This window comes from Marmota monax, unplaced genomic scaffold (genome assembly GCF_021218885.2).
Source record: "Marmota monax isolate L192 unplaced genomic scaffold, Marmota_monax_Labrador192_F-V1.1 WCK01_AAM20220418_F8-fsc00053, whole genome shotgun sequence".
NCBI classification, from domain to species: Eukaryota; Metazoa; Chordata; class Mammalia; order Rodentia; family Sciuridae; genus Marmota; species Marmota monax.
The window spans coordinates 9,375,868-9,447,956 of NW_026693153.1; the positions used below are offsets into that span (position 1 = coordinate 9,375,868).

At 33.7% G+C, this 72,089-nt stretch overlaps 5 protein-coding genes across 5 annotated transcripts; all 5 read right to left on the bottom strand.

Annotated features, from left to right (window-relative positions):
• Positions 1 to 6,344: 6,344 nt before the first annotated feature.
• LOC124100036 (olfactory receptor 183-like) lies at positions 6,345 to 7,301 on the bottom strand. The gene has a single exon (XM_046455340.1). The coding sequence runs from the start codon at positions 7,281 to 7,283 to the stop codon at positions 6,345 to 6,347; it is 939 nt and encodes a 312-aa protein (XP_046311296.1). The 5' UTR covers positions 7,284 to 7,301.
• A 7,257-nt stretch (positions 7,302 to 14,558) lies between these two features.
• Positions 14,559 to 15,497, bottom strand: LOC124100057 (olfactory receptor 5H8-like). Its single transcript, XM_046455367.1, has one exon. It carries the CDS (start codon positions 15,486 to 15,488, stop codon positions 14,559 to 14,561), a length of 930 nt encoding a protein of 309 aa, XP_046311323.1. The 5' UTR covers positions 15,489 to 15,497.
• A 9,020-nt stretch (positions 15,498 to 24,517) lies between these two features.
• On the bottom strand, positions 24,518 to 25,486 carry LOC124100051 (olfactory receptor 5H18-like). The gene has a single exon (XM_046455361.1). The coding sequence runs from the start codon at positions 25,442 to 25,444 to the stop codon at positions 24,518 to 24,520; it is 927 nt and encodes a 308-aa protein (XP_046311317.1). The 5' UTR covers positions 25,445 to 25,486.
• An 8,418-nt stretch (positions 25,487 to 33,904) lies between these two features.
• On the bottom strand, positions 33,905 to 34,843 carry LOC124100053 (olfactory receptor 5H19-like). Its single transcript, XM_046455362.1, has one exon. It carries the CDS (start codon positions 34,832 to 34,834, stop codon positions 33,905 to 33,907), a length of 930 nt encoding a protein of 309 aa, XP_046311318.1. The 5' UTR covers positions 34,835 to 34,843.
• An 18,497-nt stretch (positions 34,844 to 53,340) lies between these two features.
• LOC124100054 (olfactory receptor 5AC1-like) lies at positions 53,341 to 54,273 on the bottom strand. The gene has a single exon (XM_046455363.1). It carries the CDS (start codon positions 54,262 to 54,264, stop codon positions 53,341 to 53,343), a length of 924 nt encoding a protein of 307 aa, XP_046311319.1. The 5' UTR covers positions 54,265 to 54,273.
• Positions 54,274 to 72,089: the final 17,816 nt, after the last annotated feature.

A 72,089-nucleotide genomic window follows, 5' to 3' on the forward strand; every position in this document is an offset into this window, starting at 1 on the left:
AAGAAAATGTTGACTTTTTTCTTTAAAACAATTTTAGTTCTAACTTAAATCTTATAAAACTCCTGTGCTCCCACCCCTACTTCCACAACTAAACTTATACCAGCTGTAACTGAAAGTAACTTTTCCTCCTCAAACTGTGTTTCCAGAAGCCAAAATTTCCCCCAAAATTCTCTAGCTTCCTCCTGTTGTGCTGCTGTTGCTGCTGTTGCCGCCCAGGCAGCTTATCCAGAAGGGAAAATCTTTTGAAGTGTACTCATTTTCACAGATGAAACATAATATCTCACTCTTATTTGCATTTATCTTGCTTTAATTTGCATGTAACAGTTGTTATTCGACATGAATATATATCTTCAAGTCTATGTCCATTTTTAATAGATTTATTAAATTTGTTTCATATATGTTGAGCATTTGTCATGTATCTGTCATATACATGAATCTTATCAGATGTGGAATTTGCAAATATTTGTATGTTAATTTCCTTTTCTTGTAGAAGAAATTACCTGAGACCTTTAGAACAACATATCTGTGCCAATAAGCCCAGTAAAGAAGAGGTAGTGATTACTCAACTAATATAAGCAACATAGGCAAGATAAGTCACTATATTTTGGCAAACAAAGAGATGAGTAACTTTTAGAGTGAGACCGTGATTAGTATCACTAGTAATGTGTATGGAATTTCAGTATCAGGAGGAAATGGAAGATGGGAATAAAAATATCTCACTCATTATATTTACAAAGAATAGAGTAAGACAACGGTAGCATTTAATGGACTTTTCCAGCCCCAAATGTCCAGGCTTTCTTATTTTCATGTCTTTCACAGATACCCATTGGACATTATGACATCCTACATTCTTAACATTATTTGGCCTTTGTTAATAATTCCATTTGTCTTCAGTAATACATTCTAATAAATTTTGAGATGTTAATTATTTCCTTTTCTGACTTGCTTCTTTTTTTTTATTTTCCAGATGCTTTAGAGCACTTCCTTCCTATTTTTCCATTTCCTTTTCTTCTGTATATCCATGCTAACTAAATTTTTCATTTTGCCAGCTTCCCAAATTAGTGAAGCTTTCAAATTGCCTAATATCATACAACTCAACCTGCAAAAGGCCTTAAAGTCTCAAAACAGAAAACTTGCCTCTAACAGATTGAGCACTCAGAGTTAAAACCTGCTTTCAGCTTCTTATTTTATTTACATTTACATTCCTATTTCAGTGTATTTCTCCATGTGATATGTCAGTTGAAGTTCTACAAGGGGTAAATTCAAATTTTCTCAATAAATTGCAGATAAGGAAACTCACAGACTAGTATATTTCTGTGATTATAATCTTCTCAACACACTAACCTGCCAACACAATGGAGCAAATACCATATGAGTCCCCAGACTAGGTAGAACTGTGAGCTGTAATATTATCCTACTTAAGTAATGTAGGAAGGAATTACACTATGTTAGCCCTTAGTACATTAATACATTTACAATGAAGAACACAAAAACCAATGAAATGATATTTTTTCTATTATTATTTAGCTGGTAGGAACATGATTAAAATTTTTGAACATTCCCCAAAAACATACCAATATTTTAAGTATTTTATGGAGCACATAACCTCATGTTGTGGTTTGGATCTGAGGTGTCTCCCAGAAGGCCACATTAGGCAATGCAAGAATTTTAGAGGACCAATTATTTGATTACTAGAGCTGTAACTCTGTCTTGGGACTCTATGTTATCCTGCTGCCCCTTCCTTCTGTCTCTTCATACAAACTGCCATGATTTGAGTGGCTTCCCTCTGCCATGCCCTTTTACCATGATGTTTTGACTTACTTCTGGCCCAGAGAGTGTAGTCGTATCACCAGGCACTGAATCTCTGAAACTATGAGCTCAAAATAAACTTTCCAACTAGTTTTCACCACCACTGGTTATAAAAAAAAAAAGAATTGCAATTCTCATGAAAATATTCTTCACACTTTGTTATGAATATATATTTTGTGTTCATAAATTTACATATTTCATATATCCATGCATATAATATTTTGTTTTCTTTCATCTTTTATTTCCTTTTCACATAATATAAGATGTATTGATTGTATATCATAGTTTTTAAGTAATTTTAAAGTTCATCAAGTATTTTAGTTGTGGGATATCAAAAGGAAAACATAAACATCAGCTAATGTTTTAACTGTAATTCTTGGGAAAGATTTTTGTGATATTTTCTTTGTAGGAAGTATAGTTATATCAAGGTGTATAGAATGATGACTTTGTTATTCTTTTTATTAGGAGATATGTATGGTTTAAGAAAATTTGTATGGGTAACAAATTGACAAATTTTGTAGATGTCAGATGAATATTTTTGTGTGAATCTTACAAAACTCCTGTGCTTCCACCCCTATTCCCACAACTAAACATTATACCAGCTGTAACTGAAACTGACTTTTCCTCCTCAAACTGTGCTTCCAGAAGCCAAAGTTTCCCAAAAACATTCTCTAGCCTTCCTCCTGTTGTACGAACCATCATGCTATCTATTTAGAGTCTGAATTGAGCCTACAAGCATATGAAGGTTTAATTCATTCTTTGTCTGACATATCTCAGAGGTAAGAGGTAAGAGTTCCTCTTACCTCTGTCCTCCTGGTTCTGAGGCCTTCATACTTATTCTGAAATCTATACTGTTCTCAGGCTTTTGATTTTCTGAGTCCCCAGCTTCTAAACTGCACAAAACTGTAATTTCAAACTTAATAATCATGTTAGACAATACCTTAGAATAAATCATTTTCTCTCGTGCTCTGAAACTCTGAATAGATAGCATGTTATGTACAAACACAGATATAGAGGATAGATACATACATACATACACACATATAATATCTGTTTTTCTAGACAGCTGTAATACATAAGGCAATGTTCACTAAATTTATTGCATTTGATTTCTTCTCTTCAATTTTGGAGGGAAAAGCCATGGTGTAATTGTTAGTTATTGTCCTCATATAACTCTCACATCTAAATGCCTTCTCAAAATTATTAAACACTGTATTAGTTTTGGAAACTGGAACATGTTCTATAAAAATTTTGAGAAGGAGTACCAAACATTGACCAACAATGACAGTTAGTATTTTTGAAATTGATAAAGATAACTTTTTTTAATTTACTGAAGTGTGGTCATAGAGTTTTAATTGGCTATCATTGATGTCAATCTTCATTTGAAAGAAAAAAATTATAAATTATCTGTCAATACTTCCTCCTTGAAACAAGACATGTCCTTTTGAATCCTTCATCCCTCTATCCAAAACATGGAAGAAAATACAAAGAAAAGAGTAAAAACTTAGAATATTTACACCATGCTGATGTATTTATTACAGAATATGTAATGTTGGAAAGTACATTTGGACAGGATTAATGCATTTTGATATTATGAAAGTGTTCTTATCTGCATATTGAAAACAAGGATTCTAAGTTTGGACTCACCTCAATAACATAAATATTGCTCAATAAGACACTTTAGTGATGGAGTTAATCATTCTGGGTTTGCACAACTCTCAACATGATTCTATTGCACAAAATATATTTAAGACTCAAAGTTTCAAAAGGATCCCACGCAAACTTTCCTAAAAATATTATAAACAAGATTTTTGTGTGCTTTCCTGTACACATATATAATAAAATTCTGAATAAAATTCTGCCATAGCTGATCCACAATCTAGATTTGGGTAAAAAGTCTATTTTGATTGATGTCTACTTGAGTTTGCTTAACTCTTAAAAATGTTCTTTTTTAACATTATAGCATAATTTTTCAATGGTCTTCTGAACAGTAGTAGATTTTGTATGATGATGAACAAGTACTTATATAGAAAGATGAATTCTAAATTATCTTAAACATCAAGGCAAGAAATAAATAGATCATCACAATAAAATACTTTTACTTTTGTTTTCAGAACATACATAAAATAATTTTAATTCAATGTTAACAATATTCCATTAAACTAGGTGAATTTTACTGAATGATATCATCCTTTACATTTAAATATTTATTAAGTTATGTGCATGTATTTTCATAATTTAAGGCAAAAGGCCAAATTTTGAATTTCTTCTCAAAAACAAGGAGTTGGAATACTGTGGATTTTAATTCATTCTCAGCTTTCCACTGAAATGGCAAAAATAGTGACATAAATTAGAACAAATATGCAACAGAATTGAGAATGGGATCACACCCAGGGACTAGTGATTTTGGTAATTTCTGAAGGCATAAAGTAGGGGGAATACATTTAAAAAGAGAAATCAAGAGACCTGACATGTACCAGAGAATACTGCAAAGAAAGTCTGACTTGGTGACAGGTCCCTAAACACTTGTCCCTTACTCACCAAACACATAAGACTTGACAGGTTACACACCATTCCCATATATTCATTCTTTAATATGTACCTTCTCCTCAAAAGAAAAGCAAATCATAGTAATAGGTCTTACTGATAGCAGAAGAAATAGAGTTGATGATATTATCAGTTTTGTTTTTCTGGTATAACAGTGATTATACAAGCAAAAATCTAGGGAATTCATAGAAAACCATAAATGAGAATATTATGCAGTATTAAAAAAATAAACGAGGGGCTGGAGTTGTGGCACAGTGGTAGAGTGCTTGCCTAGCATGTCAGAGGCTTTAGGTTCGATTCTCAGCACTGCATACAAATAAATGAATAAAATAAAGGTCTATCAACATTTAAAACAATTAAAAAAAAAAAACTACACATATGCAATGACATGGGGTTCTCTGGGCAGAAATGGAATAAAAGCTTAAAGGTGATGAATTTTTCTCATTTCCTGGGATTTGCTGGTATGTCTCAAGGAAACAAAAATACCCAACTGATGTACTCTAATCTTGGGATATGGGCTTCCAGGCATACAGAACAATTGAACTTAGTTTAAACAATTCCATGGGTTGTGTCCCTTCAACCAAATATACAACTAAAAATTTTTCTTAGAATTTTATCATAGTCTATTCCTGGACTCAATCCTGGTGATAAAAAATATATACACTTTATTTTTAGTGCACAATGCTTTATTTGTAAAGAAATGTGAATTGACATAGAATAGTCATTCCAGGCCCATGACTTTCCAGGAAGTCACTTCAAGATTGGAAAAGAATGATATATATTTCTGAATTCTATACATTGTGCTATAGATTCCTTCTGATTTTTTAAAAAATCACAAATACTTATATAGGGTTTCTTATGTGTAAGCCACTGTGCTATGTATGCAATAAAGTAAAAAGTAGTAGAGCTACTCAATTGTAATCTACAAAGAGCTTTTGGACCCCAAAAAGTTTAGCCAGGGATGGTTTTGTCCTAAGAAGAATAAACAAACTGCTACATGTTTCAAGTGAAGGAAGAAACATCCTCATTTAGGTAATCTGGAAATACACCCTGGAAGTTTTACATTAGAGATAGACCTATGCACTACCCCACTATATTATCTTACCTGTAGCACATATTAGCTAGTATGCATTTGGAGCCTATTATGTGAACAACACATTTAAACAATCTAAATGTTATTGAATTTTCTTTTTTGCACATTTTTACATCTTTAGGCAGATTGAAAATATTTCCTTCCTATGCTGCCATTTTTATTTTTTTATCTATGACCACACAGACTTAATTCCTGAACCAATACCTTTTCTTAATTAGGAAGAGTCTTCCAATTGTCAAGAAGGAAAAAAATAGCAAGAAAGTGCCTTAAAAGATAGAAGACACACAGAGGCAACTCACCACTTTCCTTTACCCGGAGAAGCACACTGAGCTAACACATCCTCTTACCATTTATCCCTTCCTTATCTATTCTAATTCTCTTCTCATTTTTTTCTGATTATATTCTACTTTTATCTATGAGTTATATGAGTTGAATAGTTCCAAAAAATAAAAGTTGCCATTAAAAAAAAAAAAACTGGAACGAAAGACATTTTGATGTCTGGTACATTTGATGGCTGAGATTTTCTTTTACTCTCCAATCTGTCACCACTGTGAAATAAATTTCAGAGAAATTACAGGCTCTACAGCAGTACTCCCTGTATAAAATGTCATATGCAGGTCCTCTTGAGAGTAACCACATTATTTTAATATTCAGTGTATTTATAATGTGACAACATATAAGCCTATAAACTTTATCACATGTGTTCTGCTTTTCTCATTCAACTGTAATATAAAGAGTTGATAAAATTCTTTACATGTATAAGAATAATATCCAAAAATATTTTAAAGACCAAAGTAGACACAAAACCTTAATTAACATTCTAGAAAAACATAATAACAAAAATCTTTCAATACTCCATTGTTTTGTGATTATTTTAATAAAAGGATAACAGATATTAACAGGAGATTGGAACATTTCTTTTCAACATTTTTGTTATCGAATCTATGACCTGCTTGTTTCTTAGGCTGTATATCACAGGATTTAACACAGGAATGATGACAGTGTAAACTATAGAGAAGAACATGTCTTGATCATCTGCTTGTGAAGATGCAGGATGCACATACATAAAAAGAAGAGGGACATAGTACAAAGTCACAGAAAAGAGATGGGCTCCACAGGTGGAGAAGGCTTTTCTCATTCCCTTTTCAGACTTCTTTTTTAAAATTGTAAAGAGAACTAGTGTATAAGAAATAAGAATAGTCACAATGCTGAAAACTTGAACTGAACCAGAGAAAATAAAAAGCATTAGATGATTGATAGAAGGATCAGTACAAGAAATCTTTAATAATGGTATAACCTCACAGAAAAAGTGATGTACTATGTTGGAATTACAGAAGGTTAATCTGAGTAAAAAGCTTTCATGAAGTAGTGCATGAAGAAAGCCACCTACAAATGACAAAACTAGTAGCCAAACGCATAGTCTATTGGTCATAATCACAGGATACAGTAGAGGTTGACATATAGCTACATAGCGATCATAAGCCATTGCTGCCAAGAGGAAACACTCTGTGGTTGCGCTGCTTGCAAATGAAAAAAACTGTACCATGCATTCAGCAAGAGATATGTTGCTCTCTTCTAGGAAGTTGACAAGCATCTTCGGGGTCACTGTGGATGATATCCAAGCATCCACAAAGGCTAAATGCCCAAGTAGAAAGTACATGGGGATGTGAAGGTGAGGATCTTTCCAGATAAGAGAAATCAGACCAAGGTTCCCCACCATGGTGATGAGGTATGTCACAAAGAACACCAGGAAGAGGATGATTTTCCACTGTGGTTGGTTTGTAAGTCCTGTAAGAACAAACTCTGTCAGCAAAGTTGTGTTTTCTTTTTCCATGTCTGCACTGGATGTTGCCTGAAATGAAATTCAGTGAACATGAAAAACAAGCAAAAACATTCACATAGGATTTTAATCAGAAAATTGGAGAGGAGTCTAGATGAACTCGTAGCCCCAACACTCCCCTATTGGCTCAGACATTGACTTTTTTAACAAGACTCCTAAAGTGAAAGAGGTAAAATTAAAAATTAATAAATGGTATGGAATCAAAATAAAAAGTTTCCTCACAACAAAGGAAACACATGAGCTGAAAGAGAGAACCTACAGAAAGGGAGAAAATCTTTTCTACCTGTTCCTCAGGGTATTAATATTCAGGATATACAAGGAGTGCAAAAAAGTTAATACCAAAAATACAAATCACCCAATCAATAAATGGGCAAAGGAACTGAATAGACCCTTCTCAAAAGAAGAAATATGAAGAGTCAACAAATACTTGAAAAAATATTCAACATCTCTATCAATTAGAGAAATGCAAATTAAAACTGTGCTGAGATCCATCTCATTTCAGTTAGAATAGTAATTATCAAGAATACAAGTAATAATGAATGTTGGTGAGGATGTGGGGAGAAAGGTACATTCATATATTCTTGGTGGGATTGCAAATTAGAACAACCACTCTGGAAAGCAGTATGGAGATTCCTCAAAAGAATAGGAATGGAACCCAAATATGACTCCTTTCTCCTACTACTCAATATACCTTCAAAGGATTTAAAATCAGCATTCTACAGTGTTGTGCCCACAACAATGTTTATAGCAGCATAGTTCACAATAGATAAGCTATGGTATTTAGATTCAGTGCCCCTCAACAGATGAATGGATAAAGAAAATGTGGTATATTTACACAATGGAGTATTACTCAGCTATAAAGAACAATGACTTTATGGCATTTAGTGGTAAATGGATAGAACTGGAGACTATTATGCTAAGTGAAATGAGTCAAAATTAAAAGGTTAAATGTTTTCTCTGAAGTTAGTTCAAAATAAGGTGTGGGGGGATAAAAGAAGTAAGATCAGAGGAGTAAACAAAGAGGAATGAAAGAAATGGAGAGAGGATAGGATAGGGAAAGTCAATGGGATGAATCTAAATTTCCTGTGTGCATATAAGAGAATGCCACAGTGAATCGCATCATTGTGGACATCCACAAGATACTAATTAAAAATAAAAACTATAAGTAAATAGTAAAAATATCAATAGGGTAAAGGGAAGGAAGAGGGTGTGGAAGGAAGGGAGGGGTAGGGTAAGTACTGGGGAGTGAATTAGAACAAATTATATTTCATGCTTTTATACTTATGTCATAGTATATTCTATTGTATATTAAAAAAGAACCAATGTAAAAAGGAAAAATCATAAACTTTTAAGAGTAACCTTTCCTTTCAACATACAAGAAAATCATTTTTGAGAATGAGAAATAGTAAAAAACATATAATTAGTTCCTTTCAATAAATGTACATGAAGTAACAGTTTCAGAGAATGTCAAAGGCCTTCTAAACTTTTAAAAAATCAATCGGGAAGTACTGAATGTGGTTGAAAATTCTGTGACCTGAACATGGTTCAGGATCTAGAAAAAAATCTGTATGAATGGTCTGGATTATAAAATGAATTGAATGTCATCTGAAGCAATTTGAGATTTATTCTTCTGGCAATGCATTTGTACTAGTTTATTTTAAGATTTAGAATGAGGTCATAAAATATTTTCTAATTTCAATGTTTTGTAGTATACAAAGTGGCCATACAAAAGGGACCATGGAGCCAGGAACACTAATTTGGAAGCTATTACTACTTACTATCCAGGGAAAACCAAAGCAAATAATACATCTCATTGAACTACATGGGCATTTTTACAGAAGATAGGTTGTGAGACATTACTACAGAAACTGAGTCAGTGATTGAAGAATCTGTTAAGAATCTAGACCTTAAAAGTACTCCTCTGATGATGCAAAAATAAAGTGTATTTCCTAGTCTATATGTGATATGACCTATGTAGTGATTAGAAGAATGAAGAACAGATTCAAAAGTATTCAGGATATAAAATCACCAGGACTCTATTACAGTTTAAGCATTAAAGCATAGTCAGTGAAGGAGAGAGCAGTGAGTTGGTATCTAGGTAGACAATCATAAAGAAAAAACAAGAACATAAGTTCATCTACAAATTCATGGAAAAAGCATCCTCTCAACCACCAGGTGAGATTAACTTAGTGAATTGGGTTTACTGTATACTAATTGAAGTAATGACCTGGTAGTTGGAGTCACAGTTATTGGTAACCTACTCATCAGGAAATGTAGTCAAGTAAAAGGCAAGGAAGAAAAAAATATAAAGAGGAAGGTATATTAAAGAGGTAATAATGTGGATAGATGTCACTTATTAGATGCCCACATCCATACCCCTTTTCCTGCTCTGTGAGTTTTTCTGGTGGGAAGAGGTAATTTGCAAGAAGCCCAAATGGCCAGAAACCCACTTTATCATAACCCTATCCCCTAGTAAAGGTGACTCAGTCTAGGTTTGCCCAGTGAAATCCACATATGACTTGGAGTATGGAGAGAAGAAAGTCCATGGCAAAAGAGAATTTGGGTTGCAAAGGCAAAGGTATCAAGACTCCAGCAAAAGCATCCTGCATCTACGGCCATGGCAATGTCAGTGTAAGTTTTGACATCTGTGGTCCACACTGGTAATAGTGAGATGTTCAGATGTGTTGGGAGATGCTCTTTGCTATTGATTGTCTGACTAGTGCCCTTCTGTTCCTGACCATTCTTCCACATAATTGCTCCAATCTCTACCATTTTGTGCATTGAGCCTATTTTCATTTAATATAAACTCATTACTTTTCCCAACTCAGAAACCTGAATTAAAAAAGAAACAAATGAAGGAACAGAAAAAATTACATAAGTAGACTGATCTGAGAAGTAAGGGAGAACTGGAAAGCTGGGTGTTTTGAGCATGAAGTGTAGAAAGATAATCAAGAAAAAAAATGAGTGAAGAATTGAGGTAAAAACCACAATAAATAATCTAGTAGGAAAAAGGAACTAACAGAGATAATTGAGTGTGACAATGAAGAAATTTTTCGCAAATTTAGTCAGAAGAGTTTTTGTTATGTGATAGAATTAAGTTCAGTGAATATTTTAAAGTGCATAGGAAGCAAGTAGAACAACAGTGAGGAAAATGAAGGACTGCATTCTAAGTGATTAGAGAACAGTTGGCATTTTCATCCTGCAGGCAAATATATTTTCCTGTAGACAATTTCTATAAAAGTTTTAAAAGAAAGAAGAGAGGAAAGGAAGAAGAGGAGAGCTTCAAAAGATCAAGTCAAATGAGAATTCGTGGTGAGTGAAAAGAAAATAAAGGAAGGAAGAAAAAAGGCAGAATATAACTGAGACAGGTCTGTGTAAAATCCCAATATCGTGTGTACTCATAATGGATCGATCTAAATAAAAAAAAATTAAAGCTATCAATTGTTTTAAAAAAGTCAAGGAGAAAGGAAATATTCAAGAAAGGGTGAACATGAAATAAAAGGGAAAGGCTCAGAGATTTGTGTGAGGGAATTTATCTTTTCTCTGGAATTAATTAAAAATTGTCAACCAAAGGAATCTTGTCTTTTCCTTCAATTCAAAATGCATTTTTAAAAATTGATTTACCTTTAAATATGAGCACATCACGAGAATTATAACTTAATGATTAAAAATATTTAACTAAATACTAGTAATATGACCAGAGAATTGGTTTTAGGTATTCTCACCACCAATACCTACAAAAAAGTAACTCTATGATATGACTGAGTGCTAATTTGCTTGACTTGATCAATCAGTTCACTACATACATGTATATCAAAACATCATGTGGTAAAAATCAAATATACACAATAAAACTTTTCAATTTTCTTTACCATTGTTGTTACAGTGACTGAAATAAATTTTCTCTAGAAATCCTGCTTCTTTCAATTGATAGCATTTTGATCCCCCACAAGAATTTTTAGTAAAATATATAGTAATCAACTACAGAATCCCGGAAAATGCAATATAAATAAAAAGTACCAATAATTACAGTATGAATGTGCTCTATTTGGAACAAAATACTCTCCCTGAAATTCCTTTTCATTTGATAATTCAAAATGATCAAATTCAACTTTTGTGTGGGTATTTCTTAAATCACACATGCTGGAAAGAGCAGTGAAAGAACATTTTTATCATCTTTCCTGATAAATACATATAAAATATTTAACAAAATATTGTCACATGCTGGTGACAGCAGAGAAATAATATTTAAGTGACACCTTGAACATTTTAATCACAAGGCATGATGAACCAAATCCTATGGGTCATTTTATTAGAATTGTTTGAAACATATCTTACATAAGAATCAGTATGAATTGAAACTTTAAATCCATATGTGAATTATTTAAAGTTCCAGAATTTGAAATAAAGTCATTATTTTTAGGTTAACTAGATAACAAACATATTACAACAGAGAAGAAATCAGTCTTACAGAATTTTTGCTTCTCCAAAGGTCAGCATAAACTTAAATATGAAGGGGAGTGCACTGTTTTCCATTTTTGACCCTGTCTTTGGTCATCTTTTAAACCCAATCTAAACTGTTACAAGTTACACAGTTTTTCACTTTACTATAAAGAATGTTAAAACTACGGAAAATTTTGTAGTCTTACCAATACATTGAAAGAGTGCAAAGTTCCTTAAAATTTATTAGGGTTTGTAAAGCTGGAAAAAAAGACAATAGCACAAAATAGAAAATAACAAGCATGACAATTCTTTGCCTGCTCATTCGTTTCAGAGGTTTAATTCCCAGCCTCAATAAAATTCTATTTATGTAGGTTTACTTGAACATAAGAGTCAACTAGTTATATAACTCTGTGACTTTTTTTTCTACAAATGCAAGGAGTGAAGTTTTTAAGTCCCCTAAGAGTATCAGAGAGTTCCCTGTAGGACCAATGAAGTTGTACTATTGGGCACTGTGGAGTTGGATATGTATGAGAAGTTCAGTTTGCTCCCCAAGCATAAGAATGCTGTGATATAAACATAAGTAATTTTAAACAGTTCTAATTTTAATTAAAAAATTAATTCTATATTTTACCCCACAGAGGACACTTAAAACATGTTTATGGAACTACAGTTTATTTATAAAAAGTACCATTCTGAGTGCTTTGATTAGTATGTTTCGGTCTGAGCTCATCAGAACAGCATTTTAACAAGAACAAGAATTGAATTCCCTTCAGGAGCCAACCTCAAATAAAGTGGTCCTCCTCATGCAAACTGGAGCTTAAATTCCAGACATATACCAAGCTTCCTCACTTTAATCTGAAACTTACTAGGCAATTGTTAGAATGAGTAGCTAAAGAAAACAAAAAATAAGTACCGTACCACAATTGGATTTGACCAATGTCTTCCTTTCTAAACAACAATGATAATGAATTTCATATAAATATTTTTAATTTATATGAAAATATAAACAAAATTGCATATTTGTTTCAGGAGTTCTGGGTTAGGGCTCTCGGTCTTTATTTATAACAAGGTGATGACAGTGGATGCTTGCTAACTATATGGCTTTCATGATTTTAGGACCTAGATTATGAGAGGGACTTGATCAATAGAAAACCAAAAACTCTAAATGGGCTAGTCTGCAAAGGTAGAAGTCAGAAAGAGGCAGGTGGTGCCAGGGAAGTCAGCATCCATCAGACCTTCAAAGACCTGGGAAGATAGATGAAGGATTTTGTTCTTTTCCCAATGTTAAAGGAAAACAATTCGTGGATTATGAGCATGGTAATCCCTAAATGTATTGAATTATAAAAATTTTGTTTCATTGATTATTTTAACAATGATCTTCTAAATGTGCTCTCAAACTAAAAGTATTGGCACCACTGCATTGGACAATAGATGACACTTGGTTTTTGTGTTTTCAAAAGCTTTCCAGGTTATTCTAATGCCCAATAATTTGTGCAAACCACATTTTTAAAAGAACTCTAAAAATTCCAACAAATCTTTGTTCCTACCTAAGTCCTAATGATATAGTTTCCTAGAACTCAAGATAATTTTGTCAGTGGTATCCTGGAAAAAAAAAGAAGGCATTAAAAATGTATTCATAAAGAGAGCGCATGACTATGAATTATCTTAAATTTCCAAAATAAGGAAGTAATTCACTTTCATAATAAAATTTACATTTTGTTACTAGTATTTCATGGAGTGGTTTCAATGCAACATGAGCACTGCTCCAGGCAACTGGGTGCACTAAGTATGTATATCATCCTTTACAACCAAATATTCATTAAACAATACATATGGATTTCATAGTTTCCTTTTGAGGAATTAATAATACCATATTCAAAATTTTGGCTTTGCAAAGTACACATTTTATTCCTTTTCCAAAAGCTCTAGAGTGACAAAAATGATGTGTATAAAAAATGTATAGGGATAAATTTATAACACAAGTGAGAATGGGATCATCAAATAGTGTTAATATTTTTGTAAGTTTCAAGATTTCAAGTACTGAGATTAATTATAAACAACAAACTAGAGCACAAGAATCCATAGACCATGAAGGGTCCTCTGCTGAGGAAGTCAGAATTATTAGGAGGTCCCAAATGCCTATTCTATACTCACAAAATAAGACGAGACTTGACATGTTTGTATACCCTGCCTATGTACTTAGAAATTGTTGTTTATCTCTCATTTAAGGATCCAATTAGAGAAACTGATCTTTAAAGTGATAGAAGTACAAACCAATGTATTCTTCCAGTCATAAAAATGAAGGAAACAGCCAAAATCCATGTAATTGCAAAGAAACCAACAGGACAACGGAAAATTTATACAAACAATTAAAAAAAAAACAACAACCTTCAGACATGCAGTAACTGAATTCACGAGATTTGCTTGTGTTTAACAAAACACAGAAGTGCTACCCACCCTGGAAGAAATATGATATGAGTCTCCAGTTTATACACCTCTATTAGTATCAAAGATATCATAATCACATCTTCATCAGAAGAATCTACATAATCTTTTCCATGTATAAAACAACATTAAAGACCACACAATCCTATAAAATGTTTTCTTTTTTAATTAATTGTAGTATAGCTTGAGCACTTAACTAAATTCCTTATATATTGTTACAGGGCATATACAAATATTTAAATGACTAATGACTGAGTCATTTTAAAAAGAAGACAATTGTAATAGCAAAATATATCTAACATGAACCTAAAAAATACCCAAATATCTTTTAAGAGTTTGCCACTGTTTTTGGTAAAAGGAAAATGCACTCTACCATAAGATCTAAACATTTCCCTTTAAGGTTTTTGTCAGTGAATCTATGACTTGCTTGTTTCTCAGGCTATAGATAATGGGATTTAACACAGGAATTATAACCATGTAAGAGACAGAAAAGATCATATCTTTATCATTTGCTTGTGAAGATGCAGGATGTACGTACATGAAGAGAAGGGGGACATAGTATAAAGTTACAGAAAAGAGATGGGCTCCACAGGTGGAGAAGGCTTTTCTTACACCCTTCTCAGACTTCTTTTTTAAAATTGTAAAGAGAACAAACGTATAAGAGATGAGTATAGTCACAATGCTGAAAATTTGAACTGAACCAGAGAAAATAAAAATTAATAGGTAATTAATAGAAGGATCAGTACAGGAGATCTTTAGCAATGCTACAATGTCACAGTAAAAGTGATGTATTATGTTGGAATTACAGAAGGTTAATTTCAATAAAAAACTTTCATGAAGTATGGCATGAAGAAAGCCACCTACAAATGACAAAACTACTAGATGTATGCATAGTCTATTGGTCATAATCACTGGATAATGTAAAGGGTGGCATATGGCTACATAGCGATCATAAGCCATTGCTGCCAGGAGAAAACATTCTGTAGTTATACTGACTGCAAAGGAAAAGAATTGAATGTTGCATTCAGTGAGAGAGATCATTTTGCTCTTGACTAACATATTGACCAGCATATTTGGGGTCACTGTGGATGATATCCAAGTATCCGCAAAGGCTAAATTACCAAGAAAAAAGTACATGGGGATGTGGAGGTGAGCATCCTTCCAGATCAGAGAAATCAGACCAAGGTTCCCCACCATGGTGATGAGGTATATCACAAGGAAAAACAGGAACAGGGGGATTTGCCACTCTTGATGATGAGGGAGTCCGGTGAGAACAAACTCTGTCAGCAAAGTTGTATTGTCCTTTTCCATATCCTCTTCGGATATCACCTCAAATGAAATGCAATAAATGCAAAAGGAATATATTATAAGTATTTATAAAGTGAAACTATTAGAGATAAACTGAAAAAAGCATACACTTATAAGCATATACTTTATAGTTGGTTGTTACCCTCTAATCTATGGAAAGTGTTTGGAGAGAATTGTAGGATAAGAATACACAATGATTTCCGTGCATTGAATATCCAGAAATAAACAGATTTAGGGAAAAAAGGAAAGTCATTTAGCATATGCTAAATTTATGTGCATAAAAATTAGTGTGTTGGAATAAATCCTGAGTCTGACACATGTATGTAGGTTCAAGGAAACAGATCTTTCCAAATGCAGGACTAAAAAATGACCTCAAAGACATGAGGAAATTTAACCTTCCTTTAGCAGTTAATAGGCATGCATTGAAAACTTTTAAGATACATAGACATGTAAATTTTCTTTTAAATACCATTCTTATAGAAAATACCCTGCAACAGAAGTAACAGAATTCAGATATACTAATCAGGAAGCTGTTTCTGTTGGCTCGTTATCCCAGACCAGATTATTTATCTGAAATGTCTGTAAAGATTTACCACCAAAATATGGAGTATGGGATATTAATGTAGAAATGGACTCCATAGTTCAAGAATAAGATGTAGGACTGCTTATTTTTTAAAATGCTATTCAGGTGCTCCACATACCTGGAAAGTGCTTTGCCCATGTATGATAAGACTTTAGGAGTGATCAGGAGGAAGATAAATTAATTCAAAAGAGTTCAGAATATACAGTCAACAGGACTCTAAGACATATTAGAAGGAGAATTGTCAGTAAAAAATAATGTAGTCACATGGTGACTTGAAATGAGATTGAGAACTCATATTCTTAGATATTCGGAAGGAATATCCTCTAAAAATCCAGGTGACATATAATTAATAATAGTACATCTCTATCATTGGAAAAATAATGGAAAAGGAGTCATTGAATGTCCTACACTTTGAAGAGTGTGTCTTTTGTAGAAGAGGAATAGAGAGCCAAGAAACATATTTATCAGGTTATAAAGTGTTCATGTACCATTTATAGATGTTCATCAGCTGATATTCTTTTCTACCACATAAATCTTGATGATTGACAGAGACTATTTGCCCCCTAGAGCTAAAAAACTCACAATCCAGCCTTATTGCACCTAGAGTAAGGGCACTAAACCTAAGTTTGGCCAGCAAGACCAACCTATCATACATTTGGAATTTGTAGAATAGTAAAAGGAACAGTGATCAGAGAGAATATTGGAACTGCAGCCAAGATAGGAATATCAAGACGCCAGTAAATGTGTCCCATGTTCAACAAAGGAATTAATAGCATTAGCTGTAACATTATAAAATTCTACAGAAGTAAGACTTCATTGAACCAGTGTTGGGAAATGATTTTGGCTGCTGATAGATTGCATTACTTCATTCTGTTCATGCCTGATTTTTGCAGTTTATTCCTCCAATCTCCCTAGCCTTTTTATGATGGAACACCAATATCCATTCATAAACTAATTTCCTGTTGTAACCAAGAGTTAAGTTCAGATGAAAAGAGAAAAGGGAGAGACTAAAACAATGTTCTGAGATAGCGATGGGAAAAACAGGAGGAAAACTGGAAAATTGACTGACATGATTGGACATAAAAAGAGGAAGATGAGCAACTGTTCTAGTAAGACAATGATTCAATAGAGATCCCTGACTATGAAAATAAGAGATTTGTGGTGGCTTTAGTAAGGGCATTGTCCAATTGGATATAGATAAAGGTCAGAGAATAACAAAGACTGGATGCAAAACAACTGGCCCTACAGTAAGGATTACAAGTGACATGAAGCATTGTCACATGTCTACTGCCATAGACAAATGCAAAACATTTATATTGTAAGAATTTGCAGTGAAAGTATTCCATAGTAAGGAGAAGTAAAGACAGGAAAAGGAGAAAGGGGAAAGGATACGTTTTAAAATTTGAGTTTTGTAAAGAAAAAAAAGAAAAGAAATAAGAAGAAAATAAAGAGTACATACATAGATAAGTATGTGAAATATGAGGCAGAGAAGAGGAATAAAGAAAGAATTAAAAAAAAGGCTAAGTAAGAATTAAAAAGAAAGGCTCAGAGACTTGAGAGAAAATAAACACCTTAAATCTGCACTTCATTAAAAGTTGCAAATTCTTTACTGTTACAATTCAAAGTTTAATTTCCAATAAAATTTGTATATTAAAGAAAGATTTGACTTTTAAATTTACATTAAAAATTATTTTGCTCTTAAATATACTAGCACTGCCTAAAAGTTGTTTTCTTATTTAAAAGTTTCTTTGTTATTGTAGTAATTAGAAGTGATTTACACTAGAAGTTTTGTTTGTTTTGATAACAAACAAAAAAATTCAACATGACTGCCGGGTCAGGCATGGTGGTACATAACTTTAATCCCAGAAGCTCAGGAGGCTGAGGCAATCCCAACAACTGAGGATGCTGAGACAGAAGGATCACAAGTTCAAAGTCAGTCTCAGCAACTTAAGTGAGGCCCCAAATAACTTAGCAAGACCCTGTCTCATAAAAAAGAGCTAGGGATGTGGCTCAATGGTTAAGTGCTCCCCTGGGTTTAATGCCTGGTACAAAATTTTAAAGAAATAAAATAAAAAGACTGTGAGGTATAAAGATTCTGGCTGTGGAAACCTACAGGACAGCATTCTTCTGGTGAGCAAACTCCCTGGGGGGTAATAGGCACCTTGTTTTCCACCCTTGGAATATTCTGCAGTTTCCCCCAGGAACTAATAAGGTAAGTAATACATGTGCAATGCCTAACTGCTGTGGCAATGACCTGCATGGGAAGCTCTGTGCTAGAGTCTTATCAGCCTCATCCTTGGTCTCAGGCACTCAGCTCCTGGGAATAAAGAAACACTCCTATTAGACAACCAGAATGTTTCACCAAGCTCCACTGGGCCTGAACCTGTCCACATAACAGTAACTTTAAACAATGAACCTCCTTGAGAGCCACACAAAACTCCTAATATTACACATTGCAACTATAATAAGTGAGGAATAAGCTAGTAATGTTGCTAACTCTGTAACCTGCCAAATGACACAATGAACAATGCTGTGCCACTGATGCCAGTGACCTAATGTAACCTATTGATATAAATAAAGCTGGCAGCTTGGACAAGGGGCTTTTATGCCTTTCTGCCATTCTGCCATTCTGCTACTCTGCCATTTTGCCTCTGCACGTTGCTTCTGTATCCTTTTGATTTTCTTTAGCTGGGTGGTCAAAGACAGGCAAATATTGTTTTCCAAACTTAGAAATTTGTGGATAGAGAGTGGATTGTCTCCCAGATAACATGATGGAAATTGAATGTGCCAGGGGGGAGATCTTCCCAATATCCTATAAGGAGTAAGAAATATCAGAGTGGCCATCTTGTTCCTGACCTGGACATTTCAAAGGACCTACACAATTTATGATAATCCTAATTTGTGTCATTTACCAAACAGCTGAACTTACTTAATCTTTGTATTTTGAAGAATGTTTCAGCTGTGTGTACCTTATCACATTTTAATGTTATATAAGACTGTCTCCCTTTGTCTCCAGTGGAATACTGGATTGGGTTTTTTTTTTAACTGATCCTGTATCTCCTAATTAGGAAATCCACTGTGCCTGAATAAAATGGTCTCTACTTATATATTAACCTAGTTTGTAATTGTCTTGCCTAGCAGCTTTACTTTGAGCACATTTTCATCTCCAACAATCATCTTTTAGTAGATAATTTGTTTTAAGGTTTTAAGCTGAAGCAGGCTGTATAAATAATCAATACAAATAATTTCAGTGGTCAATATATTTTAATTTTGGGTGGACTTTGTTCTATGCAATATCAAATCACAAAATAATTGGAAATTCTCAAATATGTTTATGTGTGGATACTTTTTTAAGTCATAAATTCTGGGTAAAGAGCACAACATGGACATTTGATGCATATTTTCTGATTTCAGACATGTACATATATAAGATATGTACTGTGTTTGTGCACATGCATATGTATATTCAATGAATATATTTTGGAAAATGAGTGAAAGAACAGTGGAGCTAATGTTTAACTGATAAATTGAATTTTTTAAATCAGAGTATGTTTCCTTAAAAAAATGAATCTTCTTGTCAAAATCAACCAAGACTTATAAAGAAAAATTATGATTTTATCTTTAAACCCAGTTTTAAATTATTGCTCTGATTCACCAAATATATCCTTTAAAGTTTTTAGAGTTATGTTAACAAGGTAATAAAACATCATTAGGAGGAACAAATCAGTCATTCAGCTAGCTCTTTTTTTTATGCAGACTCAAGTCATGAAAATAGAGTAAATACACAGATAATTCACTTATAGTATTCAATTCTTACTTACCTTTTGGGCATTTTGTGAACTCAAACACAAATTATTATAAATTAACAATTTTTTTTAACTTTTCATGTAAAGAATAATGAATATCACAGAAATCATTTCTGTCTTATCCATGCCTTGAATGAAATTGTGGAGATCCTTAAAGTTTACGCTCTGTAAAGTAAGAAAAACAGAAAAAATACAATTGCAATATAAAAACAACAAAAATATAAGTAGCAATTCTTGAGATACCAATTCATCTTGGAGGTTTAATTTTCCAAATTGAGCAACCCTATGTATATAAATGTGTGCTTAAAGTAAAAGTCCACCAATTGCACGTCTATGTTCTTTTGGCTAAAGAGGAAGGAGTGGGAACTAAATGCCCAAGAGAACCTGAGAATTCCCTTTAGGACACAGTGAGTCTTTTCACTGTGTATTATATGTTTGGACATGCTACAGAGAAGCTAAAATTGTTCCTCAGGGTATTACAGACTGGAATCATAATCATTACATCACTATAGAAAGTTTTAGCTCTAATAATGGGTATTATACTGTTTGCCACCACAATGCACCCCAGATAGTACTTCGAACATGTTGAGAAAAAGTCTAGTCTATATACATTTTGTTCTGAGTGTACTGATTTGTATGGCTTCATGAAAGCTAATGAACATGTGATTTTAATATGGCCAAAGATCTAAATTCCATTCAGGAATCAGCAAATAAAAAAGTCATCATTATGAAAACTAGCTCATTTTCACATGTACTTTATCCAACTAGTTTAAGCCTGAATCTAATGAGAAATTTTACTAGGCTAAGATCAAAGGTAGGAGCAAATGCAGAGAAAAGACAAGAGATCTCTATGGGAGGTAGCATACAACTCTGTCTTAATGCCTATAAATTTCATGGAGACCTCGTTAAAATACAGATTCTGTTTTTAATAGTTATAGATTGGAGTTCAAGAGTCTTTATTTTTTACACAGTGATGACTGTGGACAATTGGAACAGGCAGGGGATTATTAGAGATCATTCAGGGAGAGATCAGATATGGCCCTGGGAGGCAGTATACATAAGACTACATGGGGCTTAGATGGCTAGGATACAGGTTTTGCTGCTTACCTTGATTTAGAGAAAAAATTTGAGGAATTTTTTTCTTTTTTTGCATATATTTTTATTGGTGCACTATAATTATACATAACAGTGTATAATTATAGTGCACCAATAATTTGTACATGTACACAATGTAAATGCAATTTGGTCAATACCATTTTCTAATAATTTTCCTTTCCCACTCCTCCTCCCTTTCCTTGGTCCCTTTACACTACTGGTCTTCCTTTGATACATAACTTTTTTTAGTTCCTTTTAGTTATGCAGAATATTAAGGTTCATTTTGACAATAACTTGGAACAAATTATATTCTATACATCTGATTCCTTCTTTTGCCAGTCAAAGATGAAGTGTAAGCTCAGGAAAAGAAAAATTATTGAAGAAGTGGGGAGAAAGAAGAGACTGTGATCAAAGAAGAAATTTCTAGGTTTCAAATCCTGTAAACAGAACAATCCAGAGTGACACCAAGGTTGACAGCAAAGTGTGAAATGAGAAGTACTCTGCTGGGCATGCATGCCATTTTAACTACCACATGAGTAGCACCTTGTGAAAGGAAAGTTGTCCACGTGTGGAAGAATTAGTGGTAGGAAAAGCTCCTTTCTTATTTTTGAGAAAGAATTCTATAGCTAATTGCTAACAAGATGGCCTCATCTTTGATGGGAATTCATGTTTCCCTAACTCTTGGGGGGTATTTTGGAAATTTCATAATCATGCTTTATTTTACAGAGTCACATGTCCAGATTTCCCCTTTAAAAATTTGTAAATAAACATTTGTTCAGGAAAATAATCATAATTTAATTGCATTAGCTTTTAGATTTTTGTATATGAATAGTGTATGTAGATAGCTACACAGTTAATTCATATTGTTTTAACTTAACCTTCACTGATAAGTGAAAGAAGAAAGGGCATATTTTGGGAAAGACTCATTAATCAATTATTTCAATTCCTTAGAATTTTGCCAGTGGAAAAGGAACTATATAGAGAATGAAATAGCATATATAAAAATGGATTCACTGTGAATACCCTGAAGAAATGTGGAGTAAACAATTTGATGTGCTCAATTAGGTAGTGATTATCCTAACCATAATTTCACATAAAAGTGACTTCCTCCTTAAAAAGCACATAATTATTTATTAACTCACTTTGTTGCCTATTTTTCACTAAAAAGTTCAGGGATCTTTTTAATATTTTGATCTGAATTGATTTTAATAGGTAAATTGTGATATCTCAGTGGCTTTTATTTTCATGTACTAGGTGTCTACTTATGTCAAGCAGCTTTTTGTGTCCTTAGTTAACATAAATATATATCTTCAATGAGTTATCCCTTTGCATCTTTGTCCATTTTTAATTGGGTTATTAAATTTGTTTTTATATGTTGAGAGGTTGTCATTCATCCTACATACATAAAAATCTTTTATCAGATATGTTATTGGCAAATATTTGGTACATTGATTATCATTTCCTTGTATAAGATGTTATATAAGACCATTGTACCCATACATTTGTGCAGGTTGATTCAGAGAACAAGAAGTAAAATCCATTCTTCTTCAAGGTAACCTGGAAATTTTTATGGACAACACTGTTAGCTATTTTATATATACTTGTTAGGTCAATTTGAGTGGAACAACAATATTTTCATAGAAGACATAACATTTGAGGTAGACCCTAGGAAAGAATACCATTTCAATTGTAAATTAATTAGGGAGTATTGAAACAGCAAGGGATTCTCTCTGGAGATAACTGTATGAACAAAAGTATATAGAAGAGAGAGTGAAGTTTATCCAGAGGCTTTCAGTAACACATTTTGGTTATAACATAGATTGCCTTAGAATTTTAGAGAAAGTGATGCCAGAGTTATGACAAGCTTATTTTGGAGAAAATATCACATAATTCAAGGTGAGAAAACACAAGTTAAAGAATACATGCATACATACAATATATACATTCACAAGAAGAAATCTACATACCTATATATTTGTAATCATGTATATGCATTGAGATCTAGATTTATATACCATATATGTATGTAATCTAGTAGCAAGGTAATTTACCAAAATGTGTTGAAGAAGGATGAAATTTAATCTTATGCATAGTAAGACTTATCTGGCTGCTACATTTGGGAAAGAAGGTATAAGCCAAATGGAGGCAATAAGTAACTAGAATTTTGCAAAACACACAGGTGAGTAGTTTTTAAAGTGAAATCCTGATTGGTATCAGTAGGAATGTGTATGGAATTTCAGTAGTAAGAGGAAAGACTGAGTGGCTCAGGAGGCTGAGCCAGGAGGATCACAAGTTCAAAGTCAGCTTCAGCAACTTAGAGAGGCACTAAGCAACTTAGTGAGACCCAGTATAAAAACAAAAGGTGAGGGGAGCTTGGGATGTGGCTCGGTAGTTAAGCCCTGCTGGGTTCAATCCCTAGTACAAAGAAAGAAAAAAAGAGGACAGACAGATGGAAATGAATATGACTCACTCACACTCATTTAGCTTCTGAGGAAGCTAAAAATTAAGGACTTTTCAGGCCCCTAAACATTCAATCTAATTCATTTTCATGTCTTTCCCAGATACACACTGGGCACTACAACATTATATCTTCTTCACTTTATTTGGCCTTTGATAATACACATTTAAAGCCACTGGTTTTGGTAATACATGTTAACAATTTTGAGATGTTACCTAGTTGCTTTTCTTGCTTGCTTTATTTTTTTTCTTTTTAATTTCTAGAAGGCTGACACAATTTTCTTCACATCCTAACACTTTTCATTTCTACATCTATACTCTTTATCCTTCAGTATCATATATTAGCTTTCTGAATTAATAAACCTTTACACATTGCTGGGTATCCTACAAATAAGGCTGCAAAATGTCTTTAAAGACATCATGAACAAAGATAGACAACTCATCTTCTTACTCATAAAACAGACTGAGCTAAGAGCATCCTTTTAGAATTGCTGCCTTCACTGTCGAACTTTTTAAATAACTACATCCTAATTTCTATTTGTATATCCATGAGATGTTAGTTGACTTTATATAATGTAAAGATTCACTGATTCTCAATAAACTAATAAAAGAGGAATTATGTAGGACCAGTAGATTTTCTGAGATTTTCATCTGCTCAACACAAACCTGACAACAAAATAGAGTAACTGTGAAATGAATCACCAACCTATACAGCACTGTCAACTGTATTAAATATCTACTTAAGACATTTGGAACTAAATTATGCTATTTTAGTACTTAATGAATTAATAAAATCACACGAAGAACACATAAGTCAGTAAAATATTCTCATTTATTTCCTGACTTAATTATTTAGTATTTAGTATGGGATGAAAGTTTGATTAAAATTCTTTGAACGTTTTCAAATTAAAATATCACTATTTTAAGGATTTTATTAAATAATTAACATACTTGAGAGTCTGATTTAATCAGAGTAAAATAAAAGCAAGACAATTATAATTACAAAAAGCTTGGAACATTTTCCACAACAAAGACAGTGGAAAAATTCTGTGAGTTTTGTTCTAAAGGAAAAAGAGATATTGTTATAAGATCTAAATATTTTTCTTCAGTATTTTTGTCAGTGAATCCATGACTTGCTTATTTCTCAGGCTGTAGATAATTGGATTTAACACAGGGATTATGACTGTGTAAAATAAAGAGTCCATCATACCATTATATGCTTGTTGAGATGTAGGGAGAACATACATGAAGAGAAGAGGACCATAGTATAAAGACACAGATAAGAGATGGGCTCCACAGGTGGAGAAGGCTTTCCTCATGCCTTTGACAGACTTCTTTTTTAAAATTGTAAAGAGAACTAGTGTATAAGAAACCAGAACAATCACAATGGTGAATACTTGAATTGAGCCAGACAAAATAAATACCATTAGAAAATTAATAGAAGGGTCAGTACAGGAAATCTTAAACAATGGTATAATGTCACAATAAAAGTGATGTATTATGTTAGAATTACAAAAGGTTAATCTGAATAAAAATCCTTCATGAATTAGGGAATGAAGAAAGCCACCTACAAATGATAAGACTAATAGTCGGATGCATAGTCTATTGGTCATAATTACTAGATAAAGCAATGGTTTGCATATTGCTACATAGCGATCATAAGCCATTGTTCCTAAGAGAAAGCATTCTGTAGTTCCACCAAATGCAAAGGCAAAAAATTGTATCATGCATTCAGAGAGGGATATTGATTTGCTCTTGGCTAACAAGTTGACCAACATATTGGGGGTCACAGTGGATGATATCCAAGCATCTACAAATGCTAAACTCCCCAGGAACAAGTACATGGGGATGTGAAGGTGAGGGTCATTCCAGATGAGAGCAATCAGACCAAGATTCCCCACAATGGTGATGAGGTATATCATCAAGAACAGCAAGAACAATGGGACCTTCAGTCCTTGCCCATCTATAAGTCCTGTGAGAACAAATTCAGTCAGCAACGTCACATTTTTCTTTTCCATGTCCTCCCTAGATGTACCCTGAAATAAAATGAAATAAATGTAAAGAAAAAAATCACTAAGATTTTAAATTGTATATTAGCAGAGGAGAGTTGATAAAACTGTACTTTCATCAAAACAGCCTTTTAATTTTCTTTCATGTTAATTACTCAAATTGATGGAAACTATTGGAAAAAATTAAGAAATAGAAACAAATACCTTTACTTCAATTATAAAAATGTGATGAAATAATCTACTCTGAAAATGTTCCAGAGGTGATTAAATGCACATAGAATGATCAGTTGGTGTGTGACAAGACACTGGGAGTGATGTAGACAATAAATAAATTCCAAAGTTATCAGAATGTAGTCACTAGGACTTAGTCACATATTCAGTGTGAAAATAGTATCTGAGAATTTGTTCTCACCTGACTTACAGATAGTCAAGGACTGCAGGACCCGTCTTTTATTTTCAAAGTTTATTTTCTATGACATTCATTTATGATTAGGAGACTGACTTTAAATTTTATCTTGTTCATAAATATATTTACACTGCCTGAAATTTCTTTCTATATTTAAATGTTTAAACTATATTTAACACAGCAACTAGAACTAAATTTCCCTAGAAATATTTCTGGTTTTATTTGAGAGCACTTTCTTCTCCATCAGTTTAATTTAGAAGAATAAAATGAACCAAAGGCCAGATTCAGGCATAGAAAATATAAAGAATACGTGTCAATAACTGTACTTACTTTTACTTCTTTTATTTTATTTTTTACTTTTACTATAAAAGTAAAATTATATATGGAATGAATTTCCTTCCATGCAATCACAAATTACAGAATAATTGATAATTTTCAAGTTGAGTTTTACGTGGGTACTTTTCAAATCATGCATACTTGACAAGTAAGTGGGGACATGTTCTGCTGTGCATATTACTGATATACTTGCACATTTATGCAATTAGTATTGCTATATATAAAAAATATTTAAAGAAAGATGTGTATATTTCTATAAATGTTCAATTCTACATATATTATAATATTTATATCTCCAAATATTACGTTATTATAATATGAATATTTTGTATATTATATATTTACTATATATATGACCTATATATGATATAGTAATATGATATCATCAAATATAGCTTATTCATTTTATAGATCAATATAATTATACATTATACATATTTTTGAATGGAATATAATTTATAGATTGTAGAGGTTCTGTGTTTGATATTGGGGTCTCTGATAAACTTCATGATTGTGGCATGCTTGGTGGCTAGGAAATTTCTATGCAATGGTACGGAATGCCTGGCTGCTGGGAAACTTCCATGTAAAAGACATGGGATGCCTGACCACTATAGCAATGTTCTTGTTTCTATGTCTTAATTCCTCCAAATAGTTTCCATCAATTTGAGTAATTAATATGAAAGATAATTAAAGGCTGTTTTGATAAAAGTAAAATTTTATCAATTCTCCTCTGCCAATATACTAAAAAAAAAAAAAAAAAAAAAAAAAAAAACCTTGATCATAGGCACATAACTCCTGGGAATAAAGGAACTTGCTTGCTTGATAACTACAATCTTTCACCAAGTTTTGGTGCTTCTGGATCTGCCTGCCTGACAGTAACTTCAGACAATGGACTTTCTTGCAACCTGTACAAAGTTCCTAACATTGTATATTGCAACTGCAGAATCTAACTCTAAAAATAATGTAGTTATGGTACTACTGAGCCAGTGTAACCTATTGGTATAAATAAACATGGCCCCTTGGACAAAGAACCACTCTGCCACCTTCCCTGCATCTGCACCTTGTCTCTGTGTCACCTTCATTGTTATTCCTGACAATAGATCTGTATACTATAGATATTAGACCTATAAATATTTTCAGAAGAGGGGAAGGTAGACAAGAGTTCATGTTTACTTAATTGGACTTAAAAGTTATAATCAGAAAATATAATTACTCACAGTGGTTAATTATATAAAAATCTTCACAAATATTTCTTATCCAAGAATCTATGTGACTTGAATCTTTAAACTTACTTCTGATTCCTTTAATATTCTAGTTTACCGGAACTTATAATTATTGATGGGTTAATAAGATAAAGTCATTGCTACAGTGCTTTGATTTATATGGTCACATGCTTTTAATAAAGGCAATAATGCAGAAGTCCTTCAAGAGCCAATCCACAATTAATATATCTTACAGCTATACTTTGTTTATCCAGATATGACATAAAAATAAAATATGATTACTAACTTTTTATTTACCATTCTCCCATGGCAATTTCTGAATTATGGAAACCAAATCTTAACTTATTAAGTTCATAAACCTTAAACTTATAAATCTCAAACCTTCTTTACAAATAATAATTAACATTATAAAACAATTTATCTTTTACCAGTATTATCTAAGAAATTATGGAGATCCTTCAAAAGTGTCAGATTTTCAAAAGTAGAATTATTTCATAATAGCACACAAGTGACAAGAATACAGGTAATAATTCTTTGCACATGAATTCATTTTCAAAGCTCCATTTTCCAAGTGAAGGAAATTATTGCTTATATAATTTTGCTTTGAACGCAAGAGTCAACAAGTTGTATAACTTTATGGTTTTGTCAGGAGAAACAGACCTGGAGAACTGCAATTCCCCAGGAGTGCCTGAAGAGTCTCTGTAGGACAAAGTAAAGATTTGCAATTGGGCATTGTGGATTTGGATGTGTGTACGAAACCCAGGTCACCCCACAGGGGATTTAGAATTTATAAACATTAAGTCACCATAGGCAACTCTAGTTTGAACAATTGAAATTTTATTTTATGCCACTGTCTTCTACCATGGGTGATACTACTGACAGGTTTATGAAAACTTCAGTTTATATACTAAATTTGACAATCTATGATATTATGATCTTAACTGAGCTAATAATAACATGATTTTAATAAGATCAATGATCCAATTTCCCTTTAGGAGCCAATCCAAAATAGTCATACAAATTGTAACTTAGGTTCCAAACATATACCAACTTCCCCCACTTTAAATTGAAATCTGGTGAGAAATTGTACTGGACAAAGTTCAAGGGAAAGAACAAAGAATAGGTAACATGGTGGTGCACTACTGTAATCCCAGAATCTCTGGAGGCTGAGGCAGGAGGATCCTGAGTTTAATGTCAGGATCAGCAAATTGGCAAGGCAGTAAGCAATTTACAGAGACCCTGTATTTAATTAAAATGTTTTAAAAAGTGAGTGCTAGAGATGTGGTTCAGTGATCAACCACCCCAGGGTTCAATCTCCAATACAAAAAAATAAATAAAATAAAATGAAAACAAAGGTTTTTATCTTGGGAAGGAGGCTAGATGTCTGTTGCCTAAACTTCAACATCTATAAATTTCCTGAAGATATTTTTTAAAGGAAGATTCTGTTTAATTAGTTCCAGTAGAGGGCTTAGGAGTCATCAGTTCTACCACCATCAATAGACGAATATACAAAGAAAATGTAATATATATACACATATATATGACATATATGGATATATATATATATATATATATATATATATCCATATATATATAAAGATATCTTCATAATCGCTGCCATTCTTACTGGAGTGAGATGTTATCTTAGAGTAGTTTTGATTTGCATTTCTCTGATTGCTAGAGATGATGAACACTTTTTTGTATATTTGTTGATTGATTGTATATCCTCTTCTGAAAAGTGTCTGTTTAGGTCCTTGGCCCATTTGTTGATTGGATTATTTGTTTCTTTCATGCTTATCTTGTTGAGCTCTTTATATACCCTAGAGATTAAAGCTTTATCTGATGTGTGAGGGGTAAAAATTTGTTCCCAGGATGTATGCTCCCTGTTCACCTCACAGATTATTTCTTTTGCTGAGAAAAAACTTTTTAGTTTGAATCCATCCCATTTGTTGATTCTTGGTTTTAATTCTTGTGCTATAGGCATCTTATTAAGGAAGTTGGGATCTAACCCAATGTGATGAAGATTAGGGCCTACTTTTTCTTCTAGTAGATGCAGAGTCTCTGGTTTAATTCCTAGATCCTTGATCCATTTTGAGTTAACTTTTGTGCATGGTGAGAGATAGGGATTCATTTTCATTTTGTTGCATATGGATTTCCAGTTTTCCCAGTACCATTTGTAAAAGGTACACACTCATACACTGCTGATGGGACTGCCAATTAGTGCAGCCAATTTGGAAAGCAGTATGGAGATTCCTTGGAAAGCTAGAATGGAACCACCATTTGACCCAGCTATTCCTCTTCTTGGACTATACCCAAAGGACCTAAAAACAGCATACTACAGGGACACAGCCACATCAATGTGTATAGCAGCAAAATTCACAATAGCTAAACTGTGTAGCCAACCTAGATGTCCTTCAGTGGATGAATGGATTTTTAAAAATGTGGCATTTATACACAATGGAATATTACTCAGCACCAAAAAAGAATAAGAGCATGGCATTTGCAGGGAAATGGATGGCATTAGAGAAGTAAAGTTAGCCAATCCCAAAAAATCAAATGCTGAATGTTTTCTCTGATATAAGGGGGGTGACTCAAAGTGGAGTAGGAAGGGAGAGCATGGGAGGAATATTACCTCTAGATAGGGAATAGGGGTGGGAGAAAAAGGGAGGGAGAAGGGGAATAGCAAGGATGGTGGAAGGAGACGGTCATCATTATACAAAATACATGTATGAAGATGTGAATTTGCTGTCAACATACCTTATATACAAACAGAGAGTTGATAAATTGTGGTATAAAGGTGTTAAGAATTGTAATGCAAAAAAAAAGAGAGAGAGACAGAGCTCATGTATAATAGCATAACTTGGAGTGAACATACTTTATATACAGAGTTACAAAAAATTGTGCTGTGAATGGATAACTATGAATGTAATGCATTCCACTATTGTCATGTATGTAAGAAATAAATTTTAAAAATATATCTATACAATTAAATAATATTCATAAAAAATGAAGTCCTGTCATTTGTAACAATATGAATGGACCTGGAAGACATTGTGTGAAATTAAATAAGTCAGGCACAAAGACAAACACTTAATGATCTCACTCATAAGTGGAATCTAAAAAAGTTTATCATAGGAATAGAGAACAGAATCATGTTTACCATAAACTAGGGAACATAGAATGGAGGGAAAGAAGGAAAGTTCAGTCAATAGTCAACCACTGTTTTCAAAGAACCCAAAGGAAAAGCTAGATAGGGAATAGGGTTGGGAGAAAAAGGGAGGGAGAAGGGGAATAGCAAGGATGGTGGAAGGAGACGGTCATCATTATACAAAATTAGAGGTTTGTATGTGTAAAAAACCTTGAGAGTTTTTGACACATACATAAACACATACTGAATATTCTGTTATGGCTAATGCTCAAATGGTGTTCTGTTTCTGATTGTTTATTTTTACCAACATCCAAATCATGTTGTTTCTTTGAGTATAGTCTAGAATTACTTTGTCAGCAATCTCCTGAAAAGTAGAAAGTTTTAAAAACTTTTGAAAAAAATCATACACACACACACACACACACACGCACGTAATACAAAGTGAGCGAAACCATGAATTCTTTTAAATCTCCAGGTTAAAAAATTAACATGCTTTCATAATATAAACTATTTCTACTGTGCTACATTATTCCCATGTGGTGGTTAAATCTAACATGAGCAGTTTTTAAGTCACCTGGGTGAACTTCCCTATGTGATATCATCCTTCATATGATAAATTATCCTTTATATGTATCTTTTATATTTCCTTATGCATTAAAGAATACTTAATGGAGAAGAAATCATTAATATGCCAAAAAAACTTTATTATGGCAAAAGAAATAGATGCCAGCTGTTTATATTATCAATCTATTCTTTGGGTCATAACACTTAAAAATAAAACAAATACCCAGAAAGTTAATTTTTAAAAAATCCATTAGTTCAATAGGCATATTATGCAACAAAGGAAATCAAAAAACTGTAGATATAAGTAAAATTGCAGGATTTCTGTAAAGAAAAGAAAATAACAGACACAGAACATAATATATTTACGCTGTTTCTGGAACTTCATGGGGCATCCATCAGGGGAACAAAAAGAGGGCAGTTGATCTGCTATAATCTGTGGCCTTAGTGCCGCAACTTAGAGTTTGTCTCTAAAATAAAATGTAAAAAGGGCTGGAGATGTGCCTCCGTGGTTAAAGCACTCCTGGGTTCAATCCCTAGTACCACATAGAAAGAAAGAAGGAAGAAAAGAAGGAAAGAAGGAAGGAAAGAAAACTTCATGTTTTGTATCATTTAATCCTTAAGATTGAATATCTTGGGTCTAGGGTTGTGATTCAGTGGTAGAGTACTTGCCAGGCACGTGTAAGGCACTGGGTTCAATCATCAGCACAACATAAAAATAAATAAAGTTAAAAAAAAGATTAAATATCTTCTTCATGATATTTTATCATAGTCTATTTAAATATCTACTTTCGGTGAGAAAATATCTGTTGATGTACAAGATGCTTTTGACTGCCATGAAAAAACTCAAGGTCAGTCTATATGCAAAAGCCTTTCAAATCAGATAAGCTCTCTGGGCTCATGTTATGATTTTAAAAGATGATACACTTTATTAAATTCTATGTTGTTTTTGTTGCCAGATTTATGTCGATTTCACACAAAACAAATTAGAGGTTTGTATGTGTAAACTAGTACTATACACAGCAAAAAAGGAAAAAGAGTAATAGGAAATTAAACTGTAACCTGTAAAACTTTACTGGCCATAAATTAAGTATAATATATGGCAAAGTGTGACCTAAGAAGAATACATAAGCTATTAAATGCTTCAAATATGTTAGTTTTCCTATCCTTTTTGAAATTATCTGGAGTCACATTTTAATTAGATGTTGGAGGAAGTATACCATTTTATCTGTAAATTAAGATGTGACAATGGGGGTGGGTGGGTAATGGAGGACATTCTCTATAGAGAGGTCTTTATGGTTGAAAGCACATACCCGAGAGAGTAAGGCAGATCCAAAAGTATCACAATAACTCATTTTGGAAACAACATGAATTCCACTTGGAGAATTGTAAGGAAGAGACTTAAAAGTTAAACCAGGTTTTATTAGAAAATTCTCAAATCATGCCAAGACAAGCAAATGCAGAGTGAGAAAGTACAGCATGTACAGAAACATATGCATAGGTATATATGCAGATCCAGATACATATGCCATATATGCATATAATCTAGTAGTAATGACAATAAATTAGAAGTTAATGAAGAGATATGATGTAATCAGAGTTTCCTTTATGAAGACTCATCCAGCAACAATGTTTCATAAGGAAAAGAGTGCCAACAGGATGGAGGAGATAGACAACTAGAGTTTTGCAGACATGCTAGGAAGCAGTTTTTAGATGAGGGATTCAGTAATATCAATAGGAATGTGTATGAAATTTCGGTGCTGAGGGGAAAGGCAGGAGTGAGGCTGAAGATGGATTACTCATTACACACAAACCATGGAGTAGGAAGCCAATAATCAAGAAGTTTTCAAGCATAAAACATACAAATGCTAGCTCGTTTTCACATCTTTCTCAGAAATCCACTTGGAAATCTGACATAATATCATGTTTTTATTATTTGATCTTTGGAAATATATACTTAAAGCTCCTCTTTTTCCATTATATATTTCAACAATTTTTATGTGTTACTACTTTATCTTAATAGCTTCATTGTTTTTAATTCTAGGATAATTAAACCATTGCCCGCTGATTTCTTCTCTTCATGTTCTTCTTAATCCAATTCCAATGTAATCTTGTTTTCTGAATTAGTGAAGCTTTTTAGATGGTAAGACTACACAAGAACGCAACTAGAAATGGCCTCAGAATGCATCATAGATTGTGAGAAGTAACTGGCCTCTTCCCCAAACTCACCCAAACACACTGAGCCATGCCTTTGCTGTCATAATTTTGTTGTTGTATTCCCATTTCTGTTTATTTTTCTGTATGGTGTGTAAGTTAAGTTGCTACAGGAATGAAATTCACTATTTCCCAAAAGGGTGGATTGAAAGAACATTTGATAGCACCCATATTCTAGGGATTTGTTCACTGAAATACCAACCTGCCTCCTTCACAGAGCTCATGTGATATGTCTCCAAGTTACACAATTGCATTCAGATCAAAGACATCATATTAACTTCTTCTCATAGGAATCACACTATTTTAACAGTTAATGTATTTGAAGCCACAGTGAACAAAACAATCAAACCTATAAAGTGTTCTTATCTGAAATTATTTTAGTAAGTTATAACATTTGATAAAAATCCCTGCATGCTTTTGAAAGACATAAGCAAATGTTTTATGGAGTTTATTAGTTACTTATACTTTATTAAAAGGCTAACTCAATTATAAGTGCAAAAATCTTTGAACACTGACCAAAATACAACCACATTAAACTTGAACTGTTTTGCCACTGTTCAATAAAAAGAGTAATATGAGATCTAAACATTCCTTTTTAAAAATTTTGTCACTGAATCTATGACTTGCTTATTCCTCAGACTGTATATAATTGGATTTAACAGAGGAATTATGATAGTATAAAATAGAGAGACCATCATATCTTGATCCTCTACTTGTGGAGAGGCAGGGTGCACATATGTAAAGAGAAGAGGACCATAGTACAAAGACACTGATAAGAGATGGGCTCCACAGGTAGAGAAAGCCTTTCTTATGCCTCTGGCTGACTTCTTTTTTAAGATTGTGAAGAGAACAAGTGTGTAAGAGACCAGAATTGTCAAAATAGTGAAAACCTGAATTGAACCAGAGAAAATAAAAACAATTAGATAATTAATTGAAGGATCAGTGCAGGAAATCTTGAACAATGATATAATATCACAATAAAAGTGATGTATTATGTTGGAATTACAGAAGGTTAATCTGAATAAAAATCCTTCATGAATGAATGCGTGAATAAGTCCACCTACAAATGACAAGACTAACAGATTTATGCATAGTCTGTTGGTCATTATTACTGGATAGAGTAAAGGTTTGCATATGGCTGCATAGCGATCATAAGCCATTGCTGCCAGGAGAAAACATTCTGTGGTTGCACTGATATTAAAGGAAAAGAATTGTACCATGCATTCAAACAGAGAGATGAATTTATTCTTAGCTAAGAAGTTGACCAGCATCTTTGGAATCACTGTGGATGATATAGATGCATCCACAAAGGCTAAACTCCCAAGAAATAAGTACATGGGAATATGAAGCTGAGGGTCTTTCCAGATGAGAGTAATCAACCCAAGGTTCCCCACAAGGGTGATGAGGAATATCACCAAGAACAGCAGGAACAGAGGGAGTTTCCACTGTGGTTGGTGTATAAGTCCTGTGAGAACAAATACTGTCAGTGAAGTTGCATTGTCCTTTTCCATATTCTCAGTGGATATCCCCTAAAATGAAATATAGTATTATAAGAAAGCATTCACAAATTTTAGAATGTGAAAATTGGAGCAGTAGAATAAAACCCATGCACTTATCAGAATGCCCTTTCAATTTTATTTAATATTAATATAAGGTAAATTATGTCATAGATTGAAGAGATAATAAATTCAATTATTTCTATTTAAATTGGAATCAAATTAACAGATTTAAAAAACAAGAGGTCTTATAAGAAATGTTGGGCTGGAGATATACCTCAGTTGGTAGAGTGCTTGCCTCCCATGCACAAGGCCCTGGGTTCAATCCCCAGCACCACAAAAAAAAGAAAAAAAGAAAAGTTAAATTTGGGGAGACACTGTTAATGTGATAAGAAAATGCTGTGTATGGGTCACAGGTGCAAGGTCCAGGGAAACGATACTTGGAAGACCTAAATTGTAAAATGAATTAAATGCAACAATACAGATATTATTCAACTGAGATAAAGCAAAAACATTTTAGGCACTGAAATTTTAAAATAGGAAGTAGCATTAGAAAATATATTTTAAATAATTTTTTAAATATTATGTGGCAGCTGAGAAGATGAGTTTCTGGGAGGACAAATTGGCATCAGTTTTTCAGACCCAATCATCTATCAGAAATGTCTGGGGACATTTGTCCAAAAACAGATTGTGAGATATTATTAGAAAAAGTTAATTAAGTAGTTTAAAATCATTTGCATTTTTTAAAACAATCCCCAGGTGATTTAAATGCATCTGAAGTGATCAGACCATGTGTGATATGATATTGAGAGTGATGAGCACAAAGAGATAGATTAAAAAGAATTCATAAGAGGCTGGGGTTGTGGCTCAGCAGTAGAGCGCTCGCCTAGCACGTGTGAGACCTTGGGTTCAATCCTCAGCACCACATAAAAATAAATAAATAAAGGTATTGTGTCCAACTACAACTAAAAAATAAATATTAAAAAAGAATTCATAATATAGAGTTTCTAGTATGCAGTGTCATCGCACCTGTGAATGGGAGGTCAGTAGAGGAAAGAGAAATCATTTGATGAGATGTGTAGATGATCATTAAAAATTGAGATTGAGAACTTTGATGCATGAGCAAAGTGGTGAAAAGTACATCTTCTGAACATGCAAGTGACATGTCCTCAGTAGTATTGAATCTATCAACGCTTAATAATAATAATGATGTGGAAGTCATTGGAGTAATTGGAAGGCAGTGTTATGAATAGCCTATGCATTCATGTATACACAAAGAAAATGGAATAAAGACAAAGAAGAAATTAAGGAACTTATATTATTATATATTATATTATTATAAAAAGAGGATGGAAAGCATTTACTACAAGGTCCACATTAAATACCTTTTCTGTCATATAATCTTGGTGTCAGGCTGTGGCAATATAGAAGGCAAGAAACTAGAAAGTCACTTTTCCATTCACCTCACATGTACAATCAAGGAGCTTGGCCTAGATTCATCCAAGTAAATCCACCAGAGCCAGGTTGGGCTTGAAATATGAACAGAATCAGACAAAGTTTCACACAGTAAAAATAATTTTAGTAGCATAGGTAGCCAAGGTAGCAATATTAAGACTCCAGGAAAAGTATCCTTCATTCACCACGATGGCAGTGACAGTGTGAGCCGTGGTATCTGAAGTTCAGCAGCAGTTACAACCCTCACTGAACTAGTACATCAGAACAAAATTTTGGCTATTGGTTGACTGCATTGCCTTTTCTGTTCCTGCCCATTTTTCTATCTGATTACTCCAATCTCCCTAGCGTTTCTATGTTAGCATCAGTTTCCATTCAATAAAATCATTTCCTGGTGCCAATCAAAATTATAGGCTAGCTTCACTGTGAGGCCAAGGAGAGACAAGAAAAGGACAATGAGAAGAGTGCAACTGGACATTGAAAGCTGTTATCTTAAAGAGAGAAGAATGACAGACTGATGTACAGAACCAAATGCCAAATTAAATGTTCTAGAAGGACCAGGAATCAGTGGGGGTCACTAAGTGTTGAAATTTTCAAAAATGTTAGTGGCTTTGGTGAGACCAGATTCTATCTGTGATACTGTTGAGGTCAGAAAATAATAAGAAATAATTGGGAAACATGGCACTACAGTTAAGGGAAAGATAGAAAGTGTTTTGAGAAAATATGGAGGACAGTGGGCATTTGTCTACTGTCCACTGTGATCTTTTTTCCTGTAGGACACATCCTAATAAAAATTTTCAAATAAAAGAGTAAACAAGTGACAGGAGAGGTGAGGAAGGACTCAAGAGAGAAAAAGAACAGAAGAAGTAAAAAGTGAAATTTGAGTGGATGAAGGAAAAACAAAAAGGGGGGAAAGAAATAGAGTATAACAAAAATATAGAAACACAAGTCAAAGCACAGGGAGAGAGGAAGTACCAGAGGAAGAGGGTCAAAAACTAAATGAAAGGAGAGTCTTAGAGGCTTTCCTACAAATCAAAGTCAGTTTGCTATTAAATATGTTTTTGAAAACAGATTTTGATTTTCAAATTCATAAATTTTGTGTTGTTGATATCATGGTCTGATTTTTCTTTTAATATTTAAATGTTACTTTATTTTCATTATTATGACAATTAGAACAGATTTCTCTAGAAAACATGCTGATTTTATTTGAGAAAACATTTCTTCTCCTCTAGGTGTTGGTTTGGTTTGGCTTCTTGGCATAATAAAATTCAGAGAAACACTAAATCCTGTATATTGGCAATATATATAACACCAGTATTTCCAGTTGTTAAATGAATTTTTATATGAAAGAATTTTACTTCTGGACAGTCCCAAGTCACAAAATAATTGAAAATTCTCAAATAAGCTTTTTGGGGGGAACTTAGTGAAGTCATAAATGCAACAAAATGTAGGGGAGGGATATTTTCTACATATTTTTTAGGTATTGTCAGAAGAGGATGGAGGCTCAGAGGAGTAAAGATTTTTAGTGACAGATCTTAAATTTTGATCAAAAAATACGATTAATTAAAGGAATAGTCTATTATTGGAATCAGAGAAATTGTTTATATAATAATCATTATTTCTTATGTACTAAAACTCAATTTTAAATTGCTTATCATTCTAGTTCAGAAGTTAAAAGTTATGATGATGATAGTAAGGTTAAAAAGATAATAAAGCATCATTAAGGGGAAGAATTCAGGTTAAACTATTTTTCTTCTTATTTTTCTTATCATATATAATGACAATAATAAAATATATAGATTATTCATTTTTAATATTCTTTTACATCAGCTATGTTGGAATCCAAATTTAAAATTATTATAAATTAAACAGTATTTTTAACTTTCTGTATAAACAATAATACATACTATAAAAATTCTTTCCTTCTTACCCATAATATTTTCAAAGAAATTGCAGAGATCCTTAAAATATTCTGGACTTTCTAAAGCAGAAAAAAATCACAGTAGTACAGGATTGATAATAACAAAAGTAGCAGTTGATTGATTTTGGAGGTTTAACTTTCCAGTCTCAGTAAAATGTTGTTTATATAAGTTTGCTATGGACACCTGTATCAACCAGTTGAATAATTATGTGCTTTTTCCAGAACTAAAAAACATGGAGATCTGAATTTCCCCTAAGAGTAACAGTATTCCCCATAGGACAAGTAAAGTTGTTCTACTGGGCACTGTGGATTTGGACATTTGTCTGTATTATAAGAATTATACACTGTCTTGATATTGAAGTTCTACCTTGTCTTAGAATATTGGACCTCTAATTTTGTTTTACTTTTTAAAAGTTGTTTGACAATTTGGCATCCCTTGCATTTCCATGAGAATATTAGAATCATCTTGTCAATTCTGAAAGACAGCAAAACGTGATTTTGATTGTGATTTCATTAATCTATACTTACCTTAGAGGAAAACTGACATGTTTTTCAATATTAATTCTTCTGACCAAAACACTAAATATTTTTCTATTAATTTTGGTCTTTAATTTCTTACAGAAGTTTTTTTTTTTTTAATTTATTTTTCACTGTATAGGTTTGGCACAACTTTTATCAGATTTATCACTGTTTTCATAAATTCTCATAAGTATTGCATATACTGTTTTAAATTTATATTTCTGACTTTATTACTAGTATGGAAATACAATTGATTTTTAAATATTGATTTTTACATTCTGGAGAACTGCTAAATTTATTTACTAGTTACAATGTTTTTTTTTTTGTTTTTTTTTTTTTTGTAGATTCCATTGGATTTCTCTTTGCGCAATCATATCAATCTTTAAAACATGTAATTGTGTCTACATTTCCAGTCTGGATAAATTCCATTTGATCTTTATTTAAATTAATTAATTAATTTTAACTCTTTGGTTTTCAATAAGAATTGTATATATTTAAGTTATAGTATGTAATGATTAATATACATAGATGATTACTACAGTCAAGCAAATTAACATATCAGTCTTATCACTTGGCTAGTTACCTTTTTGATGTGCTTTCTGACAACACATGAGATTTATACTCTTCACAAATTTCCAGCATAATACAATATTATTAACTATACTCATCAGGCTATAAATTAATTCACTAAATTTTTTAAATGTTTGAAAAGAAACTGATAGAGACTCTAATTTATTTAATTATGTGTAGTTGGTGTCCCAGAAGGAAGGTAATAGCCAAAAATATTGTTGAAGAAATAATGGCCCAATTTTATGATAAATATAAATTAAGAGATCAAAGAAGGTCAATAGCCCCACCCAAGGTAAATACAAACAAAACTGTACCAAGGCACATTATATTCAAATATCTGAAGGACATGATTGAAAAATGCAGTATCGAATTAGGTAGAAAGGAGTGAAGGGAGGGGAAGGGGTATGAGGATAGGACGATAATAGAATGAATTAAACATTATCACCCTATGTGCATATATGACTACATGACCAGTGTGATCATGCATCATGTACAACCAGACAAATTATACTCCATTTATGTGTGAAATGTCAAATTGAATTCTACTGTCATGTATGACTAATTAGAACAAATCTTTTAAAAAGAAAAATACAGTACTCAGGACAAAAAGAAAACCCACATATAACACCGAGGAACAAAAATAAGAACAGTAGATAGCTTGTCAGGAATTTCCAAGTCATAAAATAATTTAAAAAAACATATTTAATGGCTGAAAGAAAAAAGAAACTGTGATTCTAAAAGACTAAGTGAAAATGTGTTTCAAAAATTAAGGGAAAGTCCAGCGCAGTGGTGCATGCCTGCAATCCCAGAAGCTCAGGAGGCTGACATAAGAGGATGGCAAATTCAGAGCCAGCCTCAGTAACTATGAGGTACTAAACAACTCAGTGAGACCCTGTCTCTAAATAAAATACAAAATAGGGCTGGGGATGTGACTCAGTGGTTGAGTGCCCCTGAGTTCAATCCCCAGTTTATTTATATATATATATATATATATATATATATATATATATATATATATATATATATATGAAAATTTGTAAAGGAAAAGGGGTAAAGATGTGACTAAATACAAAAGGTGTTATTTTCTCAGTTTCTAGTGTTTTTACAAAGAACTGACTCTTTGAAGCACAAGTAATAGTAATTGCAAATTTTGCAAAAGAGACAAAATGGAGAGAAGTATACTGTTGGAAAGTTCTTACACAACACATACAGAAAATTTTATTATTTTCAGGAAAATTGTTATAAATTAAAACTGCATACTCTAAACTTAGAGTAAATATTTTTTTAAAAAATAGGTTTAACTAATAAACTGACACGAGAGGTAAAATTGATTTTTTTTTGTACCAAGGACACTGCACCCAGGTGCACTTAACCACTGAGCTACATCCCCAGCCCTTATTTGTATTTTATTTTGAGACAGGGTCTCTCTGAATTGCTCAGGACCTTGCTAAATTGCTGAGACTGGCTTTGAACTCAATCTCCCCAGCTGCTAGGATTACAGACATGTACCACCATGCCCAGCCAAAATTGAATTCTTAATAAACAATACAAACGTATGCAACAGAAGAGTAAAATGAATCAAATAAGAGTGGGACAAATAAAACACAACAATGGAAATGTACAGGGAAGCCTTCCTCTGGTGAGCAAACTCCTGGGGGTGCGGGTAACTGGCACTCTATTTCCCACACTTGGAATGCTGGGCAGTTTCTCCTAGAAGCTAGTTATATAACTAATACAGCTGTAATATCTAGTTGCTATGGTAATGTTTTTTTGTGAAGAGGCTCTGTGCTATAGCTTTATCCACCTGGACCTCAATACTCAGCTCCTGAGAATAAGGAACACCAAACAATAATGTATTTATGGCACTAATGACATAAAGTAACCTACTGATATAAATAAAAGTTGGCAGTTTGGCCTCTCTGTCGCTTTATCATCTTCCCTGCCTCTGCATCTTGTTTCAATGTCTCCTTTTGCTTTTCCTTACACAGCAAAAGAACACAGATGGATGAATTAAATAACAGAAATTTATTTTCTCAGTCTCAAGGCCAGAAGTCTTATGGTGAAGATCTAAGGAGAGACTTTTTCTGGCTTGCCTTCTCACTGTGTCTTCCCATGGCAGATCAAAAAAAAAGGAGCAAGTTTTCTGGTATTTCTTCTTATAAGAATCCTTAATCTATCATGAGTACCCATGGTCATGAAGTTATCTTGTTGCTGAAAGCTTAGTCCTTGTCCCCAATGCCAATCCAATAATGAGGACACAGTTTTGAGAAAAAGGAAAAGAAGGTTTATTGCCTTGCTAGCAATAAAGAAACACAGGGCACTCCTGCTCCAGAGGCTGTAAATCTGCCCATCAGCAGGAACAGGCTTTTAAAGAGGTGATTCAAAGGCTACTTTCCACATGTTCTTTGTTGGAGTTGCAATTCACTTGTTAATTTGTGAAATAGTAATTTCTGAGATCTTCTGGTACCATCCCCAAAGTCTGGATTTTTTCATTTCTAAGGTGTGTTTGCAATCAAGAACCGATAAATCTATCTAAAATGAGGAAGAAAGGTAATCCTGTTTCCCTTGAGATTAAGAAGTGAGAGAGATTAGGGAGGAGCAGGAAGATCAGAAGAGAAAGAAGCATGTCCATTTTAAAAATAAGTTGCAGAGGCAGAGCAGCAAGTGCTATATTCAAAGAATAAAGTTTACCACTATTACAGTTCCCCACTGTCAATTTCTACATTCCACTTCTGTGGTAAATGGGTGATGATATCTCTGAATTGCTTCCTGCTGAGGGGGATGAAGTTGGGGGAAGTAACCCAAAGTCTTATTCTCTATCAGGTGGGGCATGGACAATTAAGGGCACCAACTTGGCAAAATGCTCTTCTAAGTTTTACCTTTAACTAAGTTGAACTTTTAAAGTACAATTTAGAATCCAGAGTATATGGTAACAATAATCACAGGTCTGCATGGATTAACAAAAATGAAAGTATAGCCTTAAATCTCTTCCATACTTAGCAAACAATGTTAATCATCAGAAATTGACTTAGTCAAAGCAAACAGATATAAGACAGGTCTTCAAAGGACAGTATGGCCCTTCTACATCAGATACAATGTATAAAAGAGAGCACTTATTGGTTATATTGCCTGTAAATTACATAAACTTTCATTTTATAAACTTTTACATAACACTTAGATGAGGCTTAGACAGATAGTTTTCAGATACATACACATACTTAGTCACATATATTTTGGGTTATTATAACCTAAATAACTATTGTTTGTTATAACCAGTTATAACCTAAATAACCATTATAACCTAAATAACTGTTGTTTGTTTAACCAGTTACAAAGCAGTCATTTAAGACTTTAAAACAGGTGCAGACCCCAATTCCTTTAAGATTTAGTTTTCCAAGTAATAAAACCTAACAAATACTAGAAAATATCAATAGATAATAGCAGATCAATGTTTCTGACTTTGCTTCATATCAGTACATTAATGTCCAAGTAACTTTGACTAGGCTAATTGTAGCCAATTTAATCACAAACACAAATTCTTTTTTTTTAGAGAGAGAGAGAGAGAGAGAGAGAGAGAGAGAGAGAGAGAGAGAGAGAGAGAGAGAGAGAGAATTTTTTAATATTTATTTTTTAGTTTTTGGCGGACACAATATCTTTGTATGTGGTGCTGAGGATTGAACCCGGGCCACAGGCATGCAAAGCAACTGCTTGAGCCACATCCCCAGCCCCACAAACACAAATTCTTTAAGATTCACCTTCTACAAACATTCTCTGGTTTGTAGAAGGCGAACTTGCAACTTAGACATTCACAACTTATATCCTTAGGTTTGTCCTCATTCATACTGGATTTTAACACAAGAATATCACTTTATCAGACAAAATATTTTCTTATCCAGAAGTATTTCTTTTACCTTCTAATTTTTCACACTAAAATATTTCCATGCATATTACTTTCTTTTCTAGTTTTAAACTCTTCCTTAAATTCATATTCTGAAATCAACCTTATGAATGTTATCTGTGCATTTTATTTACACAACAAATTTCATCCCAGGTGAGGGTTGCACAATCCAGCATATACAAAAAACTCTGCCTTAATCTTTTTTCTCCCAAGTTACAATCAAGGTGTTAGAGCACAGAATATTTCTGAGCCTGACCTGTCTCCATTATCATTATCTCAATGCTATCAACTTTGAGTTCTTCACTGACAATTGTACCCAGGGGCTGCTTTGGGGCCATTTTCTTATACTATGCATATTGATATTCAATGGAGGAGGCCCTTTTCTTCCTTTTTAGGCTTCCTTGAAGATCCCTTTTCAGAGACTGCCTACAATACAGGGATTGGCCTTAGTTTCTGTCTTTTTTCTTTTCTGGGTGTAGTTATTTATTCTGTCTGTCTACCCAGGTATTTAGTTTGATGGGATACTATTATAGCAATAACTGCTTTGCCCCAGCGATGAATATCCCCTTGCAAAATGAGACGACCTGTCAGATCTTAAAAGGGGAGACTATTCCTTTCCCCAGGTCATAAACTAACAGTGCTGAAACCTACTGCCAGATCCTTTGTGGCTAGCACACTCTATCCTCCAAAGGCAAAAAGGGCTAGAGGGCAGGGCAGAAGCCAAGTTCTCTTTGGCCATTTTTCTACAGTCCAGGCAGGTTTTCTGGAATTTTCCCAGTTTAGGGCTGGTGTCCTTGGCCCACAGGGAGTTGATCTGTGGCTGCCTGGGACCAGGCTGGCAAATAGTGCTGTTAGTGCCAGCGCTGGGTTCAAAACATTGATATCTTTTTAAAACTCTTTCTTCTGGTGTTCTAATATCCTTAAACACAAGAGACAGTGCCTTTTGGCAACTTCAAATTAGTTCCTGCCTGTTCGGACCTCTTATTGTGAGACTGCATAAATGCCTGTACAGGCAGAATCTCCTTCATATACTTTACCCCTGACAGACCAACTTCAACTTCAAGATTGTATAATAATTCATAAAAACCATTCAAAGCCCAGATTGTGTTACAGTAAATGACTTAGACTACTGGTAAGATCAGGGCAGCACGGGACTGGAGCTGAGGCTCAGTGGTAGAACACTGGGTTTGATCCTAAGCCCCACATAAAAATAAAGAAACAAAACAATGATATTATATCCATTTATAACTAAAAATATTAATTTTAAAAATCAATGCAGCATGGCCCATGTCTTAAAGGTCCAGTAGCAGACAAAAATATCAGACAAAAAAGATCATTAAAACCACAGCTGACAGACAGACCCGCATGTACAAATTTCTTCCACTTACTTTATGTTTGATAGATCGATTCCAACTGCAAGATTGTGCAATAATACAGAAACCTATTTAAAAGCTAGATCATTACAGTAAAAATTATCTTACATAGACTTATACCTATAGTTGGCCCTTTATTCAACTCACTTTACCTCTGACAGACCAACTCCAATTGCAAGATTGTACTAACAGAAACACAGAGAGACAATCAGAGAGAAGCTCCTAAACCATGGCCAACAAATGGGAACCTTTAAATTGACTAGCCAACATCTTTCCCAAAAGACTACCTATTGGCTGTGTCTTACAGTAACAGATACAACAAAACAGACAACCAGAGGGAAATCCCAAGCCCAAGGCCAGCAAACAGATGAAAAGGGAGAACAGACCAAAAGGGAGTAAATATCCCTAGGTTTTCAATTCCCATTGACTCCTATACCAGTGGCATCACAGATGTCCTCAGAAAGAGGGACCAGAAGTTCCCACAAAGAAGAATCGGATGTGTGGAATCAAGGGTCTTGACCTGCACACTTGAGGACTTACCAAATGGCCAAGGGAATCATGACTTTACTGAGGTCAGTTTCCTTTTTCTCAAAGTGGACCATGATGGAGCAACCTGCACCATTTAGGGAGAGAAACGGGGAGTTCCCTGAAGCAAGGAGCTTCAGCATATGCTGGGAGGATCTCTCCATCTATCCCTTTACTCAGAGGAAGAGCTTTTCTGGTTCAACCCGAGGCAAACTCACCTATCTCCTAACTCTCCTACAGTTGGCTCCTAACAGTTTCACCAGCACCTTGAATCCTCAGCCTGGAATTGTGGTTCCTTGGAGATCCAGGCTTGCCCAAGTAAGCTGGAGCAGGGGCTGCTCTCAGGTCCTATCTTGGGTGCTAAAGTTCTTGACCTCAGTCCTTGTCCCTGATGCCATCCCTCTCCCCACTAGTTGAAAATGAGAACAAAACAGAGATATCAATTATCACTACTTTTAGGCAGGATCATACTGGTGGCCTTAGTCAGTGCACTAAGGCAAGGGGGGAAAATATAATGCCTGCAGATTGGAAAGGACAGAATAGAACTATTTTTGTACATACACGATTAAGATTCATGAATATAGAATTTTAAATGGAATTATGAAGTACATAAAATGAATAAACAAATTATAGTCAACTTATAAATATGTATTATACATTTTGGGCACAAATATTAGAAAATCAAATTAATACAAAACACCATAGACAGTTGCATAAAAACATGGTATTCTCATGTGTGTATTTAGAAAGATGTGTGCAAGAGGTACATACTAAAAGCCATAAAGCATTGCTTAAGGGAATTATTCACTTCTAAATAAATTAAGATATGTATCATGTTTACATATGAAAAACTTACTATTTCTAGAGATTTTCAATTACCCCAAATTAGTTGACATGATCTATAAAATCCAATATAATTTTTGGTAGAAAGTTTGTATGTTCAAATATACATATAGTTTGGTAGGTAGACAGATCAAATAATATCAAACAATTTTGCAAAAATGAAATAAGTTTTAAAAATTTAAAAAGCCTTGAGCTCTCAACCTGTAGTCCTGCCTTCTAGATTTTGAACAGATGGTCCTAATAATGGTTAAAGTGAGTTCCTTAAAATACCTCCCTTTTTTGTTTCCATTTTTCTAGAGAATTCTGAATGATACATAAGGGCAGTTGATTTTTCAGACACTACTAGTTTAATTCAATGAGAAAACAGATAGTATTTTCAATAAATACTGCTAGAAAAACTGGCTAACTATATTGAAAAAAATTAACTGCAACTCTTATTCATGATATACATATAAATAAATTGAAATAATCCTTAGAACTAAATGAAAGTAAAACACTAAAATATCTAGAAGAAAACACTAGATAAAATCTCTGCAACTATAGGGTATGTACAAATTTGTTAAATGAGATATATTTAATGACCATAAAATTTTGATATGTGGAAGTTCAATGAAATTGAAACATCTGTTTTTCAAACGACAACATTATGAATATAGTTATAATTAAATATTAAGTATGATGTCCGGATGTACTGTGATTAGCATTATTTCAATCTCAATTCCACATTGATGCTGAAATAAAGTATTTGTTGGCTAACTTATACAACTAATCTTTTAAAATGTAGACATTAATTCTCAAGATGAAAAGATACTTTGGAAAACTGTCCTTAAATATCCCAGTTTATATAATACTTGTGGAAACAGATTAAATGGATGAAAAGTAGATTTACCTTTGAAAATTTTTCTTACACATTTGAATGCATCTACTCAACATCTACAAAATTTTCAAGTCATTCTTAATAATGGAAAAAAGGATGATAGATATGCCAATGTCCATTGCAGTTTTTGTACATATATCTTTATACCTCAAATATTACAGAAAAAACAGCATTAATAAGTATAAGTAATATGGACTATTTTTCTATTTCTTCCTCTGTATCTCAAGTCAGGACAGCTAAACTGTTTTTATTATGAGCTACTTAAATTGTCAATTCAAGCACTTAAACCATTACTTTCTTAGTATTGAGGGATATGATATGTCTACATATTAGGCTTTATTGCCCAGGATAAATAATTATAAGTTTAATTATAAGATGAACACCTTAATCCATTGAAATGTGTCCTACTAATACACATCCACTGATCCACAGCCCCTTACTTCAGTCACAGGATAATAAAGTCCAAACATTAACAAATAACTAATATAGTCAAGATCCATTTCAAGCCATCAGATAAAATTGATAAGAAACTATATTTCCTTTATTCTGCTTATTGTATGTTTTCAATCCTTCATTCTTCATCCAAGATATTATCCTTGATCCTTGTCAAAATGCTATCTCTAAGTCCTCTCAAATATCCCCTTCCTTAACAACAGCTGTGACAGTCTGTGTTTTGGAGGCATGCCCTCTGCCTTCACAGCACTCTCCTCCCCCACCACTGCCACGCCCAATAAAATCTCCTTTGACTAAGTGTATATGACAAATGGAGGAGGAAATAAATATATACTTTAGCTGTTTGCCCTATTAAACAAATTCCTAGCCAACTAAAATATAGCAGTTACCTTTTACTGTATTTAAAAAATTGTGACCTACCAACCCAGGAAAAAAAGGAGGGGAAATCTGTTTTTCTAACCTAAGCCAAAAAATCTTCTATTGCTCAGGTGATTGTGATTCCCTATGTTTCAACTTAATAACCTTTAAATAAAAGGGAAATACAAGGTTTGACTCTACTGTCATTGAAACATGTTTACCAATTACTAAAGATTGACCTAAATTAACTCCTTGTTTAAATAAATAGCCAATTACAAGGCTATTGGATACTGGTACTGATATTACAGTACTATCTCTTATGGTAGGAAACAAAAATGCACAAGTGTCCAAAAGTTCCCTGTGGCTACCATACGCTACTCTTTCCAATCCACAACAAATCATCACTCATGTTTATCCATTCTCCAAAGTCAACTCTTAAATACATTTAAAAATTTATTTTAATAAATCCCTAGAAAGATATAAACATGGTGATGTTAAAAATAAATCTAATGACTATCAGGGACAAACATCCAGCTTTTTAAAACATTTAATTTCAGTGTCCATCATGACTATTAAATTTTATACCTGACATTTCCAATTATACAGGCCTGTCCTGTGTCTATATATTGTATACTTAATACCAAATTTACATTTAAACAAATAAACACTCATCAATTAACATTTAAATAAATATATAAATCCAATTCAAATCAACTAATATAAATGTCTTTAAAATTCTAACTCATATTTTTTTTCCACAAATTTTTCTAGGTGGCCAAAGTCTTAAGTTCTAAAAAAAAAGAAAAGAAAAAAATGTCTAAAATGTAATATGATATCCATTGCTTCTAAAATTTTTAAACACAAAAAATTAATGCTATCATTTACATTTTTCTAATATTTTTATTTTTTACAATTAAAATAAATTAATTAACATTAACATAAATAAGATTGCTCTTCATAAACATGACTTCTTAAATAAATAAATTAAAAATTACAGCTGATGTCTAACTGCTTTCTCCTTTTTTTTCCATTGTTAAAAAACTGATAGGTCCCTGCCTCCATTGTTTATTTAGCTCCCTCCTTAAAACAGACATTACAAAAAAATTAAGAAAAGTTGTCAGCAATAATTATAAATCAACTTTCAATATCTAATATGCCATTACCATTAGTAGTTTTTGTTAAAAAAAAACTTATACTTTTACAACAATAATTATTATTTATAATCAAAGTTATATGTATTAAAATACTTATATTCTTCTCACTTTCAGGCCATAATATTTTGCCTTTTGCTGATATGTACACTGAATTAATTATTAATGGTCATACTAAAATTTTTTCTTTAACAGACACAAACATTCATGTTTTATGCCTTACTTATTAAAAAAAAAAACAACAACTTTACTTCTCCCATACTTAGAGTTTTTCTCCTACTATCAAACACATTAACAAATTTTTTTAGCACCAATTGCTTTTCACATGCCTCTTGATGGACAATTCTCTTTGTTATGTTACACATTTTCCCTTTTCCTTGATTTCTACCATTTCTCTTATAAATCAATTAACAATATATAAAAATAAATATAAGCAAAAAAATACTTGTTTTTATTAATGATAAACAGACTGCCTCAAATCTCTCCACAACAAACTAAATTAACTGCCATTATCCTGGCACTAAAATTATCATCTACTACTTTAAACATCATTACAGCATTACATATATTACAACATTTCGCAGTACTATAACTCTGATTATCAAGCCTCCCAATCACAGTGGACCCTTGGGGAATCCTCAAACAACACCCAAGCCATAGTAACATGTACTGTGTTTCAGTTTCTATAACATCAGAAAACTTTCATCACCTCAAAGCAATTCAAGTTTGACCAGTCATACTTTGAATTTCCCTGCTGAAGTACTGCAGGCAGATTGTGAAATTTTCATTCTGCTGCCTTAACTAGAAGCCTCTTGTATACCTTTTTTACCTACTTTATTTTCCCAGTACCTTTGGATATATAAAACAGAAATAAATCAACAAATTAGAGTCTTTACAGGGAGGCAAGTACAATTGAATGAACTGCCAGGACTTTTCCACTTTCTAAATAATAAGTCACCACCATATTTTATATATAACTTCACCAATTTATTTCTCTTTCTTCCTAATTTTATTAGCCATAAGAAATTCCATATGTCTAGACCATACAGCTGGACTTTTTCTTTTTTTAATAGCACAGATCTTTTATTCCATCATTGAGACTCAGGGATATTAGATTATTAACAAGTTTGTCATGGCTGTCTATATAATGCTCTGTTCTTCTAAAAGGAAGACTATGTAATGCCTCCAAGCATGATGAGTTTACCTTGCCATTAAATTCATTATTGTTTATATTAGTCATTTACCATCAAGAATAATTCTATGTTTTATATATATTAAATATAAAGTACCTTCATTTAGAACATTTCTACTACCTCTGCAGGGATTATTCATCAACACTTAGATGAATCAATTAGGCAGGCACTCTTTTTAGTGTAGCCTGTTAAATTTCTACTTTAACCATTGCGTGTCATTATTTAGAATGGGAATACATACTAAAGTTCATAGTTTTCAGGCCATACAATTCCCTCCATTAGACTTAATTGACTCCCTATTACAATGTTACTCCATTGATCATGCAGTCTCAGTATCTAGGTTAGCAAAAACTCATCAAGTTTCCAGTGTTCCTCTGATGGCAAGATGCCCTAATTATTTATCTGAAATCTCTACTTTCTAGGTCATTGGGCCCTGTTCTCCCACCATTGGACAGCAAATATGTTGCCTTTCACTTAATTGATAAATATAATACCTGTCAGGTTCCCAGGAAATATCTCATGAGTCATATCCTACTTTATGCATTTTCTTCATCTTAGCTAAGTCAGATTTATTTATTTGGATTTTCCTAATAGGGTTCCTATTCTGATAATGCTATTATAAGAATTAAACAATGTTTTTAGCCATTTTTCCTATTTGCCTTTATTAATTTACTTTGCTTAATCCTACAGGTTTGAAGCTATATTATCTAAATTTCATTCATAATATTTGCCCCCCATAATTTGCCTAAAAAAAAGTCTCAATTGAAACAAAGTCAAACCAGTATCAATCTTAGAGATTCTCTTTTCTTATCCTTTAGCACATTGGTTATTTCATAAGACCATAGTCATAGATTTAAAGTGTACTGTGACAACCAGACTCACAAGAAGTGATAGACTCACCCAATGTCTATTTAGCCAAGTACATTACCCAAGTATATGTAGCTTTGAGCAAGAACACCACATAGGAAAAGTAGCAGCACTGTAAGGCTTGGATACCCAAATATACCTTCCTATGCCCCATCACTAAATGCAATCTGATATCAGTACAAATCAAATTAGCACAGAGACATGAAGGTCGAGGGTCTTTCAGTATGAGTTAACATAAGTAATTTGTTTATCACCTTGCATCTAGAGGGATATATGACTTACCTCCACTTTCAGTGCATCTATATTCAGTACATTATATCATATAAAATCTTGATAAGTGTAACAATATACCTATGATGATTTCAGATCAGCAATCAGTTCAGACCAATTCCAGCAAACTAAATGACTACTATGCATTGATATCAATCACTTAATTGATAATATAATACCTGCCAGGTTCCCAGGAAATAAGAGTCATATCCTACTTTATGCATTTTCTTCATCTTAGCTAAGTCAGATTTATTTATTTATCATTTTGATGTTCCATACTTGATTCATTCCAGCTTCCAATTTTCTTCCGAAGATCCACCAATATTTTTTATTATCCAACTTTTCTTAATTTTTATAACTAAGCAATACATTTCTTCCTAAGAATGTATGCTAACAAAAAGAGAATTCCATTTCAAGGTTGTCTAAATGTCAGTTCCTCAGGGGGAATTTCAATGTAGAGGAAAAAATTACAGTTAAATTGATAAAAGTTTCCATACATGATAATATTTTATAATAGCTGAGATTTTGTTTAAAATAATCCTGATAAATTACATATTACATGTGTAATTTAAAATTTAAAGAAATATTGAAAAAATATTTTGTTTCATGTACTCTGACTAAAAAATTGTGTACCATGTAAATGAAGAAAATTTAGCTTTTGACATAAATCACTGGAAGTATTTAAGAATTACCTTTAAAATACTAACAATAAATTATAAAAATAATATATTAAATAGAATAATGAATATGCTAAGAAAATTATGATTTAGTTACCTTTTGCAAAATGAATCATGTATACTATATGATATTGCTGAAACTTTCCTGCAAATACAGATCAAATTTTAAAGACAACAAATTAAATCATATGGATTATTTTTAAAGACATTTTTATTTTGTTTTATTATTGAAGACCTACTGGAACCAATCTGAAGACAATGTAGACAATTTGAGTTTTTCTAAGAAACATTTTTGATAGATGTATGATAGAAAATATTTATTGTATGTCTATTCTTTAGATAAATCTCATAGTATTTTTCTTGGAACTGTTGACTTATTAAAAGCTAAAGTGTTTTACAAATGCTCAAACAGAAGCATACATTCATTCCTCAAAAAAATTAACCTAAATTTTCATTTGGTATTATTATTTTTTCAAAGTAAATATGCTGAAGAAAACACATTGCTCAAGAAATATGACTGTTTTACTAAAAAACTGAGATAACTATTTCTATATAATAATAGTAAAATATAATATTGTGCCAATGAAATCTCACTCATTAATTTACTTCCTATTCAGGAATATGATCATTTTAATAAAGAAAAAAATCCCCCACCCCTTTCTCTTACATTCTCTCTCTCTACACACACACAAACACACACACATACACACACACATAGAAATCATTGTCACATTTTTTATTCCCATATTTAATAGTAAATCTGTTTCTTATTTCTTAGCTAGTCTCCTTGCCTTCTGCCCAGTCAATTCCTACCTCAAATCATAGGAATAATAATGCAATCATAAGGCTGATCTCTGAAATCACCTTTATTACACAAAAATATTTTAATATTTATACATTAATAAATATAATGTCACATGTGATATTCTTGATAAAATACATTCAATTGTATAGATGAGCTATGAATCATTTTGATGTTCCATACTTGATTCATTCCAGCTTCCAATTTTCTTCTGAAGATCCACCAATATTTTTTTATTATCTAACTTTTCCTAATTTTTATAATTAAGCAATACATTTCTTCCTAAGAATGTATGCTAACAAAAAGAGAATTCCATTTTTATCGCTCAGCTAGAGTTTCTGTGCATGGCAGAGAAACGCAAAGACTTATTAATTTGCAGATCCAGAAGAGTGGGCTATGCTCATTTAAATATGTAAGTAAATATATATGCCAACATCAGTTAAAACTATTTCTCAATAAACATTTCTCACTGTTTCTCTATAAATTGACAATTATTACTTGTAAATATGGAAGTTCCTAGGTAATCTAACTAATTGGCCAAAGCTAAAAGCTCAGATAAAATTGAGCACAATGTTTTCAAATAAGTTTCTTATGGGCAATATTACCAAACTAGCACTGGGGCCATATCCAAGGAAACATAATGTAAAGTTGGTTTCGTTCATGCAGAGTTTATGGACTGTGTGTTAAAATGGCAGAGTAGTGGTTAATTCATAACACTGGGGCGTTTCCCTTAAGACTGGAAAGAAATAGTCTGAAATCTCTGTGACAAACATTTATTTCTTCATTATTTTTCTTAAGGTACCTATAACCTCTTTGTTCCTCAGGCTATAAATAAAAGGATTTAGCAGGGGAATTATTATTGTGTAAAATAAAGAATACATTTTTTCCTTGTCCTCAGTTGGTCCAGACCCATGGTGCACATACATCAAGAAGAGAGTGCCATAGAACAAAGAGACAGAGAGCAGATGGGCCCCACAGGTGGAGAAGGCTTTGCTTCTGCCCCTTTCATTCTTCTTTCTCAGGATGGCAAAGATGACATAGAAGTATGAGATGATAATAGTCATAAAAGTAAAGATTTGTATAATGGCTGAAAAGATTAAAACCAGACGTATATTAACTATAGGATCAGTACAAGATATTTTGAATAGTTGTAAAATTTCACAATAGAAATAATGTATGATATTGGACTTGCAGAAAGTTAATCTAACTAACAAACCCACATGAATTGCTGAATGCAGAAAACCAACGAAATATGAAGCACCTATAAACTGAGTACAGAGGCTGTTGGACATCACCACTGGATACAGCAAGGGATTGCATATGGCTACGTAGCGGTCATAGGCCATCACTGACAGAAGGAAACATTCCGTGGTAGCACTGGAGCCAAAACAATAAAACTGTGTTAAGCACTCAGCTAGGGATATCTTATGATTCTTAGATAAAAAGTTGATAAGCATCTTGGGGGTCACAGAAGATGAAGTGCATGCATCAGCCAAGGCTAAACTGCTGAGAAATAAGTACATGGGGGTGTGAAGGTGGGGGTCCTTCCAGATGAGAGCAATCAGGCCAAGGTTGCCCACCATGGTGATGAGGTAGATCACAAGAAACATCAGGAACAGGGGCACCTGCAACCCTGGATGGTCTGTAAGTCCCATGAGAACAAACTCAGTCGCCAGAGTCATATTTTCTTCTTCCATATTTGATCTGGACAATCACTAAAATGTAAGATCAAGTAACAGAACAGTCAAAAATTAATCATAACAACAGTGATTGTTTTTGTGATTATATGTTCCTAAGAGATATTTCTCATCTGATTAGTAGTTTTAAAATTTTACTTTTGTCTATTTTATATCTATTTTCATTTCTCTACAATGAATTATCAAACTGATAATTTAATACTTAGAGAACAAGAGATATTTTAATGTGTGAAAACATTAAAAATACTATTTATCTAAATGTAAAATAAAAATTTAGGATGCTTCTCTAAAAAATTAAAGATGAGCATTAGAAACAATTGTGACACGCTATTTTTTTTCACTGAAAATAAATGAGGAACTAATGTTTTAGAATTCTAACATTAAATACCCACAGAGAATCCTAATATACACAACAAAATAAATTGTTGAAAAATTAAGAAGCATAAAAGATTTTGCCCTGAATATACTGCTCCAATTTTCTTCATAAAGTCCAATTACCAAATTATTAATATTCCTGCTTTTAGTTCCTACAATGTATCATTCAACCAAGAACCAGTAAGCTTTATAGATTTTTTTCTCAAGAGTCATGTTATATACAAGGAGACACAAGGAATGACTTTAGTCAATATTCTTATGATTCCATGAAATTATGGCATTTTTATTGCACTCAGCTGTACAAACCTTAAGCCAGAATTTTCATTCTACAAGGATACAAATAAGTGAGATTCAATCAACACAACCTATATCTCATTAAGAAACTTTTCACATTATAAAATAAACTCTGAATATGTTGGATTTTTCTGATTACTATTAATTTTCCATTTTTCATTTTTCTATCAGTTTATTTCAAAACTCCTAAACAATTTTGCAAACTACACACAGTAAAAAATTTAACTGCATCATAAAATGTTCAAATGGTATTTACTTTCTTTAATCTATTCTGATTTGATTGCTGATTTTGAAAAAAAAATCTTGTTCACAATTTTAATTTTTTACTTAGATATTTTGTGTTCCGACAGACACATTGCAAAATTATAATGAAGAAAATTGTGAAAATCTATGTTCTCACCCAATTCCTGTAAAACACTGGAAAACTGGAAATGTGCTCATTTTCTGAAAGTAACAAAGGTATACACAGAAGCAGTATTATTTTTTCAGCAATATTCAGCAAAAACTCCAAACTGAAGGGACATAGCATTTCTTTCTTCTATTTTAAACTCATTCTTTAAAAATTTTTGAAATTCCCTGAATGTTTATAAGAGATTCCCAGTAGGATGAAGTTAAAGTTGTTCTACTGGGCATTGTGAGCTAATCAGCAGATCATCCACACAGCTAGCTATAACAATTAAAATTACAAATTATGTCCTGAGGGTTCACCGTAAGGGCTTTCTTATAATCACTCAACATAGTTTATTGTGAGCTTTTTTCACTTCTTTTATTTCTCTTAAAGTTATCACAAACTAAAGTGCCTGATAAACCAATTTCCATTTAGAAATCACAAATGTTCCTTAGAATTAACATTTTTAAATCTGAGATTAGGACCTTTTTTTACCTGATATTCTTTCAGCATTTCCTATCTCAGGGAATAGGAAACCCATCAATTCTTTATGCAAGAAATAAACTATGGAAACTTCCTAATATTAACTTCACGTCCACTTCATTGTTTCAACCAAGTCCTGTAAGTTCTATCTGCTAAAGATGTCTTAAATCCAGCCATTTTTTTAAAGAGAGAGTGAGAGAGGGAGAGAGAATTTTAATATTTATTTTTTAGTTATCGGCAGACACAACATCTTTGTTTTTTTGGTTTTTTTTTTTTTTTAATTAAGACAAAATTTTATTTTGTAGAGCATTTTTTTAGGATATACCACCTCCTAATAGATGATACTATTATAAACCTTTAGAATATATTCCAAATCCAAATTATACCAAATCTTCTCAGCCACATGTGGGCCTCCACTCTGCTCCATGACACACTAACCTTTCTTTTCATAATATTCATCATACTACTTAATTGCCTCTCTGTTTGACTACATTTCTTTCTTGTTATAATGGTTTCAGCCATAGATCCATGTAGCCTTGTAAACAGGCTCAAAAATGTCTAGCATGTAGCCTGGTACCTAGAAATTGCTCAATAATTTTTTAAAAAATTAATATATGCATTAATTAATGAAGAAAAAATAATTTAAAATATATTACTTGGCAAACTTTTGAATATTTGTTCAAAAGTCCATTAATCCCTTTATAGCCTCTTGATATGCTAGTAAATAAAAATACTGCCTACATATTGAAACGTAATGAAAGTACTATAGTAATCAGTATTTTATCTATTTTATGCTCCTTTTTTCCTAGTAAGAGAAAACTTGCTCTTTTTTGTTTTTTTTTAATTTTTTATTGTGGGTTGTTCAAAACATTACAAATTTCTTGACATATCATATTACAAAGCTCATGACATATCATCTTTCATACCTTAGATTCAAGTGGGTTATGAACTCCCATTTTTACCCCAAATACAAATTGCAGAATCACATCGGTTACACATCCACATTTTTACATAATGCCATATTAGTGACTGTTGTATTCTGCTACCTTTCCTATCCTCTACTATCCCCCCTCCCCTCCCCTCCCATCTTCTCTCACTACCCCATCTACTACAATTCATTTCTCTCCCTTGTTTTTTTTCCCCTTTCCCCTCACAACCTCTTATATGTAATTTTGTGTAACAATGAGGGTCTCCTTCCATTTCCATGCAATTTCCCTTCTCTCTCCCTTTCCCTCCCACCACTCGTCTCTGTTTAATGTTAATCTTTTCCTCATGCTCTTCCTCCCTGCTCTGTTCTTAGTTTCTCTCCTTATATCAAAGAAGACATTTGGCATTTGTTTTTTAGGGATTGGCTAGCTTCACTTAGCATGATCTGCTCTAATGCCATCCATTTCCCTGCAAATTCCATGATTTTGTCATTTTTTAGTGCTGTGTAATACTCCATTGTGTATAAATGCCACATTTTTTTTATCCATTCATCTATTGAAGGGCATCTAGGTTGGTTCCACAGTCTTGCTATTGTGAATTGTGCTGCTATGATCACTGATGTGGCAATCTTTGTTTTTTTGTATGTGGTGCTGAGGATCGAACCCCGGGCCGCACGCATGCCAGGCGAGCGCGCTACAGCTTGAGCCACATCCCCAGCCCAAATCCAGCCATTTTTATGTCTCTTCAACTAACCTACCAATCCAATAGTTGTTCATCTCTTGCCTGGACTTATTAAATATGTTTCCAACCACACTGTCTACATATGATGAGAGAACTATCCAATTCTGTTTTCCACACTGAAAACAGACTGCGTTGTTTTACGAACAATTTATAAGCATGCTCTTTTCACTTAAAATGTACGAATAATTTCTCATTCCACATGGGATAATGGTTACAATTCTTAAGCCTTAATATCTTTGTCCCTATTCTTAAAAATATAACCAATAATTTCCCATTCATAGTTAGAGGGGTTTGGGTATTGTATTTGTAGACTATTTACTCTAATGCTAACTAATTAGAGAGATGATCACCTGCCCTGAGTGGACTCTTTCTTGTCCAATAAGAAGGTCCAGGGAACAGAGTAGAGGACAGTGTGGCTCCTAAGTTGCTATTCAAGACCTTGGGAGCCCAATCTGGAAGCAGGTCTTATTTTATTGCACATTTACTATGTATATATACTTGGGTAGCTGAGCAGATTATAGGCATCCACTAATACAATTTCTTGCCAACTATCTGTAGAGCAACAAATCGAGGAGTGGGCCATGAAGCAAGCACAGGAACTGCAACACATGCCTCATGCCCAGGGCTTTGCCTATGAGGTAAGTGATCTACCGATCATACACCTAGCATGAGGGGAGTGGCCTGCCACTCAAACACCCTTAACGTTTGCCATGTATGCAGTACTCCATGCACTTGTCCCCACATCTCCCCACTATAACTGTGCTGCAAAGACTTCAGCCAGCATTGATGTTTTTTGTTTGGTGGTCTTCACATGATTACATAAGCATCTCACAACACAAGAAAAAATTCTCACTATTATAAACAGTAGGACCAAGGCAATAGCCTTATAAGGATGTTAATTTGGCTATCAGGTTTTTCCAATGTTCAGTTAGTCTTTGGAAGAAGGAAGAGGTTGTCAAGATAGATACCTTAGTCTCATTGATCTTGACAATTGCCTTAGTAAGGTTACGCATAGTCATAACATAGTTTGCATCCCAAGTACCCTTAATAATCTGAGAAAAATTGGAGAAGTGTAAGATTACATTTTCAGATATAGCATATTGGGTTACACAAATACTACAAAATTCAGGGTCACAAGTGAACCTTTGCAACATAAACAGAATATCTAATTGTTCCTGGTAGAGGTCTAGTTCTTGCTGAATGACTAAAATAGTGGTTCGGGACATTTTATTTAAGTCATTTTGAATGGCAAAGTCTTCTGCCATGGCAGTAGACAAGTTGTTTACAGTCTGAGCAGTCTGGATACTCTGAGCGAAGCAGCAGCAATGACTGTGGCAGCGATGGTGGCTACCAGGGCAATAATCCCAGTGATGATGAGGCTAAGTGCACACCTGGTTTGGTGCAGGATCTCATTAAAAAGATTCTTTATCTCCATGTCCCATGGACTTCTCTACTCTTTGGACAAGTTCTCTGGAAACCAGATTTCTGGGGGCACTCTGAGGATAAATATATGTTTAGCTTTTATAGCAGGGGTTAGATAATTTATGAGCCAGCAGGATGTATTGACTGCACAACGGATCTCTGTATGAGTGATATTTATGCCATCAGTATTGTTGATTATTAGCATAGCAAAGAGTGGTGTAACACAAGCTTGGGTATAGTGGGTATGGGTATAATTCTGGATAAAGACAAATCCATTGTCAGCGTCTGGAATCAGTTTCAATCCATTCATCTAGCTGGCTGTTGCCCATTTGATGGGTTTAGTAGCCAGCAATATTGTTGTGATATTCATCATGCCATTACTGATTTCCTACATAACAGTTGGTAATGGCTTGTGCCATGTAGCAGGTAGTGAAGTAGCCCATGTGGTTTTGGGCACATTCCTTACATTCCAGGGGGCTGCACCCACCCAGGTGCATAGACATTGTTCTCCCCCAGAGAAATTCCTCTTATCAAGGAGATAAGGTATGGCTGTGACACACTGATTCCACAGGATGCTATCATTATCTGAAGGGGGCTTTCCAAAAAGTGATGCTGGGCATGTTGGCAACAAGTGTTTCTTGCATTTGCCATTGGGGAGTCTATGTCTATAGGTGCCACTAACTATAACTCTAAGGTCAGTGAGAGATAGCCCAAGATATGAATTTTATATTTACTGACAATATTTTCATTGTCAGGAGCAAAATAGAGGGGACTGTCTGTATACTAGGTTTCTTTATCTACAACAGAGAAACTAATGAGCAGAGTAGGTATGGGGATGTCAGTATTCCAGGGTACTGTCACCTCCTGGATGTATAACTCAGGATCAGTAGGTTGGAGTTATTAGAGAAGAGCTTAGGTAAAGCCCTTTCCCAATTAGCTATGGCCAAAAGGGGTGATCTAGTGACAAGGGTCCAACTTACCTGATGGGGGGCTTCACTGTTAGCAGTGAGTGCTACACACAATAGGCCCAGGAATGAGGTTGCCACTAGGCAAAGGGGTCATTCTGGTGGCTTGGTCCACAAGACCTTTAATATCACCCCCGGTTATTTTACATGAGGTCCATTTGTATTGTTGAGTCCTTTGTGAGGTTTCTCCTCCAGAGTTAGTTCCTTCATCTTCTTGGTTGGTGGTTCTGGGGGTCTAGGGCTTGACATTTCTGGCAGGCACCCAAGTGGGGTGGGGCTCCTGTTAACATATGCAAACTCTCAACCCATGTTTAGGAGGGGCCCTGGACCATTCCATGCATGTTATGGGATCGTTCCATGAGACCATAGGTAGATGGGAGGGCCCCGAGAGGGGGGCTCAGTGTTTATGGGCTGTTGTTTCCATAGAAAATTTTAAAATTGAAAGAAAATTTAAAGTAAATAAGATTTTGTTCAAGGCATCATGAGGAGACTTGGTATATTTTCCTCTCTCTGTTTTGTCACATGGTCTTTAATTCCTTGTGTGTTCTTTCTATGATGCCTTGAGTCTGAGGGCGATAGGGGATTCTAATTAAATGCTGTATAAGCCAATCATTGCAATCCACTTGAAATTTCTTGGGGATGTTGGCAACAAGCGTTTCTCACATTTGCCGTGGGGGAGTCTATGATTATAGGTGCCATTAACTATAACTCTAAGGTCAGTAAGAGATAGCCCAAGATATGAATTATTATATTTATTGACGATAGTTTCATTGGCAAGAGCAAAACAGTGGGGATTCTCTAGTTTCATTATCTGCTATAGAGAAACTAATGGGCAAAGTAGGTATGTCAGTTTTAATAGACATGGGAATATCTATAATTTCAAAACATTTATGTAGATAGGAGATGACCTTTTTTGTGGTTTCTCCTGTGGAGACTGTGGCCATTATATAGCCTGAATAGATATATATGATTACATGAACATATTTTAAATTTTGAAAAGATACATAATGAGTGACATCCATTTTCTGTAAAGCATTAGATTTTACCTCTCTGGGATTCACTCCAGTGTGTGGTAAAGGATCATTGGGGAGAAAGAGTGCACATTTTTGCAGTCTCTGACTAGCTGTTTGCAAGCCTCCTTATTCCTGATTTTATGCAACTGCCATGGCTAAAAACCAGCAGAGATGCTTGAGCGGCTTGTGTTTCTATATCCTGTGTGGCCAAAATCCAGTCATCCAATGTGCCATTTCGTACTGGTGTCACTGCTGCTCTATGCTCCTTATATAGACCGTCCCAGATCAACTCCTTGGCTAAGGCCACCCTGGCTTCTTCATGACAGACCTTTCCTTCTACTTCCTTTTTTACTCTGTCAATAAACTGCAGCAAGACCTCAGTGGCTGTCTGCCTTAGGTCCTGTATAGAAACTGTACCTCCCCCAGCTAATAACTTCCTCCAGGCTCTGAGAGCACAGAGCTGCACCTGATCAAAATAATTTGGCAGCCCTGTGGCTTGTTCTGCAGGAGAACTGTAGATTCCCTCTCCCTGCAAGCATTCAGCTGGGCAGTTAACATTTGTGTGATACCCCTGCTGTTCACATTCATCATAGAAGAATGCCTTCCACTTCAAAAATTTTGTGGGCTCAAGAGCCACTCTAGCCAGGTCTTTCCAGTCTTGAGGGCAATTAAATTCAAGACTGAGTGATTTGAGCATTTGTTCTGTGAACGACCCCTGGGGCCCATCATCTTTTACTGCCTTTTTCAACTCTTTCAGGGTACTCAAAATGTGTGGATACCAAATGGCAGGGCACTGTGGTGTGGGGACTGTGTTAACTGGGAAGGCTTATATTCCCTTACCCTACTTTTCATCTCTTATCTTACACAGATCTTCTAAAGGATCTCTGGCCTCTTGGAATGGGTTTTTGGGGGACCATGGCTTGGGCCTGTCCAGCTGCCTGATCTTTTCTAAGCTGTCATAGTCCCTTGCTGGCTTTGGCATTGCCTCATAAGGAGGCAGTTGCCATTGACTTAGGGAAGGATGTAGCCTTTGCCTGTCAGTAGAAGGCATATTTGCACCATTTGCAGTCACCTCTTCTTGCACCATGAAGGCTAGGGCTACTGTTTCCTGCCTCTCTCCCTCCTGCACCTGTCACTATTCAAGACCTCCAGAGACCAAGCAAGAAGCAGGTCTGATTTTCACAGTTACCATGTATATATACTCAGGCAGTAGCTAAGCAGATTACAGACAGCCACCAATACAATTTCTTGCTAACTGTCCTTGCAGCAACCAATCAAGGAGTAGGCCATGGAGCGAGCACAGAAACTGCAATACATGGCCTCACACTCAGGGCTGTGCCTATGAGGTAAGTGGTCTGCCACTCATGCGCCTAGCACGAGGGGAGTGGCAATTCAGGCACCCTTAACATATGCCATGTCTGCAGTACTCCATGCCCTTGTCCCCACAATCATCCATATATTAGTGGATTGACACAGTAAAGGGTTAGTTCTCCTTCATGCACAGGTAAAGCATGTGTTCCTAATGGTAAGACAATTCTCCTCCACTCAGAGCTTCAGAGTGCTAGATGCCTTCCATCTTCTCACTCAGGCATCCTCCATACATGACTTCCTTCAGTGTCTCTGTTCTCATTTGAATCAAGCTAGAAATGAGATAGGACAGAAAGAAAGAAAAAAAAAGCAATGATTGATAGAAAAGAGATCAACAAGAAGTAAAAAAGCAACATGGAATTCAATTAATTAATGCCTATATGCATTGATACTTGTACAATGTATCTTTGGGACAATTAAATCCAGGGAAATGTGTTGTTAGTGACCTATGATATGGGTATATTCCAAACATTGTTCTACTGACTACATAATATTATCTTAAATACCCTGAGAACAAAAAGACCATGGTGACACATCCTGTGCTCTGTTATCGAAAGAATTGAGTTCACCAAACTGCCACAATACCTTCCCCACATAGCCCTCATGCTCAAGATTTACAAAGTTTCCTTTAAAAGAAGAACCCGAAATCCCTAAAGCATGTATCACTCTCAACATAGCCCCCCAACACACACACACACACACACACACTTTCCCTTCAGGTGTGTATCCCTTGCCTTCCAAAATAAATCTCTGCTTGTGCGTATTTCTGACAAATCCTGAAATTTTCTTTGAAGTCTGTGAAGGGTCTGCAAAGTCCATGTTGAAGTTCCCTTCTCACTTCTGGGAGACCTCCTCAGATCCTGTTTGGTGTCAGAAGGAGAAAGTCCCCAAGGGATTCTGACTATGACACGCTAATGAGTCAGAAATGCAGATGAAACACATTGATTTTCAATCCTAAATTCAATCACAGGACCACAGTTAGAAACAAAAAGAGTTTGTGTGTCTAGGAAGAAAATAAATTTTATTTAGTGATAAACTAAGAGTTTCTTCTACATTACTTGCTGTTTATCCTTTACTATTCTATCCTTCTTCGCACAAATAAGTAACTCTCAGCCTCTCTGTAAGGGTGTCAAATTTTATCTAGTCACTATCTGAACAAAAACTGATCTCCAGACTTTTCTACAATAAATCTAGCCATGGTTGGTTTTTTGTATAGGTACCCAGAATTTTTTTTTAAAAAAATTAGTTTTTAAAAGCTTATAATTTTTCCTCATGTTATAAATAAATATTCCCAAAGTATAATTTTGTAAGATTTATCTATCATCCTATGAATCTCAGAAATTTTACAAAGGGTTCCAGAGTACTTTTCAGGTCCAAATAACCTGACAAATATAATTGACAAGGATGAGGTTATTTTCTGAAGGCATAGCAGAAGAGTTTGCAAAGCCCTCTGCCAAGATCATCAGTGTTTGCTGTTGTCCATCCCAGATGAATGTAAAATGCTTCTGAATCTTTTTCATAATCAGAATTGAAAACAATAAATTTTCCAAATCAGTAGCCACATATCCCATATTAGATATTGTATTAATTCAATTGTTCTACTAAGGATGGGAGAGCTAGAAAAATACAATAATAGGCACTACAATGTGCTAGGTTTGTGGTTGTCTACCATGAACTTTTAGGAATGAAATAGTTTTTGCAGATACCAGAGTTGTAAAATAAATAGAGATGTAATAGAAATCACCATCATTCCATTCTGGGTGAAACTAATTCCTGGTATTGCATAAAAAATGAGATATAAACCACATCAGTGACAGAAGCTAGAGGCCCCACAGTTCTTGCGGTGAAGCCCCTATAGGACTGAACAGAACTACTCATTCTGAAAAAGTCTATGCTAAAGGACACAGGAGTCTGCAAGTCCTTTGAACAACAGAGGAAAATATGATCCAGCTCTGGCTTTATCTGTGGTATTTTTACTTGCCAAATCTATAAGAGTAGACTATTTTTTTTAAATATTAAATAAACTGCTTCTGAAAAAAATGTATGAATTTACACATTGTTTTTGAGTTGTAAAGACTACCTCTATAAAAAAAAATTAGGATGTGGAAATCTTGCATCAGTTTCCCTTAGTAAATGGGCAAATTTATTTCTCTGTAGACATGTTCATAGATTGCTCATGCCTTTTTTCAAATGTAATGTCAAATTAAGTATAAAAAAAGTTTATTTTTATACAAAACATAAATACAAGTCCTGATCCAGAAAACAAACCAAAACAAGCAACAATCTCAAAGATGTCATTACAGGATAGCTTTTAAACTGACAATGAGGAAGTTATTTAACTTTTACAATGATATGTCATTGCATTAAGGATGATGATGATAGTGGGTTGGTTAAAATTGATTATCCTGTACCATTATTGGAAGGAATCTTAACTTTTCTTTATGATTATTTAGAGGCATTTCTAGGAAATCCTCTGCATTTTATTTATATTAAAAAGTCAAACTGGATCAAAATTCAGTTATGTGCCCTCATTTGTTTTGTTTGCTGGAAGAATTCATAGACCTGGTTTCCATGTTATTTTATTTATTTTATTTTAGTAATTTCTCTTTTTTGGTTATTTCTAATCAAACCAATGATGTGACCAAATAGTACAACATTACTCTCATTTATTACCACCTCTGTAGTCATGATTAGTCTAGTTTCTAGAATGGGAGGTCATTAGTCATTGTTACTGATGTTGACATAGTTATCATACATGAGGACATTGAATTATTCATGATGGCTCTCATTTGATGTGTGAATTATGACTATTGGTGGCTCTCATTTGATGAATGAGCAGCTGCCGGAAGGCATTTATGACCTTAGGAAACAGTATGAAGTTTCCTAAAAAAAAATTAAAAATAGAACTACCATTAGACCTAACGGCAAATACCCAAAGGAGAATAAATTACCACCAGGCAAATATATCTCCATTCTCAAGTTCATTGCAGAATTATTCACAGTAGCCAAGAGAGGGGAATAAACTAAATGTCCATCAATGGATTAATGAATAAAGAAAATGTGTGTGTGTGTGTGTGTGTGTGTGTGTGTGTGAGAGAGAGAGAGAGAGAGAGAGAGAGAGAGAGAGAGAGAGAGAGAGAAAGAGAAACCAGAATGTGATTTAGCTTTAAAAAAGAACAAGAAAAGAAGACAGACCTTGGGTTATGGTTTGGGTATGAGGTGTCCCCAAAAATCTCATTTTTGATAAAATGCAGGAATATTCAGAAATGAAATGATTAGATTATTAGAATGGTAATCTAGTCAGTGGTCTAATGGAGTTAGAAAGGAATGGCTGGAGGGAGTAGGTCAAGGGAGACATGCCCTTGGGCATTACATTACCCTTGGCTACTTGAACTCAAGCTCTCTGCTTTCTGACTGTCATGAACTGAGCAGTTTCCTCTACCACACTCTTCTGTTTTAATATTCTGTCTTCCTTATGTTGGGCCAGAATGATGCAGAAGCCCACCATGAACAGAACTTCTGAAACTATGAGCTAAAATCAACCTTTCCTCCTTCAAGTTGTTCTAGTCAGGTATTTTGGTCACAACAATGGAAAGCTGACTAAAACACCCTGCCATTTGCCACAACATGGATGAAACTAGAGGACATTAATTGTGCTAAGTGAAATAATTAATTCAAACACTAAAAAAAATAGTGTGTTACCTCACCTACATGTAGAACTTAAAAATAAGGAAAAGCTCAAATACACATACATAAAGTAGACTACATTAATTACCTTGGGGGCATGCATCAGGGGTAGGGAGGAAATGAAGAGATGTAGCTCAAAGGACAGAGAATAGTAGATATGCTGGATGAGCAAGGAGAAGATCCAACGTAACATATAAGAACTAAAGTTAATAAAATTGTGTTGTATTAGCAATCTCTGAGTATGTAGGTTTTACCTGCTCTTTTTATATACACACAGAAAAAAAATAGTAAGAAGCTACATGTTAATCAGCTTCACTCTACTTACCATTTTATTATTTATATGTACCCCAAAACATGATGTTATAAACTTCATATATGCATAATAAAGTTTATTTTTAAAAAATAAATGAATAGAATTGGGGTTGTGCCTCAATGGTAGAGTGCTGGCCTAGCATGTGTGAGGCATTAAGTTCCATCCTCAGCACCACTTAAAAAATAATAAAGTTATTTTAAGAATAAAGGAATAAAATACAACCCTTGAGAGGATACAGGCACTAGGGAATTTAATATGATGAGAATGAGGAGAGTATTGAAAAAAATCAGATTTCCAGAATCCAAGATTCAACTGACTACATTAATCAAAGAAGTTTGATTAACTACATTAATCAAATTCATTGTCTCTAATGAAATCTTATATATTTTTTAAGATCTCTAAATTTGAGGGAAACAATTTCTAATTTAGTAACATGAAAAATTTTTCATCAATGACAGTAAATATTGCCTCTTTGTTTGGAGGCTAGGATATCTAAAACTTGTCTGTTTTGTATACCTACTCAGAAGTAATGCTTGAAGCCTCAGAATGGAAACTCAAAGGCCTGGGTCCATAAGTTCAGTTTTCATCAGAGACATATCAGCCAGTGTTTTTACTTTTTGTTGTGTTTCCAAGGCACTGGAAGATATATACTTTAAAATATTATTTTTAACCAACACTCTAATGACATTTTAAACTAGATAACCTACAAACACATTTCATCAGCTCTAGAATAAAATTTTAATCTTAGACACTGTAATATCCTTTCAAAGTTGCACAAAGTGGGAGTTGTCCTTAGTTGTCCAGACTAGTTTGGTTCCAACTATAAATACCCTATTGATATTTCAATTTGTGTAATTAGGTGAAGAGTATTGTAGCATTTTGGATTTTTTCTAGATAGATACATACATAGATACATAGATCAATCTCCATTTCTATCTCCCCCTTAATTTGGAAAGTTATCATTTATAATTTTAGCCAAACTTCTTATGATTCCATGAAAAAATAAAGGAAGTTTGAACAGCATTCCTTTGTTGTCCAGGATTTAACAAAGAAATTTTTCTATAGTATGAAAAAAAACTCTGAAATTTTTAAGTCATTTTAATTATTTTTTTGTCCATTTGTTTCATTGTTCTATTAATTAGAGTTTAATATGAGTAAGAATTCTTAATATTCATGTCTCCTTAACAGTAAACCATCTAGTATTTGTAATGACCATCTACAACTGTCTGTCCTGAAATTTCACAGTTATCAGAATTATGCTTACCTGGATATTTCAATCTCAAGTAGGCAAAACTATAGCCATGAAAATTAGACATGCTCCCCATATTCTCACACAGTTTCTGTATATCTTTGGGATATTGAGGGGGTGGTAGCTTTCCTAAAGGAAAGCTGGCTGTTTTCTGAATATAAAATTGGAAAAGAAATGTATATTTCCTTCTGCCGTATTCTTCACTAATGGCAGACTCATCTGCAGCAAAAGCCAAACTGATGAGGTCATCACTGTTCTGACATCCACCTCTGCCTTCTCACTTAAATGAAGACTAGTGGAAGGAGACAGTGTAATTTGTGCAAAGATTTTCCTTGGAGATAATAGTTATTGTACTATTTTTTTAATAGATCTCCACCTGCCAACAACACAGAACCAGGAATTCCCTCAGTGAAAGTTATCAATAGATTCCCTGAAGCATAATTGCAAATGTGTTCAACTAGGCATTGGGGGTTTATCAGTGAATCACTCCACATACCCAAGTGTAACAATTAGAGTCCTACTTTGTGTCCTGAGGGTTCACTCTGAAGGAAACTTGACATAGTGCCCTGGAGCAATTTTTAGGACATGTTAATTCCCTTTTTCTTGTTGCTCCTGATGTTGCCAATTTCCAACCACATGAAAGTCCCTCATGAAGTCTCAATGATATCAAACCCAATATGTCCAAAGCTAAATTCAGAGTCTTTTCAAGACATCACCAGATATAATCCTAACCCTGTCTTCCAATTCTTAATTAATGGCATTTTATCTATCCCATTTTTATCATTTTATTTTTTAATTGATCAAAGTTACATATAACTATCATATACAGCTTAATGCTTGGAAATATGTGCACAATGTGAAATGGTACAATCAAGCTAATTAAAGAAACAACACTAAGAATCATTTTGACACTGATCTCTCCCTCAGACCCATGTCTATACCATTATTCAAACCATTGTTTCTTTTTTTGATGTCTATTGAGCCAACTACTTCTCTTCAAATTCGAGAAAGCTCTATCTCCTGCCAAAGTATTAAAATAAGCTTTTGATAATCGGTGTGTGTTTTTCTAGCTTTTCCTCCTACCCTCCTCAAATTTGGGCCAATGTCATCTTGATAAAATGTCATACTGCTGAGGTCCCTAGTGTTCTCACACCTGCTACTTTTGAAGAGCTTCCAATGGCTCTTTTAAGAGAGATCAATATCCTTAACTCACTTATTACTTCCTATATTATTTATTATATCTAAAAAAATACTTAATAGTCTACATTTTTTCCTAATGTGATTAAGAGGTTTAAGGTGAATGGTTCTGATATATCCATCACATTGTTTTTGGTTTTGTAGCTCTGTTTATCCTTTATTGCCTTTTTGACATTAAGTGGATATTTTCTACTCTAAGATTTTCATATTAATCATTATTTAAAAGTATTTTTCAGTTATGTTCCTAGTTGTTGTTCTAAGGTGTATAATACACACTACATTATAATCTCCTTCAGACTTGTACTAATTTAAGTCCAATAAATTTAGACTTATACTGCAATATAATGTTATATAACCCTATCACTTTTTTTTGGGTTTTTTTTGTATTTATTTATTTATTTGCATTACAATTCTTATTACATATATATACCACAATTTTTCATATCTCTGTTTGTATATAAAGTCTGTTGACACCCAATTTGTGTCTTCATACATGTACTTTGGATAATGATGTCTATCACATTCTACCATCCTTGCTAACCCCTTGCCCCTCCCTTTCCCTCCCACTCCTCTTCCCTATCTAGAATCCATCTATTCCTCCCATGCTCCCCCTCCCTACCCCACTATGAGTCAGCCTCCTTATATCAGAGAAAACCTTCCGCATTTGTTTTTTGGGGCTTGGCTAACTTTACTTAGCATTATCTTCTCTAGCATCATGCATTTACCTGTAAATGCCATGATGTTATTCTCTTTTATTGCTGAGTAAAATCCCATTGTGTATATATGCCACATTTTTAAATCCATTCATCTACTGAAAGGTATCTAGGTTGGCTCCACAGTTTAGCTATTGTGAATTGTGCTGTTACAAATATTTATGTGGCTGTGTCCCTATAGTATGCTGTTTTTAAGTCCTTTGTAACCTATCACGTTTAAATCTAATGACAATAAAGAGGAGGAAAATATGTACTTAGAGGTTGTGTTATATGAATATTCTTAATACAGACTTTCATCTTTAATATAGACTTTTATCTTTAAATCTTCAATTTACCATATAGTGTGATTTTCTTACCCATGAAATTTTTAACCTACATGTATTTTTTGTACTCTATTGTCAAATATATTACTTTTCTTTAGTAAGTATATATTGATATAAGTTGATATTTCCTCATATAACACTGATACTAAAATAAATGGTTTGTTGGCTCACTCATAAGATAAATTAAAAGAACACTTTCTAGACTTTAATCTTTAGGATGAAAAGATACTTTGGCAAATTTTCCTTAAACTTTCCAGTTTGTGTAACAACTGTGAAAAAGAATCAATGAGGGGGAGAATTTACATAAACACATTTCAGTGCTTCTAGTCAACATAAACAAAAATTTCAATCCACAGTAAATAAGCTGAAAAAGGATGGCACACATACTGGTGTTTATTACAGGTTTGTTATATCTTAGTCACTAAGCTTTGTAGAGACTGCTGTATTCAAATTATAATAAATATCTCTATGCTTCACTACTTTTATCAATATCTTACAGACTTTACAAACATGCTTATACTTTCCTAAGCTCCATATTCAGATGCAGATAGTCACAGTCAACCCAGCCAAACCTGGCTTTATAATCAGTTATTTACATTGTCTTTTATAGCTCTTATTCAAATAATTAATTTCTGAGTGGGGAGGGATATGAAAGTCCATGTATTAAACATCTTTGCACGATATTGCATTAGCTACAGTAAAGTGCACACCTTATTGCAATGGAATGTCGGTAACCATGTTAATATGCATCCATTGATCCAATCCCCAAGACTTTAGTCGCAGCATCGGTGAAGCTGAAAATTCAACACATAACCATTATAGTTAAGACACATTTTGAGTCACCATACAAGACTCACAAAGGTCCCATAGACTGCCCTTATCGTACCTATTTACTTCTGTCTTTTTACAATATTTTTACTAATATGTTGTATTTTATTTGTAATGTAAGTGGCTTCAGACATCTAAAGTTGGAGTACATGGATCTTCTGTTGATGAACTATGCAGCCTGTTTTGCTTTAGCAGAGGAAGAATCTTAAGGTTTATATTATACATCAATAGAAGTTGATATTTCCTTGGAGTGTTTTATATTCAATGGCAGTGGCAGGGGTGTTATTTGATCATGAAAACAAGGAGTTTTCCTGGAGCCACCATTAGTGAATACCCCTGTATATGATCTTTTCACTTAATCAATGAGTTTTGTTGAATCGTCATATTTTAAACACATTCCTTGGCATTGCATGTAACACAATAACTATCTCAAATTTTAAAATTATTTGCCCTCTTACCATGGAGGGGTCTAGTTCCACCAAGTCTTAACAACAATACTACATTTGTCTTTCAAATTTTCCTACCCACATACCAAGAAATTTTAAATTTCAAAATTCTGATGGATATCATTGTGTGGCAGAATTGATATTTTTCATAAGCTTCAATCTTCATGCAATGAAAGAGGAGACAACTTTGCAATGATGTATGCTTTAGGATAATATGGTTCCAAGGAGACTGCTCAGATTATCACTTATAATTTTCTTAAAATTTAGGCTTTGTCCTAAAACTTATATTTCTATTTAATATCTCAGTAAAGGACTAAATCTATCTAAGTGCAGTCAGTACACTGACCGACATTCAGATAGCTGTCTTCTGATCTGTGAAGTCTGCAAAAACAGAAATTTATTATATATTATTGGTAAAATGTCTAGTATGGTCTCAATTTAAATTAATTTCCCCAAATCTTATGTTTTGCACAAGGCTGTATGTTTTAGCTGAATTTATTGGGCATGTTGGTTTAGTCACATATGTCACTGCAGTTCTAAATTACTAGGTGTCTTTGTCCTCTGAGATATAAATTCTCATAATATCAATGAAAATTAATATTTTTACACAGGGATCAATTCTAGATATTGAACCAAGTTATATGTTTACACTGGAGGAATTCATTATCTCTGATATATTGGATGCTTTTATAAAATGAAAAAAAAATTGGTTGACTTTTATCATGATATTTTAATAAAATTATAGATCCTTGGACAACTCTATTACATCATTCAGACACTATTATTTTGCCATACCTCTTAAGACACCTGTTTTAAGTCACAGAGAAGACTTCCAGTAGAACCATTTCATTTAGTCCTCAGTAGATTCTTGCTAGCTATTATAAACTGTCTTTTTTCTACAGGCTATCAGAACTGCTCTATAATTAGTCAATATGAATTTATATCCTGCTTCTACAATCATTTTCATTAAGGCACAAACTTAGTGGTATCGTCCAGATATGTGGTTTTAATTAGTTCAAAATCAAATCATCATCACAGAGAAAACTTCACAATTTAAAAAGGTCTCATACATATGTCAAATCAGAATTGGTAG

Bases quoted from the DNA above. Each gene is read 5' to 3' on its own strand.
- LOC124100057 (XM_046455367.1), bottom strand. From the start codon at position 15,488: ATGGAAAAGGACAATACAACTTTGCTGACAGAGTTTGTTCTCACCGGA.
- LOC124100036 (XM_046455340.1), bottom strand. From the start codon at position 7,283: ATGGAAAAAGAAAACACAACTTTGCTGACAGAGTTTGTTCTTACAGGA.
- LOC124100051 (XM_046455361.1), bottom strand. From the start codon at position 25,444: ATGGAAAAGAAAAATGTGACGTTGCTGACTGAATTTGTTCTCACAGGA.
- LOC124100053 (XM_046455362.1), bottom strand. From the start codon at position 34,834: ATGGAAAAGGACAATGCAACTTCACTGACAGTATTTGTTCTCACAGGA.
- LOC124100054 (XM_046455363.1), bottom strand. From the start codon at position 54,264: ATGGAAGAAGAAAATATGACTCTGGCGACTGAGTTTGTTCTCATGGGA.